Here is a 72,089-nt window from a genome sequence, read left to right as displayed (position 1 = left end):
TTCACGTATATTCACAAACTTCAATAAATCACTGCATTACACTGCTCATATTACAGGATGATTTCTTCATAAACGACTCACACACAAATCACGACGAACTAGTAACGAACTGGCGTTGAACTGGAAATGAACTGGTGGTGTCTGCTCTTCAGCTCCTTACTATATAGGCGAGATGGCCTGAGACCTAAAGTGGCGGAAAACGCAACCCCTTCTCAAAATGTGCTCCGGTAATACGCAACGTATAGTGACAAGCACGATATCACATTGTAGTTTCTGTATTCCCATTTTCACTGAGTGAATATTATTAAAATAGCTTCGTAGATTCTCAAGCAATCTTAAAAGCGCCCTTTTGTCTCTGTTGGTGAATAATGACGAGCACTAGGGGAATCCTTCAGTTCGTTGCCACGGTTGGGACTCAACATCTTTTAACCATTAAGTCGCGCCCCTGTTACGGCGTAGCTACCGTTCTTTCAATTAAGTAGAGCACTTCTCGGTCTCATAATTATGTATAATATTCCCTGATTCGAATGAATGTTTGCACGTGACTCTCAGTCGAGTATCTTGCGATTTATAACAATTATCGGGGAAAACAATTGAACTCGATGAGTTGGCATTGGTGAATGAATGAGGGAAATAGGGTATAATGTTAGTTCTCACGTTGGATGTACTACCTGAGCCCTGCTAGTAACCTAGATTCTCTGTCACGTGATAACGTGTCTCTTTCTGTCTTGCTCGTGGTTGGAGTGAGAAAACTTCGATTACAAGCGCTCTTGCACCGCCTCGCTGCTAATTACCACCAACTAGAGTTGGACCGCACGATTCGGCATACTTCAAATCGTATCCCGGAGCGGGCGGAAAAATTCTAACTTGGGCAGTTTTTATCGTGGAATGACGCGGACAACGGCATATTGCATCTCCTGGGTATCATGACATACTATAGGTAACGTTATGAACGGTCACATTACCATCACATTGAATTATCCCTCGCAAGTGCAAATGGTGAAATTTTACTCCGATAAACGCAGGATCCACCTAACCGTCCTACCTAATTTCTTAATGTTGGCGCTCTCTCAAGATGGGGCCTGATTGTCGGTGAGCAGAAAGAAATGTCGGTATCCCAATTATGAATGGAATTTCTCGACTTCAGAAACGACTTCCAGACGTTCTTTTTCATAATTAGACTGCCTAAGTTCAGCGCCTTGGAGCAATTTGCTAAAATAGGCTGTAGGAACCTAAGTCTCATCCCTCATCCTTTGGTTTAAAAAGTTTAACACGGCAATGTCACTGGCGTCACATTTTAGCACGAAATCTTTGGAGAAATCCGAGATATGCAATACAGGGGTCTTACACAGGGCATCCTTTAAATGGAAGAAGGACTTATATTGACTTTCGCCCAAACTGGTTTGAAGGGGCCCAGATATCGGAAAAGTTTGGAATGTACCTGCTGTAGAACCCAACTGTACCTAGAAATCTCCTCAGTCCTCGAACGTTATTGGGCCTGAGGAAATGTCTGATACACTTCACTCTATCGGGTTTCACACTAATTCCAGAATCTAAGATGATGTGCCAAGGAAATTCATCCATTTAGAACACAGAGAGATTTTATACGGGTTGACAGTTAAACAATGCTTCCTCGTGAGACTTAGAACTTCTTTCAGATGAATAACGTGCTCATCAAATGATCGGAAGAAAATAACCAGGTCATCTAAATATGTGAAGACGCACGAAAACTTCAAATCCCGGAAAGCACAGCCAAGAATATGACTGAGGGCCTGGTTCCCTATAGAGATTTCCATGGGCACTTAGTTAAATTCAAACACTCCAAAAAGAGTAGTAAAAGCTGTGCAAGATCGGCGCTGAGGTTCCAAAGGGATCTCAAAACGGCGGGATTCAGGTCGAAAACAGGGAGATTTTTATTGCTACTTGCTTTACGTCGCACTGACACAGATATATTTTATGGCCCTAATTAAGGTATAGCCCCAGCATTTGCCTGGTGTGAAAATGGGAAACCACTATCTCCCGGATGCGAACTATCAGCTGCGCACAGCTAACCGCAAGGCTAACTCGCCCGGTGAAATAATTTAGCCCCATTGAAATGCTGAAAAACACGTTCTGTATTGGGCAGTGGGAAACTTTTGAAAACCACCTTATAATTTAATTTTCGTCAAACTAGTATAAGGCGATATTGATTGTCTTTCTTAGGTACTAGAAAAGCTGGACTATTATAAGGCGATTTAAAAGGACTGATGACACCCTTTTCCAGAATATTATTAACACAGTTTCTTGTGGCGGATAATTTTGGTGGAGAGCAGGCAAAGGGGAATGACCTAACAGTGATGTCATCCCTAAGTTAAATCTTGTAGGAAAATTTCTTGGCACACCTAAGATTATTCCTTAGAACATCAGGAAAATTTTCCAACAGGTCGTACAGAATTGAATGTTGGTCTTGGGAAAGGTCGCTTAGGGGAATGAGTAATTCGTCATTAGTCACAGCGCACAGGGACTTATTTCCGGAAGGTGTTTCGTAGGGGAAATCAACCTGGGACCGAAAACGAAATGCGAAGGTGCGCGAAATGAAATCAATCGATAGTACGGCGGAGTAATATATGGAAGCAGTGCCGAATATAGCTGGGTCGGACTAGTCTGGAATAACACTGAATATCCAATCCCAAGACGTACCGTGTAGCTTAATATGGCACTTGACTCTTCCCACGGGAGGAACACAGTGACAGTAAGCAGAAACGTAATCAGAAAGATGATCATCATCACCAAGGCATTTGAATTTTAGATCTTTCAAAGAGGCCTGATTTATAAATGAGGACGTAGCATCAGTGTCTAAATGTGCAGACATCGAACGGGATACACACAGGATTTTTATCCATGGGAAGGAGGAGAAGGTCAGCGCCCACATTGTGTTAGCCGTGTTTCCTGCAGTTGCCAAAGCCGGGTCACTACGTTGGCCCCATCTAGTTTTCTGACGTACCTTGCAACGTGAACAGACGTTTCGGTTAACCCCACTTAACCCACACTGAACACAGCCCACAAAAAACCTCGACTTACATTCCTGCGAAATGTGGTCAACTTTCTCACAAACCCAACAAGTGATGGCATCCTTGCCTACCCTACGGGGCGCATCGCAAGCTTGAACAAGACTGGCAACAGGACCGGGAGACGACGGTGAGGAGAAACGGGGGCAAGAATTGTCAAAACACTGCGCTTTGGACATAATGTGAAAAGGTAACGGACTTAGCAGATGTTTGACAGGCGGTATCCGGGAAAGAACAGTCTGCGGCACGAGGGGGAGGTTGATACAGATTATTTTGAAACAATGTGGATTTTAGTTCTCGCCCCAAAACAATTACGTCATCAGGACACTTTACCACTGATCATTTAATGTACAATGTATAATATGGATCCGAATTGCGATAGAAAGTGTCGAAATTCCCTGCATCGGACGTACGTGTAGTCAACCGACTTTATAGTGTTAAGATCCCCGTGGCATAATCATCTACTGTTTCCTCATGTCCTTGGGTACGTCTAGAGATTTTTCTTTGAAATGGAAATCCAGATCTGAAGGACAAGACCGAAGTCTGATTTCCCTATCGAAATCTTTCCAAGACTGGATTCGTCCTTTCTTCAGCCTGTACCTTTCAACGCACTCACCTCAAGCTTTATAGGGATTACTGGTACAAGTTGTTCTAGAGGTATTTGACTGTACACAGAGATTTCAGTAGCCCTTTCCAGAAACTCGATCACAGAACGAAATCTTTCTTCCCCCCGAGATCCTTAGTCCCCATTTACGTACTATGTCGAGGGCCGGGCTTATGTGAAAGGGCTTGGTTTGTATAGGGCGAGAAGGATCAGTGGTATTAATTCAGCTCGGCTGTCATCTTATTTGTAATGTTATATTAAGTGGAAATTAACGAAAACTTACTTGGAGAGCATCTCAGAGGGGGATGTGTTTATTGTGATGCCCAGGAACCCACCATCCCTAATGAACACGGTTACACGCCATTTTCATTTCTGAAGTAGCTACTTGCATTCCTATTGGCCAATGTGAAGTGTCAGGTGATGTTGTTGCCATCAATAATATTAATCATAATCCGTTACCAACCCCAGCACAATAAAAGCACAAGAAAATGTACCATTTTAGAGAAACAATGTACAATACACAACAGCAACAAAGTTATGTGAAACTTACCTCAATGCAGAGGAGGTTAGAGGGTGGCTGTAGACTTGAGAATTTCGTGAACCCGGAGGTATAAGGGGAACCTGCTCTTAAAAATGGATTCGGCAAGATAAGCATGGAAAAATCGTTTCCTCCTGCCGAATTCCAAAACCGAGTAGTTCCCGTGCTTAAGATAACGCTCCTGGTTTTCTATGTTTTGAGTTGGCACGGGAGGGCGATTGATGGGCGTCACCCTCCTGTCCCTCCTATTCACGTGACCACTCTTCTTATCGTCCAGAAACTGAACAGAGTGATTTACGCGAAAGGTGAACGAATCCCTCGTCTTCCATACAATTGTACGCCCTCCAGCAATCCCATATAATTATCGTCCGTTGTCTCCTTAATGACACCTAGTAATGTGGCTTTATCCTTTTTTGCACAAAAACATAAAGAAGTTTTTGAAGTTGTCCCTCTCCACGCCTCCGAAGAGCCACTGTCTTTCTACCGGCCTACGTCGATTGTACTTCCTCTTTCCCAACTTGCTTTCACCAATTTCTACTATGATGCCCGGTCCTCCTATTTTTTATTATCTTCGACCCAGGTTATGCAAACCCCCCTACAAACGTTCGACCAATCCACAATAGTTGCATCAGAGAAACCCAACTCTAGTTTCACACTGGGACCCAGGGATTTCGCTAAAACACACTACAAGACGGCAAAGAGGCCAATTTCCTATAAGCTCTAGATCCTTCAAAGAAGGTATTTTTTCTCCCACTAGCAAACCAAGTTCGTTGCACATCCCGTTCGACTCGTCGATTTCGAAAGCTTATATGTTCAACTCTTTTGCCACCCTTAAGCCAGGTTTAGGAATAGGAACACAGTTACCTCAAATGACAAGAGGATCGCAACAGGCACAAAAGATTAACTAATAAAGAACCCAGCAAGAGACGGACGCACAAGGGGAAGACATGTAGTTCACCGGGTTCAAGCTTATCCTACCGAGATTCCTTTTCCTGATAGAATAACCTGGTTAAACCGCACTCTGTATGCTACCATTATTTGATACGGACCCAGGTACCCAGAGACCAATAAAGAATAATTTCCCAAAACAAGTTTTAACGCACATATAAATAACTCTCAGACGCAGAAGAAACAAAATAAAGGCACAACACGTTGTTGATCGTAACCAGGGCAGACGTTAAACCGTCCGAACTTGAACACACTGGAGCTACCACAACATGATATATCATGATTTATTCGCACACAAGAAAATACGATTTAGGAGTTAAAGTTCAAAAACAACATACTGAGAGAATTAGACAAATAAAAGGAACCAATACATGTGGACCAGGAAAATCATGGTTTGTCTCTGTGGGGAAATTTGTTTACCAGCGCAATAGAATGAAATACAACCTTACTTTTGATGTCTCAATACCAATGGAGGCAGAAACACTCCATCTCGTATGCAAGCCAATAACCGAAATCACGGCATGCGACTTCAGATTTCGTCACATATGAAAGGTTGTCCTATTTACCCAAAAATTAGCTGAGCACCAAACTATCGAGTAACCAAAACCGCGATCGTGTTCGACCAGGAAAAGGAAACACAAGCCCGAGAAGGAATCCAAAGATTACGTGAACACGCCAAGAGAAAAGAGGCGAGTAAAATGACCACACGGTCGATAAATTATAAAATGAGAGATCCACTGGAAATTAACAATCAATCAATCGATCAATCAAGAAAATCAAATGTATTCATGGCGTTCACCAGTGAACCCGACAGAAACAATTAAACCTAGAGTTAATGTAAAATTACACACATAAAAAGGAAGGAGAATAATGGAATAGTAACGCGTTTCTCCCAGAATCACAAATATTCATACAGAACCACATTCGCACAGGACCATTAACGGTGCATATGGGAAACAACGACCCTTATAATCATGGAGTCGAAACACCTTCTAGGATTAGTTGATCCAAGAACTGGAAAAAATCCAAACAAAAGCAGCTCCAATCGTTCTGGGTGATTTCCGACAAAAGAGTAGCGTAACAAAAATGTTGCAAAGTTTGCACTGGGAAGAACTGGGAGAAAGGAGACGACCTGCTCGACTAAGTGGTATGTTCCGAGCTGTCAGAGGAGACATGGCGTGGAAAGACATTTGTAGACAAATACGCTTGAGTGGTGTCTATAAAAGCAGGAAAGATCACAATATGAAGATAAAGTTGGAATTCAAGAGCACAAATTGGGAAAAATATTCATTTATAGGAAGGGGAGTTAGGAATTGGAATAACGTACCAAGGGAGATGTTCAATAAATTTCCAATCTCATTGAAATAATTTAAGAAAAGGCTAGGAAAACAACAGATAGGGAATCTGCCACCTGGGCGACTGCCCTAAATGCAGATCATTAATGACTGATTGATTGATTGACTGATTGATTGATTGAGAATAAACTTAAAACGACAGTAAGTTAGGTGGTAACTCACAAACGCTACCCGATAAAACAAATTCATAATTTTCTCTACTATTTTACCAAAACACTCCTTTCAGATAATCACAGAATATAACAGTAAAGGAGAAAGAGGAAGAATAAATTTCGAGGGCGATGTCCTACAGCCTCCTAGTGGTTGAGACGGAAAATGCAAAGCGACTGTCAAGAAACATGCGACAACTTTACATGTGCTGGAGATTATCACTTCCTTCCAATGAAATTGAGCGAACGAAATGAAAAAAGGAACACAAGGAAATCGAGAGTTTTTGGTTGGGCTCACAAGTAACACTCACACCTTTTCTTAATTGGGTAAGTAATAAAAGGTATAATTACTTGCCTTATTCTTCCATTTTCTCTCCTATTTCATCCCATAAACGCTTCTTCAAGCCAATGTCCACGTATTTCGGATCAGCTAAATTATACACAAAGGAGTGTGCCTTCACTAATTCAATTCGGCCTTCCTTTCGGGAGGTAAGAATCAGTTCAAACTTACGCAGATAACCACAGCACTCCAAGATAACTGAGAAACGGGGAGGTGCGAACAGAGAAATCACATCCGTAAAAGCAAGAAAATATCGGCGGCGAGCGAATACGTTTACTGGGCACAGATCACGGAGAAACACTGAAGGACACGGCGAATGCCGTTAGGGAAAGTGTTGAACCCATCGATTTGTTTACAAGGTGACGATAGTTTATTTTCACGGAAGATGCCATCACGTCCCGGAAGTGTGTGAATCTACCTTTAATTAGAATTGTCAACGCCGTACAACATAAATTATTCTGCTGTCACTTTTCTAAATTAAACATTTCCCCTACGATTTGTTAGAAAGTCTTATATTTTGTCCAGGGCAAAAGCATGCTGAAAAATTATTTCGTACGTAAAAAAGTGCAACGTATATAGAAAAAAATAATGTAGCAAAACTGTACATGACTTAATGGAGGAGAATTCCCTCGCCTAATACTCAATTTCATGCTATTTCCTAATTGTTCACGTTTTCTTTGCTGTTTCATTAAAATCAGTGATCTTCAGACAGCATTCATACTTAACTATACATTTTTGATTACCATAGCAAATTATTTACATGTATGTGTTATATGTATGTTGTGTATTCATCCTCCACAGCGCCACAACAGCTGTCATAGATAGCCTAGGTGCCACAGAAGAGGCATACTAGCGAAATGAGGAGTGAGGGAGTTTCTCGTTGCTTTCCTCACCGCGCCAGCTGTACCTCCGCTGGTAACAGTTTGGTAAAGATTTACCGAAAAATCATATTTAAACTCACCTCCAACTCGGAATCATAGCTTCGGCTGAAATCTTATTGTAAAGATGTAAACGAGCCATAAGTAATGTTACCTTCCTAGGAAGAAAACAACAGCTGTCACTACGATTGTCATGGTGATGATGAGTCAGGGATTCAAGGAGTATTCTTCTTTTTCGTAATGGCTTGGACTTCACTTTAGCCACGGCAGACTAGATCTCTCTCAGCGCTCCTTATACTAGCTTTGACAATCGCCGTATTAGATGTGACCAGCAACTTAATACTACATAGACTGGCGAATGACCTGCCATCTTTGAAGAAACTCGTAAGCAGATCCGCTATGTTTTCTGCTGGCCGAAATGAAGGGGGCGGAGCAACGTAATGTGTAGGGTGGGGATGCGAAGCAATTTCTGTCAGTTTGTCAAGTCATTACCTGCATTCTGATAATCTAATTGTATTATAAATACGGACAGAGAAAAATAAAGAAACCATATATCGATTAATATGTAAACAACAATATCAGAAATTAAGTTCCCAGAAGGAAACCACACGGTGATTTAAATTCATCGATTGCACCATTTAAACAACTAATTAAGATTTGGCATACATTTATAATATTTGTTACAGCCCAGGCTACGGTTCTAGTGTATAACAATAAATGTTAAGGCACATGCAGAATACGAGTTTGGAGTGGAGTAGTGGCTTGTCACAATACATTTCCAACAGTTGACTCGTCACAATGGGTAATAAATATAAATGATAGAACAGAGAATGCAGTAATGTAAATTCAATGGATAATGAAGTTTTATTCTTAAATAAATGTCAGTTGTTAATATCGAGGGGACTGGTCATACGTGTACACGTGCTACGGCTCTGGAGGCAAGCGGGAGTCGCGTGGGTTCGAACCCCACCGTCAGCTGTACTGAAAATGTGTTGCTGAGGTTTGTAGGCAAATTAATAGGCCACAACCGATTCAGATTCCTTCAGCCTCATTGCCAAAATTCATTCGCCATCACTCATTTCATTATCCTTAGCTCAACTGACGTTGGTGTCAGGAAGGGCATCCGACCATAAAACATGAAATATAAATACATCTCACCTAATCCTAGACCCCGTATCAGGAAGACTGCTGGTTAATTATTTTATATAGTATCGGCCCTCCCCTGCAAACCTGGGAGACTGGTATGCAGTGGTAGGCCAACGAAGAGAAGGTAATAGAATATAATAATTTGGATTCGGATAAAGGAATGAAAGAGAAGTCGGCTGGTTGAATTCTGCACCGACCATAATTTAGTCCTTGCCTATACTTGGTTCAAACACCACAAACGGCGGCTGTATACGTGGACGAGACCTGGAGACACTGGAAGGTATCAAATAGACATCAATGTGATTGAGCAGAGATTCAGAAACCAGGTGTTGGATTGCAAAACTTTTCGAGGAGCAGACGTGGACTCTGACCACATCCTGTTAGTTGTGAAATGCCATCTGAAGTTGAAGAAAGGGAGGAATGCAAGGAGATGTGATGTAGAGTATTTGAAAGAAAAGAGAGTGAGGGATAACTTTTTAAACATGTTGCACAAGGAATAAATGCAAAGGCCGAAGGAAACACGGTAGAGAAAGAATGGACAGTCTTGAAGAATGAGGTCTCTAGGGCTTCTGAGGAAATAACTCAGGAGATACAAGACCTGACTGACGAACGAGTAAAATACAAGAATGAAAAATATGAAGACGGCAGAAACGAATACATGTGTTTAAAGAATGAAGTGTTTAGAAGTTTAGGGCAACAAAGGTAGAATGGCTGAAGGAGAAGTGCAAGAATATTGAAGGTTGTATGGTCCTAGGAAACATAGGTGCTGCGCATAGTAAAACAAAGGAAACTTTTGGAGAAAGGAAAACTAGGTGTATGAATATTAAGAGCTTAGAAAGTAAACCAGTTCTAGGAAAAGAAGTCAAGACAAAAATATGGCAGGAACATATCCAATAGTTGTATCAATGTCAAGACTTAGATGGTATGGTTCTAGAATAAGAAGAGGCTGTTGATGCTGATGAAATGGGAGACTCAGTTTTGAGGTGGGAGTTTGACAGAGCTTTGAGAGACTTAAATAGGTAAAATGTTCCTGTAATTGATGATATTCCCTCTGAATTACTGTCTGCCTTAGAAGAATCTAGCATGGTGTGGTTATTCCATTCAGTTTGTAAGATGAATGAGACAGGAAAAGTACCATTCTCAAGGAAGCCAGTACTGACAACTGTAAAATCCGCCGCATCAGGAGTTTGGTATCTCATGCCTGCAAAATTTAGCATGCATTATTTACAGAAGAATGGGAAGACAAGTTCAAACTGAGTTGGGAGGAGATCAATTTGGCTTCAGAAAAAATAAAGGAACACATGAAGCAATCCTGACTTAACGTCTTATCTTAGATGAACGAATTAAGGACAAGCCCACATACAGGGAGTTCGTAGATCTTGAAAAGGCATTTGATAATGTTAACTGGACCAAGCTGTCTCATATTCAGAAGGTGATTGGGAACGGATTCCGAGAACATAGAGTTAACTACAATATTTATAAAAATCAATCTGCAATCATAAGATTCGATGGCTTTGATAAAGAAACAGCAATCCAGAAAGGAGTGAGGCCCGATTGCAATTTGTTCCCTCATCCTGCTTTTCAATGTTTATATCGTGAAGGCAGTAAAATAAATCAAAGAAGGGAAGGGAATCACAATCCAAGGAAAGGAAATCAAAACCGTGAGATTTTCTGACGTTATTGTTATTTTATCTGAGACTGCCGAAGATCTGGAGAAACTGCTGAATGGTATGGACAGAGTCTCAAGTAAGGAGTACAAGAGGAAAGTAAACAAGTCCAAAGCGGAAGTAAAGGAGTGCAGGGGTGATGCAGGAAGCATTAAACTAGGAAATGAACTATTAAAGGAAGTAGATACATATTGTTACTGCGGTAATAAAACAACTAACATTTGTAGGAGTAACGAGGATATTGATAAGGGAATTAGAAAGATGAAGCGTGGCATTGTATGGAGGGGAAATATAGACGACAACTAGCTCATAAAGGAGAATAATCTTTTGAAATGTGGTGTTACAGAAGAATGCTGAAGGTGAGGTGGATAGATTGACTCACGAATGAGGAGATACAGAACCGAACTAGTGAGTGGAGATCGATTTGGCTAAATTTGACTAGAAGAAGAGATACATTGATAGGACACATCTCAAGACACCCAGGACTCGTGCAGTTGATTTTTGAAGGAAGTGTAGGCGGTAAGAACGGTAGGGGTAGGTCTAGACCAAGAAATGAATTTGACAAACAGATTTAGGATGCAGCAGTTACGTAGAAATGAAAAGGTTAGCGCAGGATAGGGTGTAATGGAGAGCTACATCAAACCAGTCTGTGGACTGATGACTCAAATAACATTGTATGGGCAATCCAAATCTACCTCTGGTGAGATACAGTGCCCAGACTGTGTTGTGTCTGGGTTACATTCATTTCTCTGTCTGAGTTTCATTTTGGCCTTGCCGATGTGAAACTTACTGAGGTATGAGCGAGGTCGCAGTTGGAAGACGTATCGTATGCATGAGTTTTGTGCTCGTTGAAGTCTCAAAGCTTATTTAGCATTTAGATTGACTAGTACGTTTATGGGAAGGGGAGTTAGGGATTGGAATAATTTACCAAGGGACATGTTCAATAATTTCCAATTACTTTGCAATCAATTAAGAAAAGGCTAGGAAGACAACAGATATGGGATCTGCCACCTGGGCGACTAGCCTAAATACAGATCATGATTGATTGATTGATTGATTGATTGATTGATAGTCTAAGGTAGGGAATAGTAGTGTTTGGATTAATTTTAAGTTTTGGAGGAAAAGGATTCTTGTGACGTTTCAGGGGATATAGAGTTGCATTAACCTTTCTACATACATTTGTTACGTATTCATTTTTTTTTGCTATGGGCTTTACGTCGCACCGACACAGATAGGTCTTATGGCGACGATGGGACAGGAGAGTCCTAGGAGTTGGAAGGAAGCGGCCGTGGCCTTAATTAAGGTACAGCCCCAGCATTTGCCTGGTGTGAAAATGGGAAACCACGGAAAACCATCTTCAGGGCTGCCGATAGTGGGATTCGAACCTACTATCTCCCGGATGCAATGTTACGTATTCATTCCAGGTCAGATTCTCATTGATGGATATTCCAAGTTTAGTTACATTTTTAAGGTACGGTACAGCATTGTCATTAATTATGATTTGGAGGATGATTGATATTGCTTATTACATGTCGTAATTTAGAGTTTCCTATGAAAATACTTTGTGTTTTACGAGGATGTAGTACTAAGTGGTTATTTCTAGCATAGGCTGTAAGGCTTTCAATATCCGAATTAATATGCTGAGCTGTTTGATGTAAATTATTTGTAGTAATGTGTTTGTATATCTGCAGATCATCAGCATATAAGTGGTAATTGCAATACTGAAGTGTGGAAGATATGCCATTACTATACAAGACGAACAGTAGGGGCCCTAGGACAGACCCTCGAGGGACACCGGATGATTTTACAGCCCATTGGGATCTTTTATTGTTTACCACTACGCACTGACGACGATTTGTAAGGTACGACTAAAAAAATTAGGGATTTCGGGCCGATATGCAGAAAGCATAGCTTGGATAATAGTATGTGTATATTTATCGTGCCGAACGCACTACTAAAGTCAAGGAGTGTCAGTATCGGCACCTGCCGTTTGTCCATTGCTAGTCTAATGTCATCTGCCACCCGAAGAAGTGCAGTGGTAGTACTGTGTCCCTTTCTGAAGCCAGATTGCAATGGATAAAAGAAGGTCTGGTTATGAATTCTGCTAGCTGCTCGTGTACATCTCGTTTAAGAACTTTCGAGAGAGGGGGAAGAATCGAAATAGGCCGGTAATCAGATGGCGCATTTGCTGTGGTACCGGTATGCTTTAATATTGGGGTTACTAGAGCATTCTTCCATGCAGTTGGAAACGACCCTGTGGTAAGATAGTGGTTTAAAATGTGGGTACTGATTGGTAGGACCGCGCAAATAACGTTTTTGTAAAGCCTCTTGGAATGTTATCTGCTCCTTTAGCGTGTGATTTAACTGAATTCAAAGTACGTTTTCCTTCATTTACATTGACCGGGTGAAAAGAGAAATTAAATTCGTTTTCTGTAGGGTCACTGATACTTTTATTTAAATTGATATGATTCTGAGGTTGAGATTCCTTTATTGGGTTAATTATGAAGTGAGAGTTAAGTGTATCGGGAGATATAGTTGGCATATTCCGCTCTTGTATTTTCCAACTCCCATAGCTTGAAGTTCATTTCAGGTTTCATGTGCATTTAAGTTCCTTGTTACACTTTAATGTGATTAAATTTGGTATTGTGAATTAATTGCTTTGTTCTGTTACGTGAAAGACAAAACTGTTCAAAATCTAGTTCGTTATTTGTTTCCTTGTATCAACGAAATATTGCTTCACGGCAAGCCATTGTTGCTTTTATATCGCTTGTTAATCAAGGTGCAGGCGAGCGAGTGACTCTAGCTTGCCTAACTGGAGCATGCTTGTCATATAGTCCTATGAGTTGAGAGTTAAATCTTGTCAACTTCATGTCTGTGTCGTGCAACTGCTTTATATCTTCCCAAGGTAAACTGTACACATCATTTTGGAGTTGCTGTAGATGGATATTTTTCAGATCCCTCTAAATAATGTATTCAGCTTTGGTACACTTAGAGAGTAGCACAGTTAAATTAAGTCATGAGTTGAGATGCCAGGTACAGGAAATTGACCGTACTTAACAACATTATGCGGGTTATTTGTAATCTGGAGGTCAATTCCAGTATGGCTTCTATATTTAAGTGTATGAACATGATTAGTTGCATCTAGTGGCAAGATCGTCATGTCGATGGAGATAAATAGGTTGCTGATTCGTTCTGATTTGCCAGTCGAGGTTTAGATATTTGTGTTAAAGTCACCAAGAAGTAGTAGGCCTATATGCTCGTAGGTTGATACTAGTTTGAGAAGGTCTGATTCAATATCAGAGATGTTAGTAACATTCAGTGGTTTTGTAGACAAATACAATCAATACTTTTTGACGGTTAATTATAGTATCAACAAACATATATTCCGTATGTGGTGTGATGCCAGATGATGATTTAATTATTCCACATTTAATAACATCTATACAATATACAGCTATACCGCCACCACGCCTGGCAACGCGATCATGCCGATAGAGAGTATATCCTTCTAGTTTTATAAAGGTAGTGCTAATTTGATCATACAACAAGGTTTCAGTCATACACATAATATGCATATTACAGGTTGATATTATCGATCGAAATTCATCCATGTGTCTTAGGAGTGGGAGAGAATTGATATGGCAACACTGTAGACTTCGCTAGAACTGAAACAGATTGTTTCAATAGCAGTCCAGTAGGCTGAAGGGTTGGAAATGCGTGTGAATTTACGTATTCCTGAGGTCTAAATTTTGAAAAATATACAGCAGGCTGTTGCGCTTCTGGATGCAGAAACAGATCCCGAAAGGGTTTTGAAAAAAAAATGGACAATTTCTTCTTTTCAGCTCTCAAAATAGCACGTTATAAGACTCACCTAGCAACTATTAGAGTTGTCTCATGCATTTTAATGGTAATAATAACAATTAATATGGGTTAGTAATTTTATGGAGGCCGAGGCAATTAATGTCAGATTTCCCCATTAATATTCACCGTATCGAAATCGTTTACATAACGAAAGTTTATGAGAATACAATTTCCGATCATTTAAGTTTCGTGCGAATTTGCCGTGTGAGGAACGAGAACGGAGATGTTCACAATTTTAATATTTTTTATAAATGCCCAAGTATCCCCGAGAATACCTGTTTTAACTAAAACCTGTACATGACCAGAGTGACACGAGAGGTCGCTTCCGAGCATTTATGTCTCATTCATTTTCACCGCATGAGCTTTTATGATGGCTATATTCTCGAATTCAAGCTTTTATAGCTATTCTTCTCTTAAAGGGCCAAGTTATAAGTGTCGCCTAGCATCAAGTTGAGTTGTCCCACACATTGTAATTATAACAATAATAGTCAGACCGCTTGGCTGAATGATCAGCGTACTTCCCTTCGGTTGGGATGGTCCCGGGTTTTGATTTCTAGCCGTGTCGGGGGTGTTAGTAGCTCCTGATTTATACTTTTGTTCAGGAACTGGGTATTTATGTTTGTCCCAGCACTCCCCCTTTATATTCACTACACTACAAACCACCACAGAAAGATGTAATAGTGATTACGTCTCCCTAATATAGGATTGGCGTCAGGAAGGGCACCCGACCGTAAAACAAGGCAAAACTCGCATGTTTGACGCAGATCGCACCCACAAACTAGAACTGTGGGTAGAGCGGTAGTAGGAGAATAAGAAGTAGACAATAATAACAATGTATTAGTGAAATCCTTCGTTGTGGTATCATACACATCCATTAACGCGGCTCAAGGGAGATAGGGTCACCTTCCCTATCCTTCACTTGAGTAATTCTTCTCTGGCGCATCCACTTTGCGGGGGTGGGTATCCTCCACAGCAGCAGGCCGATGTGAAGGAGAGCTAAGTTCAGGCAGGGACCCAGTCTCACGGGGTATAACATGGAGCTTTATGCCAGGATTACGGGTGAAGACCTTAACAATATCTTAGGCTGAGAAGGAGACCTTCGGAATGGCGATGATGGTGGATGAGGCAACCCATTCTCTCTGAAGAAAATTAGCAGAGAAAACTACAGCCTTGTGGAGAAAAGGGATCTTCAAAGGCTAAGAGAGTAAACCCCGAAAGAAAATTCTCAGATGGGTTAGGCTTAGCAGGACAGCAGATGAGTAAACTTGTACTTGCTTTCAACTATAATACAAGCTTCGGACGGTTTAAGAATGGAAATAGAATTTGCAAATCTCTGAGTACAGTTGCATAGTATGATGGTAATGCTGATGTTCCTGCAAGTGTTAGATCAGAGAACAAATCCCGATTTTGAACAATAAATATTTTAACATTGAATGGGAAGGAAAATGAATTGACTGACCTAATGGAGAGGTGAAAACTCGACACCCTGGTATTAAGTGATGTAAAATGGAAATGGAAAGTAATGAAGAAAAATAGAAAGGAGTACATGTTGTTCTATACGGGTAACAGTAAAGAAAAAAGAAATGCAGTCGCATTTGTAGTGAATCAGAATGTTGTATCAATAGCTGAAGTTGAGTATGTGAATGAAATAATTATAATAATGTACATACACGTAAACAAGGAACTACTGAGTATAGTACAGGTGTAGACAAGATGTAGCGTGGAACAAAAATAAGAGTTCCTCAATGAACTGGAAACATATATTGTTGCAGATAGGATCATGTAAATGGGAGATCTGAATGCTTATGTGGGAATTGATAGAATGGGGCATGATAATATCCTGTACCCACATGTATATGGCGATAGAAATGAAGATTGGGAGAAACGGTTGGAATTTTGCATCAGAAATAACCTGATAATAAAGAACACATGGTTTAGGAAGAGGGATAGCCGTAAGATCAGCCGATATAGTTGGGATGGACAGTATGGAACACTCACCGATTTTCTAATAACAGGCCGAGAATGGGGAAGATACGTCACGAATACGAAATAATCCCCATTGAAAGTATGGAAGCTGATCATATATTGTTAATTATAGAATTAAAACAAGTAAAAATCTCTAAAATTGTATTGAAGAATATGCCAAATATCAGGATTTTGGAATTGGAGGAGGAGGATAAAAGAATGGCATTCCAAGATTGTATAAAAAGGAAGTTGGCTAACACGGAAATACGATGTGGAGAAGAAGACCGGGGAAATTTAAGACAGAGATTTGTGGAAGCAGCAATTGAGGTATACGGGAAAACAATAGCAAAGGTTAAGGGAAAGGAGATACGGTGGCGACAGACAAAATAAGAAAAGAAATAAAAAAGAACAAGGTGAAGAAAGAAATTGGTAAGGAAAAGCAAAGAACGCATCAGAGGGATGAGAATAAGATAGAAAGGTTACATGTGGAATACAAAAAATTGAAACTAGATGTAAAGAGAAGTATCAAGGAAGAAAAGGAAAACTGTTAGGGAAAGTTTACCAACAGAATTGAGCAAGATAGTCGAAGAAATCAGAGACTATTATACAGAGTATTGAAATCGAAAAGAATAATAAAAAATCAAGGCATTGGAGAGAGAAAATGGATCCACAATACATGACGAAAAGGGTATTCAGAAATTGATGGCAAACTACTACTACTGCTACTACTACTACTACTACTACTACTACTACTACTACTACTACTGCTACTACTACTACTACTACTAGTACTACAACTAAACATTTTCTTTCTTCCCCTGATCGGGGAGGCAGGCCTCTTAGACGGTTACGCCGTCTCTCAGGCCAGGAGATTTGTTACGGTGAAGATGTGTAGTGATGGTGAGGGGGTGGGCGGCCGTGGCCTATACTGCGAACTGTCCCGGCATTCGCCTTAGTGCAGGAGAATGGAAAACCACGGAAAACCATTCTCAGGACAGCCGACGGTTTGGGCCAGCCGTGAGGTCCAGCACTGTCCCGTCTCCCGAATGCATAGGCGTAGAGCCACGGCCACCTCACCTCTGCTTGGTTGGCCGGTCAGAGAACAGAGCTGTTGGACCACGGACCAGACCCACTCTGCAACTATCGACGTTTATGGAAAGCTACTTTGAAAACCTTTAAAATGAGGATGATTACTCAGAGGAAGAAGGAGATAAGATGGAAATAATAGACGGAGAAAAAGAAGAGAAACTGATAACACGGTTGGAACCTGGAAGAACAATGAAAGGAATGACTAAAGGTAAAGCAAGTGCAAAAGACGAATTCAGTGCTGATATGATTAAGTAAGCAGGCAGTATTGGACTACAGTGGCTAATAAGCCCTCAATGCCATATGGACGGATGAAAAGATACCTGAAGATTGGCAACAAGGAAGCATTGTATCACCCTTAAAAAAGAGGAAATGAGAAGAAATTTGAAAATTATAGAGGTAAACCCCTATTACCACATGGGCTAAAATAATTGAGAAAGTCAATGACAAAAGACTGGATGTAATAAAAATACGGTTAGAGGAAGAACAATAGTGGCTTTAGACTTAATATATCAACAATAGACTTGATATATACAGTGCGAACGATAATGGAAAAACATCTGGAAAGGAACAAGGAAATCATATTCATATTTCTCAATTTGGAAAAAGCTTATGATAGAGTTAAGAGAAAACATATATGGGAATGCCTACTGAAAAGGAATGTACCAAAATCATTAATTAAATGTTGTATCATGAGAGTAAAAGCAGTGTAAGGTGGGAAGTCGTAACTCTGAAACATTCTAAACAAAAAGGTCTCAGGCAAGGAAGTGCACAGTCGGCAATATTGTTTATTATATCAACCAATCAATCAACCAACCAATCAATCAATCAATCAATCAATCAATCAATCAATCAATAAATCAATCAATCAATCAATCAATCAATCAATCAATCAATCAATCAATCAATCAATCAATCAACCAATCAATCAATCAGTCAATCAATCAATCAATACTGATCTGCACTTAGGGCAGTCGCCCAGGTGGCAAATTCCCTATCTGTTGCTATCCTAGCCTTTTCCTAAATGATTTCAAAGAAATTGGAAATTTATTGAACGGCTCCCTTGGTAAGTTATTCCAATCCCTAACTCCCCTTCCTATAAATGAATATTTGCCCCAGTTTGTCCCCTTGAATTCCAACTTTTTCTTCATATTGTGATCTTTCCTACTTTTATAAACGCCACTCAAACTTATTCGACTACTAATGTCATTCCACGCCACCTCTCCGCTGACAGCTCGGAATATACCACTTAGTCGAGCAGCTTTTCTTCTTTCTCTCAATTCTTCCCAACCCAAACTTTGCAACATTTTTGTAACGCTACTCTTTTGTCGGAAATCACCCAGAACAAATCGAGCTGCTTTTCTTTGGATTTTTTCCAGTTCTTGAATCACGTAATCCTGGTGAGGGTCCCATACACTGGAACCATACTCTAGTTGGGGTCTTACCAGATACTTATATGCCCTCTCCTTTACATCCTTACTACAACCCCTAAACACCCTCATAACCATGTGTAGAGACCTGTACCCTTTATTTATAATCCCATTTATGTGATTACCCCAATGAAGGTCTTTCCTTATATTAACACCTAGATACTTACAATGATCCCCAACAGGAACTTTCACCCCATCAACACAGTAATTAAAACTGAGAGGAATTTTTCTATTTGTGAAACTCACAACCTGACTTTTATCCCCGTTTATCAACATACCATTGCCTGCTATCCATCTCACAACATTATCGAGGTCACGTTGCAGTTGCTCAGAATCTTGTAAATTATTTATTACTCTATACAGAATAACATCATCCGCAAAAAGCCTTACCTCCGATTCCACTCCTTTACTCATAACATAAAGGTCCGAAAATACTGCCTTTAGGAATTCCCCTCTTAATTATTACAGGGTCAGATAAAGCTTCACCTACTCCAATTCTCTGAGATCTATTTTCTAGAAATATAGCAACCCATTCAATCACTCTTTTGTCTAGTCCAGTTGCACTCGTTTTTGCCAGTAGTCTCCCATGATCTACCCTATCAAATGCTTTAGACAGATCAATCGCGATACAGACCATTTGACCTCCAAAATCAGAGGTATCTGCTATATCTTGCTGGAATCCTACAAGTTGAGCTTCAGTAGAATAACATTTCCTAAAACCGAATTGCCTTCTATCGAACCAGTTATTAATTTCACAAACATGTCTAATATAATCAGAAAGAATGCCTTCCCAAAGCTTGCATACAACGCATGTCAAACTTACTGGCCTGTAATTTTCAGCTTTATGTCTATCACCCTTTCCTTTATACACAGCGGCTACAATAGCAACTCTCCATTCATCTGGTATAGCTCCTCCGACCAAACAATAATCAAATAAGTACCTTAGATATGGTACTATATCCCAACCCATTGTCTTTGATATATCCCCAGAAATCTGATCAATTCCACCCGCTTTTCTAGTTTTCAACTTGTGTATCTTAGTGTCAATGTCATTGTTATCATATCAACATTTTAATACTTCTTTAGTATTAGTCTCCTCTTCTATCTGGACATTTGTCTTGTAACCAACAATCTTTACATACTGCTGACTGAATATTTCTGCCTTTTGAAGACCCTCACATACACACTCTCCTTGTTCATTAATTATTCCTGGAATGTACTTCTTGGAACCTGTTTCTGCCTTAAAATACCTATACATACCCTTCCATTTTTCACTAAAATTTGTATGTCTGCCAATTATGCTTGCCATCATGTTATCCTGTCTAAAGCATTTGATAGGGTGGATCATGGGAGACTACTGGCAAAAATGAGTGCAATAGGACTAGACAAAAGAGTGACTGAATGGATTTCTATATTTCTAGAAAAAGGATCTCAGAGAATTAGAGTAGCTGAAGCTTTATCTGACCCTGTAATAATTAAGAGGGGAATTCCTCAAGGCAGTATTATCGGACCTTTATGTTTTCTTATATGTATAAATGATATGAGTAAAGGAGTGGAATCGGAGGTAAGGCTTTCCGCGGATGATGTTATTCTCTATAGAGTGATAAATAAGTTACAGGATTGTGAGCAACTGCAACGTGACCTCGAAAATGTTGTGAGATGGACAGCAGGCAATGGTATGTTGATAAACGGGGTTAAAAGTCAGGTTGTGAGTTTCACAAATACGAAAAGTCCTCTCAGTTTTAATTACTGCGTTGATGGGGTGAAAGTTCCTGTTGGGGATCATTGTAAGTATCTAGGTGTTAATATAAGGAAAGATCTTCATTGGGGTAATCACATAAATGGGATTGTAAATAAAGTGTACAGATCTCTGGACATGGTTATGAGGGTGTTTAGGGGTTGTAGTAAGGATGTAAAGGAGAGTGCATATAAGTATATGGTAAGACCCCAACTAGAATATGGTTCCAGTGTATGGGACCCTCACCAGGATTACCTGATTCAAGAACTGGAAAAAATCCAAAGAAAAGCAGCTCGATTTGTTCTGGGTGATTTCCGACAAAAAAGTAGCGTTACAGAAATGTTGCAAAGTTTCGGTTGGGAAGAATGGAGAGAAAGAAGATGGGCTGCTGGACTAAGTGGTATGTTCCGAGCTGTCAGCGGAGAGGTGGCGTGAATGACATTAGTAGACGAATAAGTTTGAGTGGCGTTTATAAAAGTAGGAAAGATCACAACATGAAGATAAAGTTGGAATTCAAGAGGACAAACTGGGGCAAATATTCATTTATAAGAAGGGGAGTTAGGGATTGGCATAACTTACCAAGGGAGATGTTCCATAAATTTCCAATTTCTTTGAAATCATTTAGGAAAAGGCTAGGAAAGCAACAGATAGGGAAAATGCCACCTGGGCGACTGCCCTAAATGCAGATCAGTGTTGATTATTTGATTTGATTGATTGATCCTTAGCTGCCTTCTTTGCTAGATTCAATTTTCTAGTACGTTCCTTCAATTTCTCCTTACTTCCACAGCCATGTCTAACTCTATTTCTTTCCAGTCTGCACCTGCTTCTTAGTCTCGTTATTTCTCTTATTTCTCTTTATTTATTGATGGATGAATTCGTAAAACGTGTAAAACAGAGTATCAATAGTGATGAAGTGAATGCTTTGGTATTTTCAGATTGTGTGGTGATTTGGGGAAAGGGAGAAAAGGAAGTACAAAGGAGACTGGTCATTTGGAATTAAAATCTGAAGGAGTTTGGATTGGTAATCAGTAAAAAAGAAAACTGATGTCATTCACTGTGAAAAAGAGAAAAAGTGAAGCCAGGGGAACATAGATGGAGAACGGTTAGAGAATGTAGAACAGTTTACATATCTGGGTAGCATTATTAATGGAAGTAATGAAATCATTCCTGAACGTAATAACAGACTATGTAAAGGTACAACATTTTATCCTCAAGTCAAAGGGCTTTTATGCGATGCAAAGTACACAAGAGAACGAAATTAACATTTTATAAACAGTATGTTGCGTTTTTTGTGCTGGTAATCGCCAGCCGCATTTCATTTGTTACAGTTGGCACCTTGCGCTGCGTTTTGTTTTATACAGACAGACACTGAACATGGCGACCGGCAGGAGTACATGGATTTTGGTGTGTCTCTTAATCTTGGTGTACATAATGTGTAAATATGCAGTGTTTATTCATGTGCAATAAATGTTTGAATCACCTTCTGAGTGATGTGTTTGTGTCTGCTCGTTTGGCTCAGTCTGGATCTCCATCTGACTTGTTTCAAAATTGTATTTGTGCGCCTATGGAACTAGACTTTGTTATGTGCGGCCGATATGTTGTTTCGTCGTTCGCAACATAAAAGTTTGGTCCTTCCGGGCCGCAATGAGAATCATTGTGAACTTTGAACATTGTGCTAGTCCCATAAAATTGTTATCGCCATGAATTGCTGCCTTTAACCCCCCATACGAACATATCAACGGACTTGGCGCGAAAATCAGCGTGAACGGTTATTGTATAAAAGCACCAGAATGTCGTGCTTAAGACTAAATACTAGAAATGTTTGAATTCGTTATATTGAGATTTCAAGGAAGTCTATATTTTTTGGAACTGTTTTGATATCGCACGTTAACAATCTGTGCAATGTTACCACGTGCTAACGCATTTGTTCTTGTGAGCTGTTTACGCCAGCTTGTATCTCATACCCTGATGTTCGAGATGTTAAATGCTACTTGGAATTTGGACTCCAGCGAACATTACATCGCACATGTCAGCCTTTGGACTTTCCAGTCACTTTGGGCATGTGGTTCCAGTCAAGGAGTGGTTCCAGTGGTACCTAGTGATGATTATTGATACAGCACCGCTCTGTACTGTAAGCTGTTCCTATCTTGACTAGGGTGGACATTTTGCCTAATATCCTAACCCTACTACTAGCACTTTCCGTGTATAGAATTAACAGGTTTGTCTTGATTTCTCATGGGCATTATAAGATTTCGTGCTAATAATTTGTTGAGTGGCGTTGTGTATTTTGCATATTTTAGAACTTACGTGGTTTATTATACGTTATTTTCATGGTTTTCAATCAATCAATACAGATCTGCATTTAGGGCAGTCGCCCAGGTGCCAGATTCCCTATCTGTTGCTTTCCTGGCTTTTTCCTAAATGATTTCAAACAAACTGGAAATTTATTGAACATCTCCCTTGGTAAGTTATTCCAATTCCTAACTCCCCTTCCTATAAATGAATATTTGCCCCAGTTTGTCCTCTTGAATTCCAACTTTATCTTCATATTGTGATCTTTCCTACTTTTATAAACGCCATTCAAACTTATTCGTCTACTAATATCATTCCACGCCATCTCTCCGCTGACAGCTTGGAACATACCACTTAGTCGAACAGTTCTTCTTCTTTCTCTCAATTCTTCCCAACCCAAACATTGCAACATTTTTGTAACGCTACTCTTTTGTCGGAAATCACTCAGAACAAATCGAGCTGCTTTTCTTTGGATTTTTTCCAGTTCTTGAATCACGTAATCCTGGTGAGGGTCCCATACACTGGAACCATACTCTAGTTGGGGTCTTACCAGAGACTTATATGCACTCTCCTTTACATCCTTACTACAACCCCTAAACACCCTCAAAACCATGTGCAGAGATCTGTACCCTTTATTTACAATCCCATTTGTGTGATTACCCCAATGAAGATCATTCCTTATATTAACACCTAGATACTTACAATGATCCCCGACAGGAACTTTAACCCCATCAACGCAGTAATTAAAACTGAGAGGACTTTTCCTACTTGTGAAACTCACAACCTGACTTTTAACCCCGTTTATCAACATACCATTGCCTGCTGTCCATCTCACAACATTTTCGAGCGTTTCGCACTCTCTGACAATATGATGTATGGTTTGTCGTGCAGCTCCACAGTCATACGCGGGTGTCGGCAACTTATTCCATTTAAACAGCATGTCTCTGCATCTGCCATGGCCTCTTCTTATTCTGTTCAGAGCAGACCATGTTTTACGTGGTAGTTGGAATCCATTTGGAAGTTTGGCATTCGAGAACATACTGTGCAGGTGCGTCTCCGTTGCTGCTTCCCACCTTCTTTTCCACTCTGTAGTTGGGTTGTAGCTCCTAGCAACCATGTCTAAGGCGTTACGTAAAGTTGGATGGCGTGATGGGTTGATGTTGCTTACGTCCGTAGGTTTAACCTCAAAATACCCTACACGTGACCCCTGGGCGGTGCTAAGCGAGCAACAATATATTTGGCAGCCAGTCTATCACTGCGACCTCCTGAAAATTACATAGAGAATTGCTGAAATTCAATCCGTCACTTCAGTCTCAGATTGGAGACACGTACCTACCAACAGCAATCCAGTTGACCACTTGTCTCGAGGTGTTTTACTCTCACAAATGTTTTCTCTTGACGTATGGTGGCATGGTCCCTCCTGGTTGCACGAATTGCCCCCAGTGCACCCTGATTTTGTTGCCAGTAGTGCAAAATCTGCTGTGAATGCAGAATCGAAACCCTCTTTGAGAATCCTGCTAGTTAATGTGCACCCACCTGAGTTAGAGAAGTGTTCGTCCTTTCTAAAACTTAAGCGAGTTTATGGCTATGTTCTGAGATTTATGTTCGCTCCACTAACGATGCTCGTGTCATTGGTCCACTCACCCCTGAAGAATTGAGGATTAGTGAAATGAAAATAATGTCTAATGCAAGCTAGTGAATATGGGAAGGAACTGCATGACTTGACGTCTAATAATGTAGCTCCTCGATGATTACGGGTTATTGAGAACCGGTGGTCGACTCATGAATTCTCAGTTGGAATACAATGAAAAAAACCCATCATTCTTCCTCCGAAACACTTTGTTACTAAATTGATTGTTAAACATGAACATGAGATGCTATTGCTTTCCGGCCCTCAGGCTGTATGGTTTTCCTTGCGTAACAGATTTTGGATTCCACGTGGAAAGACAGTTGTTCGTGGTGTGATCCATTCATGTTACAAGTGATTCATAAGCAAACCTCCACCCACCACTCACATAATGGGTCAGTTACCCTCGTATAGAGTTGAACCATCGTTACCCTTTTTTGAGGCTCGTCTTGATTATGGTTGCCCAGTCATCATAAAAGGTAATAATCCGAGGAGTAAGATAAAGTTTAAAGCGTACATTGCTCTCTTTGTTTGTCTTGTCACTAAGGCAATACATCTTGAAACGGTGAAGAGTCTAACAACTCACGACTTCCTCGCCGTATTTAGAAGATTCACGGCGCGTAGAGGATTTCCATGTCTCATCTTGAGTGATAATGGCACAAATTTTGTTGGAGCCAACAATGAGTTATTAAGATTTATTAAAGATAGCTCCACTGAAATAGAAGAATATTTATCTAATTTGAATGTGAACTGGAAGTTTATTCCACCCTCCAGTCCTCATTTCGGTGGGCTTTGGGAGGCTGGAATGAAGTCCACAAAATTACTTTTAAGCGGACCCTGGGAAAATGCATTCTTAATTTTGAAGAGCTGAGTACTCTTTTGTATCAAATTGAGTCTGTTTTGAACTCGAGACATCTCTGTTCAATGACTGACGACCCCAAAGATCAATGCTATTTGACACCTGGACATTTTCTAGTAGGAAGACGATTGACCTCTATCCCCTCGCCAGACATATCCAACAGCTCCCGCTCTTGTCTAACTAAATGGAATTGGGTGCAACAGCTGTACCACGATTTTTGGCAGAGGTGGTCAAAGGAATATGTACAATCACTTCAAGAAAGACGTAAATGGTCTTCCGTAGGAAGTGGAGTCCAATTGTGGGAGCTCTGGTGCTTCTACGGGAGGATAACCTTTCTCCTGTAGTTTGGGAGACTGGTATATTCAAGGAGCTCCATCCTGGTTGTGACAATGTTGCTCGTGTGGTCAGTGTAAAGACTAAAAGTGGTTTATTGCGCCGTGCCATAGTGAAATTGTACCCATTGCCTAAGGATGTTGTATAGTTGTATATTTGTATGTGTTGTACCTAATTTTTCTTTTTTATTAATTTGTCTGTGATGAGCATAAACATTTGACTTTGATTTTGAGTGTTAAGATCCCTCAAGGGGGGAGTATGTTGTGGCTTTTGTGTTGGTACTCGCCAGCCGCATTTCATTTGTTACAGTTGGCACCTTGCTGCTGCGTTTTGTTTTATACAGACAGACACTGAACATGGTGACCCATTCGTGTTCGAGCTCTCATTGAGTGCGGTTGTTCACAGCGAAGATAAGTGTTATTCATCTTAGCGTGTGCAAGTTGCTGCCTTGGTAGCATAGTGACTTAGTATTAACTATCGTGTGCTATAATATGAGTGCCATTGTGTTTTTCATGTAATTCATTCTCTATGGCATTTGACAGTGGGGGAGGAGGAACTAACCGTAGTCCGAACCTTCTAGAGGGTGACGATTTATTGGTCGATGGTCTAGTTGATATGACTGACTCAATTATTCTTAATTGAGATAATGGGGAAGATTATTCCATGGATTCACTTGAGGATAGACCGCCTAATGCAACACAAACACCTAACGCCGCCATTCAACAGTCTGACACACCTCCAATTGGGGATGAACAGAATACTAATTCACATATGGTTCCCAGAAGTAAAATTCCACCAGCGACAAGGTACCCTGGCAATCATGTGGGCCCCTATCTTGTGTTTGTTGAAGCAAATGATAACAAATATGTGGGCAACTTACACCCAATGGCATTGGGTAGGCTCTTTTATGAGCGAAAAATTCCGGGTATTAAAGCTATTCATAGAAAAGGAAAAAATCGGATCCAATGTACTTGTTTTACAGCTGACGCTGCTAATCATTTTATGCAACACACCATTCTCAGTAAGAAAAACCTGAAAGCTTATATACCTTCCTCAAATGTCTACAGGGTCGGTTTAGTAAGGGGAGTGGATTTGTCGTTAACTGAAAATGAAATTAAGCAATTTACAGATTCACCTGTACCGGTTATAGGAGTCCAGCGCCTTAAACGAAGGAAATCTAACGGTGATTCATTCTAGTATGTTCCCACAGGAACAGTGAAGATCACTTTTGAAACTCAAGTTCTCCCTCAGCAGATTTCTATTTTTAGCGTCATTTTGGATGTTCAGGTTTTCATCTTTAATCCTATTATTTGCAAGCATTGTCAACGTTACGGACATACAGCTCCCAATTGCAGGGCAAAAACTCCTCGTTGTGGCCGATGCAGCAATAACCATATCATGAAAGACTGTCAACAAACGCTTGTCAAATTCCTCCACTGTGATCAGAATCACCAGGTAGGATCCTCTAGATGTGCCGTACACCAACAACAGACGGCTATTAAGAAGCATATGTGTACTGAAAATGTTTCCTTTGAAGAAACCAAAAATAGGTTGCAGCCCGTTACCTATAATCCTACCATACTACCCCACCATTTTCCGTCCTTAGCTGAAACTCTGGGAACCAGACCTGATAATTTCAACCCGCGTAAACGCAAAATTACTACCTATGTACACATGGAACCACGTCCACCCCCACGTCCGGGTTATGATAGGGAGACCTATCTCAATATAATACGAACCCCCTCAACGGAACAATCACCAGCTACCCAAACTCCGACTACCCATAGTATTACACCGGCGGCCCCTACTAATCTTGCTAGCAAACACGATCAGAGAATAACCCCTTCCACATCACAAGTAACCCCTGTTAAAGATACACGTAAAGAGATCCAGGACGACTTTGTTAATCTGATGGAGCTAATGGGTCCAAATGTCCAATGGAGACACTTATTAAAGTTGATACTTGATAAAGTCTTCCCCTTTTAGATACTAAGCATGCAGATACTGCAATGGAACTGTAGGAGTGTGGTAAACAAGCGACATGAGTTAATCTTACACATTAACGAATTCCAACCAGATATTATCTTCTTACAAGAAACATGGTTTTCAAATTGTATTAACTTTCGCATCAAAGGATATACTATCGAACGATTAGATGATCGAGGATATGGTGGAATTGCAATTTTAATTAAGAATTGCATACCCTATCATCTTCTCCAATCGGTACAGGCTATAGCAGGCACTTACTTTCAGCGCATACAAATAAATGACTTTATTCTTTCTAACTTTTACTGTCCTCCCGACATACATGGTTCCTACCATAATTAGTCCAATTTCTTTAACCAATTTACCGGTGCGAAGCAAAATATTATATTCGGGGACTTCAATGCTCATCACATAACTTGGGGAAGCAAGAGAAATAGCGTCAAAGGAACTCATATCTTAACCTCTTCTCTTGAAGTAAATCTCACCATAATTAATGATGGATCACCCACCCGGCTAACAGCCCCTTCAAATGCTCCGAGCGCGGTCGATCTTACTATCTGTACCACGGATATAGCGCATAAATTGTCTTGGCAAACTATTAAGGATCTTCATGGTAGTGATCATTTTCCCATTCTCGTTACATGGTCTAATCACAAACCCTTTTCACATCACACGCTTCCTCGAATACCTATACGCAATCTGAATAATATGGATTACGATCTCTTTTCGCAGTTTATTCAGGATTATCTCAGTCATACCTTTAAAACGACATCCGCGGAATATGATTCACTTTTACACTGTATAAAATCGTATCTCGACATCCATCATCCAATCATTTACAAAACCTCAACCAATCATAATCCGACGCTCAACATCCGTTGGTGGGATCAAGAATGTGAGGTCTGGATTAGACGACGGAGAAACCTGCTGAATAATTTACGAAAACATTTTACTTTTACTAATTATATACAATATAAACGAATCTGTGCAAAAATGAGATGTTTATTTAACAATAAACGTCGAATTGCATGGAAAACCTTTGTAGAGAGTATTAACAGTATTACATCCAGCAAGATTATCTGGCCCAAAATTCGCTCTCTTAGTAACGCTAGGCTCTCACCCCAACCTATCGCTTTATCTCCACCCCAATTATATCAATTGTACTGCAATCTAACACCCGATTTTGTTCAGCCTGAATATCTCTTAAGTGGTTCATACATATCTAATAAATATCAAACATTGATGAATCCTATTACATATCAGGAATTAGAAGTCGCCCTACATAAAAAACTACATCCCCAGGACCAGATTTTATAACCTACAAGATGCTCAGCTACCTACCAATTAAGGCTAAATCCATTATTCTTAACCAGTATAATAAAATTTTAACAGATGCCTTAATACCATCAGACTGGAATAATTTTGACATCATTCCAATACATAAACCAGGTACTGATCCCTTACAACCTCAAAATTACAGAGGTATAATCTTAGGGTCCTGTCTACGTAAAACCTTTCAACGCATCCTACTGCGCAGATTAATATGGCATTTAGAGAATCATAATGATTTACCGAAATGACAATTTGCCTTCACAAAAGGACGAAGTACCACAGACGCCTTAAATATTTTCCTCACGGACCTCTTATTAGCACGCTGCAGAAAACAAGATACTATAGCGGTTTTTCTAGATGTTAAAGGAGCTTACGATAATGTTGATCTTCACATTTTGTTTCAAAAATTACACAAGTTAACCTTCCTACTACCCCTTATTCATATATTTATAAACCTTTTACTAAATCGAACATTAAATTTGAAAAATTATAGACTTAACGCTTGTGCACGAAAGGCCAATGTCGGGATTCCTCAGGGGAAGTGGTATTAAGTGGTATACTTTTTACTTTATATACAAGATTATCTGGCCCAAAATTCGCTCTCTTAGTAACGCTAGGCTCTCACCCCAACCTATCGCTTTATCTCCACCCCAATTATATCAATTGTACTGCAATCTAACACCCGATTTTGTTCAGCCTGAATATCTCTTAAGTGGTATATACAAGTGATTTGGAACGAGTAGTAACGCCTCATGCGCGTATATTGCAATTTGCAGACGACAAACTTATCTATACCTCACAAGATAACGTCGACCAATGACGTCACTCCATCTCCCAAGCCCTCTCCCATATACATAAGTGGATGGAAGACCACAGTTTAGAAATCACACACACCAAAATTGCCGCGGTTATATTTACCCAAAAACGAACATATGACAAATCTGCACTACCATATGCCAACCACCATATTGCTATTCGATCCTATACCAAATATTTAGGGATTTTCATAGGCAATAAGTTAAATTGGAAGACACATTTTGCCCGAGTTAAGTCCAAAATTGAAAATACAATCCCAGTCCTTAAGTCCTTAACTCGTAGAAACTGGGGATCGGATCCGGCCACGTTACGACTTTTATATAAAAATTCAATCCGGGCAAGGATAGATTATGGCTGCCATTTCTTCGATACAGCGTCACCTACCACCCTAAAAAAACTAGACACGTTACAATTCAACTCTTTACGAATCATATTAGGTGCATTACGGACAACACCCACTAGTGCCTTACTGGTTGAAGCAGCAGAACTACCATTGGCTATGAGACGAGAATATCTAGCGTCTAAATATTTACTTAAAAAGATAGCTCTGAATCGACATCCCATATTTTACCTAAACTACAACTTTTAAATGGGTACCAAATCTGTCAAAAATTGAAAGCCAGCAACATACCGGCAATTCTACTGGCATATGAAGTACTTTTTCCATTAAGGAATAATGTTTAGCAGACAAGATCATTACCGGCATATTCTCACGAATACAACTTATCTACATACCACCCTTCCATCATTACTACTACTTTCGAACACCTTTCGGGTAATCTGAAGGGTAATCCCACTTTAGTTAATAAAACTTTACAAGCATTTCTCAGTCCGCATAAACAATACACAAACTGCTTTTCAGACGAATCTAATACTTCAGAGGGAACTGGAGCAGCCTATTACATCCCCCAGCTTAACATCCAGCATATATTTACGTTACCACTCAACGCTTCCATATACACTGCTGAAACCTTTGCTATTCGACAAACTCTGTTATGTTTACGGCAATATAATATTCCCAATGCCATCATCTGTACCGATTCATTAAGTGTCCTCCAAAGTATCAAAACTCCTCAGGAATCTACTGGTTGGTATATATGGAACGTCCGTAAATTGTTACACAACCTTTCCTTAAATCAGCATGATATAATATCAATCTGGATACCAAGTCATTGCAGCATACCCGGTAATGTTCAGGTTGATCGTTTAGCTAAAGCAGCAGCTGCAGGACAAGGTCTTCCCTATCATCTCGCCATTCCACACACGGATTATGCCCCTACTATCAAACAGAACGTACTTAAAAAATGGTCTTCTTTCTGGAAAAATTCCGCAAAAACAAAGGGTAAAGATTATTATCAACTACAACCAGAACTGCAAATGACCCCCTGGTTCACTATGGGCACTTATTCTAGGAATCATATAACTACCATAATCCGCTTAAGATTCAATCATGCGCTCACACCGGCATATAAGTATATATTTCATATCAGTGACACAGATACCTGCGCCTGTCAGCAAGCATGTGGCACAATTCATCATATAGTATTCCAATGTTGCAACTATTCTAACCAACGAAAAACGTTTCTCCAAGCACTAATAAATCATAAAGTTCCTCTCCCAACAAGTGTCGCTTGTCTCATTCATACTCCTACGGAGCCATTAGTTAATATGCTCACCAATTTCCTTGATGAATGTAAAATCGCAGTATAGGCCACTCATTTATTCTACCATACAGGTCACTAACATTCTCCCACTTACAATACATAACCTGGCTATCCCTTTACCCTGTACATGATAAACAACAGTTAAAGCCCTCAGATCACCGATATTAGAAGAACGTTCATATCTATCATTGATATCACATATAGGTGAAACTAACCTTGTTTAAGTGCAACCTCATATAGGGTTAAATTAATATTTTAATCATTCATTACCATCACAAGCTTCATCCTCTGATCCAACCTTATTCAAGAAAACCGAATTGCAAGACTTACACTTCCCAAGATTACCAACCTACGGTTATTAACTCAACGAAAACAAATGCATTATCAAACGGTGTAGTTATTGGGTACGGAGTTAAAACTAAGCCCAACAGCATACAAGAAGAAGAAGAAGAAGAAGAAGAAGAACATGGTGACCGGCAGCAGTACATGGATTTTGGCGTGTCTCTTAATCTTGGTGTACATAATGTGTAAATATGCAGTGTTTATTCATGTGCAATAAATGTTTGAATCACCTTCTGAGTGATGTGTTTGTGTCTGCTCGTTTGGGTCAGTCTGGTCGTTTATCTGACTTGTTTCAAAATTGTATTTGTGAGCCTATGGAACTAGACTTTGTTATGTGCGGCCGATATGTTGTTCCGTCCTTCGAAACACGGTATTTCAAACCAATTGTAACATACGGACTAAAAACACTGGTAACTAATAAGAGACAAGATAGTAAGATCTAAGCAGTAGAAATGAAATTTTTAAGAACATCTCTTAAAAAGGCAAGAAGAAATAGAATCAACGTATTAAAATCAGAGAAGAAATAAGTATAGAACTGTTAGTACAGAAGATACAGAAAGCAAAACTGAGATTGTTCGAACATGTAAAAAGGAATGGGAAAGGAAAGGGCAGCAAGAACGGAATTGGAAAGAGAACTTAAAGGAAAGAAATCAGCTTTGTAATAGGTCCGACCATAGAGTACAATATCACTTATATGATAACGAAGTCATAGGATTAATGGTTGGCGGTAGAAGAAACACACCTCTCTTTTTCGTCCAGTTCTACAGTAGTGTGCAAATTAATTGGGACAAGCTCATATTTTACAAAGAATTGAAGTTGGTTAGCTGTAAGCGATTTGATCTGCCCAACTGTTGTACTGTTGGTGGACTATTGTTGCCTTGCCCATGAACAACAATTGTTGGTCCCCTCCAGTTTAGTTGAGTGCTGGTATTGTATAGCAACAGTGTGTGTTATTTATGTGTTCTCGAGAGGAAAACTTTGTGTTTGTTTTAAAGTGGACATTTCACCAATGAAGCGGGCAAAAATAGTTGCTCTTCATGAGCACACATCTATGACTATAAGAGACATTGCCTCTGTTGTTGGTGTGGGAAAATCTAGTGTTTCAAGACTTCTTAGGGCATATCGTGACACTGCCTCATTGTCTCCAAAGAGAAAAGGCAGATGTGGACGGAAAGGAAAAACCACCCCCTTTGCAGATGGTGGAGGAACATTTCAACATGATCTGGCCCTATGTCACACTTCTAAAGCAGTCAAGACATTCGTAGAAAAAACAACATTAATGTGCCTCAGTGGCCTGGTAATTCACCAGACTTAAACCCCATAGAGAATTTGTGGAGCATTGTGAAAAGGCGTCTTGGTAAAATGGACTGTGCAACAAAGGAATGCATGTTAGTAAATGTGGTAAAACTGCGGTTTCATGACGAGGAACTACAAAACATCTGCTCTAACCTGATCGAATCTATCCCACAACATGTTCAGATGATCATTAAAGCAAAAGGAGGACACATTACTTATTAATATTCAGTAAGCTCCTAACTGTATTATACATGTAGTAATAAATCGTCTTGACCCAATTGATTTGCACACTACTGTACATGTCATTTAACCTCAATCAGGCATTAATAAAAGTGATTGCATTGACTGCCTTGAAATATTCCGCCCAAATCCTGAAGAAGCCGATCTCCCAAACATTTTAATGCCACAACGTGCAATATGTCAAGTGTGTTTACCAACTCACGATTACTTTTAGTATTAATTTTGTCTTCGTGTATACTTTGTCCTCAGTGGCAATCTCTAGTTGGGAAAAGTAGAAATAAAATAATACTAAACAAACCGGGCCCCAGAATTAGTCGCACATCATGGGGGTTGAACCACGGGTGGTCGGTAACCGAGTCCTGAATATAAGTACTGCGGGACAAAGATAATATCTTGTTTTCACCGAACAACTAGTAGTATTTTCTCAAACTGTCTTGTATAGTGATTGCAGTATTCAATTGCTCATTGTGGGGATCAAACCGTAACCGCCATTCACAAAGAACTATACAGAACCTTCCTGGACCACGGCAGTTGATTTTTTTCACCATTACAGAGTAGCAGCTTTTCATTATTAGTTATTGTACCAGGGGTAAACCTTTCCCTGCTACCTCAACTGCGCGCCTTCTCTATGGTATTCAACGTCAGTGAACAGAACTTTCAAAACTTTCTTCTTCGACGGTTAGATGGCTCTGTCATCTATTTGCTACCGACGTCTAATGGCTAGACACAAGCTAATTGCTGATTGCTATTTGCTAATTGCTAAAGATATCTTGTTTTTGTAGTTGCAAAAAATGTCTGAGGATTTTTTAATATACTGAAGTTGGCAACACTTCACCTGGTTTCTCCTCCATTGTGATTTGCCTATCACATGCGTATAACCATGTTCTCTGTCCAATCAGACACCGGGGTGTGTATGGAAATTTAACCTATCAGCGTACTGCATTTTAATTTAGTCTGGAACTTTCCCCTAAAGAACTATCTAAGGAGAGCACTTGAGGGCCGTCTTGTCTGAACTGCTCCAGTTCTTGAGAGTGCGACTTGGTGGAGGCCAGAGAGGGGTAAGGGGCAGGGTGCGGCTGGCATGAAGAAGATCCAGTGCTACAAGGTAATGGAAAAAATTACCTAAACATGTGACTGTGCTTGCGGGTAGTTCGCGAGGAAGGTTTCATCTTATTTCTTAATATCTAACATGTAAATTTGTCCTTCTGGTTGTTGAAATGTAGGACCTTCTCGCAGTCTTCGGACTCTATTTCTATTACCTACTGGGAAATATTTAATGTACGGGAGCCCGAGTGGTTGACTCCCCTTCAACTTTTGAGTTGGTTGACTAATGTTTCAAACCTCTAAATTTTGAAAATCTAGTCCCAGCTTTTAAATTTCCTCTTTTAGTCACCCTTTTTAGTACGGGATTAGCCTCTGTGTAATTGGGCCTTAAGCCCTCTTAGGTTCTCGACTTTTCCAGAATGTTATTTAAGGAGAGCTGGTGTTTTGCCTTCTTGCCTTTTGTTAATGGCCTGTTGTGAGGAACATTTCCTTTTCATTCTTAAGGCCTTGTAGTTTGGCAGTGTTCTCCTTAGGACCTTTTTAATGGGCTCACCGCCCTGTCGTTTTCAGAGGCCGTCCGGCTAATATAACCTAGACAAGTTTTAGTTACATAATATTAATGCATGTTTGAGTTATTGGGTGTTCCAAATTAAAAAGCAAATACTGTGAAACGGTTTATTTAAATGACACATATTCATTATTGTCAGCATAATTGCATTAATTAGATCGGAGTTCACGTAGGGTCGTGTGGGAGCGGTGTCTGGAGTAGCGTGGAATCACATGCGAGCATTCGATTCCGCATGACGTTTCAAACCCGTATGGCACTCCACAGCAACCGAGTGGCAAGCCCCGGTGTTACATGGTTATGCATGAGCTGTAGAACACTAGAAGTTTGAAGTACTCTGTTATGTCTTGTTCGTGATAATAACACTAGAATAGTTCAGTTATACAGGTAATGTTTACTACTGATAATATTGGTAATGCCAGAGGGAAATAAATTGAAATGTTATTTTTTACGGCTATTCATTCCTGCCACACGGCTGACGAAAATTTGTGGGGAAAACACTGTACGGGTAATTATGCCCCTGAATATTCTGCACGTTCATGCCACGAGTAGCTACACAAAAAACAAGAAACACGCTCACTGGTGCTCAGTAACGGATTTGACATGTTCAAAAAGTGGTATGGATAAAAGGAAATGGGCAGATATCGGCAAATAACGAATTTCAAATACAAGTCAATGGTAGATGTTTTATTACAAAAAATACGTCATTCTGAGAACTATAATTATGAAATATGATCAATGAAAATGAAAATCCACCGCCTGTTTCCATTCATTCTACCGGCTCAGGAATGGAATGAATGAAGCCCCCATCTAGAGGCGAGGATAGGAATCGTGCCGGCTGTCGAAGCCTGTCGCACTCCTCTGGGGCAATGAATAATGAATGACAGATGAAATGAAATGAAATGATATTGGAGAGTGTTGCTGGAATGAAATATGGCAGGTTAAACTGGAGTACCCTGTCTCGCCTCCGCTTTGTCCAGAACAAATCTCACATGGAGTGACTGGGATTTGAACCACGGAACCTAGCGATGAGAGGCCGCCCGAGCCATGGAGGCTCCACCATTCTGAAACACGATCAATAAAATTTTAAATTTTACGCTCACTCTTGTTGTACTTCCAGAAATAAAACAAACGGTATGGTACATGTTAATAATTAATTCCTACTAATTCTGACAAATTTTACATTAAACATTAATTTCGAATTTTACGTCTGTTAATTTTTATTTGTTAAGAGAATGATGCTCGTGCGCATACAGTACACTTGTAATTTATATACCCTTGATTAATCCACTGTCGCACATAAAGCGGAGGACGAGGTCAACAGTAGTCGCGTCATCGGCTAGTATGCGTTCAAGTGTTTCCTGCAGGCCGTGGCTCCGTCTTAGGCCAGAGAGATCGGTGCACTCTGTGAGGATATGGGCCACGGTGAAGTCGGCACCACAGGAACATACTGGGCGGTCTTCCCTCTTTAGACGTATATACGGTCGCGGAACTAACCACGGAGGTACCTCGCTGAAAATTTATTCAAGACAACCACCGATAACGATACTCAGATCAGGACACAAGCTATCAACTTGAAACCCAACCGTCCGTGTGGCTTTCGGCCGGTTTTGGTACCTCTGGTGGTATTGGATACCAAAACTTCATTGATAGCCTGGATGTAGCCGCATTTCACGAATGTCGGTAACGTACGTGTGCAGTAACTGCTGCCTCCTTATCCATGAAGGTGGAACTCTCGCTTTAGCGAGTAGGCCGGGAATGGAGCTAGTACGAAAATCTCCCGTTGCCAGCCTAACTCCACTATGGTGAATACTGTCTAAAAGGCTCAACTTTGATTTTCATGCTGAGCCATAAGCCGCACTTCCATAGTCAGTTCGGGAGAGGACCGTCGCCGTGTAAAATCGTAGCAGCACCGCACGGTCAGCCCCCACGAGGTGCCGCTGAGAAACTTAAGCATGTGAAGTCTCTTCATTCAGGCAACCTTCAACTGACGGATGTGGGGCTGTCATGTTAGTCTCCTATCAAAATGGAGACCCTGGAATCTGCAGGTGTCTACCACTGGTAAGGGACTGTTTCGCAAGTGGAACTCTGGTTCAGGATGTACAAGCTGACGTCAACAGAAGTGTACAACTGAAGTTTACGCCGCTAAAAATCGAAAACCATATTACAGGGCCTATCTGTAGACTCGGTTAATAGCTTGCTGTCGCTGTCTCTCAGCAAACGCCACCCTTCCTGAGCTGTAATGTAGAGCTAAATCGTCTACATACAGCGATAGAATGACTGTGGGCTCAGCAGTGGCAACTATGCCGTTGATGGCGATTGCGAACAGCGTGACACTCAGTACAGATCACTGAGGTACTCCATTTTCCAGAAGATAATATTGAGAAAATGCATTCCCTACTCGGACTCGAAAGAGACGGAGGGACATGAAGTTCTCAATAAACGTTGACAAATTTCCCCGAAATCCCCGCTGGTGTAGAGTGGAGAGAATTCCATATCGCCAGATAGTATCGTAAGCTTTCTCCAGGTCAAAAAACACGACGACTAGGTGTTCCTTTCGGAGAAAGGCCTCCTGAATGCCGCTCTCCAGTCTGACCAGATGATCAGTGGCAGACCGATGAGAGCGAAACCCACACTGGTAGTTAGACAAGAGACCTTCCTTTTCCATGGCCCACACAAGACGCCGGTTAATCATCCTTTAAAATAGCTTACAAAGGCCATTTGCAAAGCATATTGGCCTATAACTATCCAGGAGTATCGGGTCCTTACCTGACTTGGGAATTGGAATCACAATTCCCTCGCACCACTGAGGTGGAAACACTCCCCCACTCCACACTTCTGTTGAATAGGGTGAGGATACCCTTGAGACATCAGTCACTCAAATGCTTCAGCATTTCATTTTGTCCGGTCCAGGAGCCGTATCTCTACATAGCGCGAGTGCATCTCCTATTCCGTGAAAGGCACGTTTTAGGGATGTGAAGCACTAGAAGCGAAAGAGAGATGGTGTGCCTCTGCTTCACGCTTAAATGCTAGAAATGCAGGGTCGTATCTCCCAGACGTGACGTGGTCGGCAATGACTAGAGGAATCGTAACAATATCTCCATTAATGGAGGGCACATACCGTACACCGACAATACTTGTGATTGCGGAGTACGTGCCGTCATGGAAGAAACATACTTTTCCCACGTAGCTTTCTTACATTCTCGTATCAAATAACGGGCCTTCGCGCGCAGACGCTTAAATGTGATGTGATTGGCCATCGTTAGATTCCGACTATAATGCTTAAAAGCCCGTCGGCGATCACGTATGGCTGGTGCAATTTCATCCGTCCACCATGGGAACCGTTTCCGGCGACGAATACCGGACAGGATGGAATTGTTTCCCCTGTGGTAAAGCAATCCTAAAACTTCCAGAGTCTCAAAATTGAGTTCCGTGCTTGGTTAAGCCAAAATCGAGCCCCACGTTGAATAAGCCATTTTAAATGCCCCCCTTATTGCCAAGCTAAGCCCAGCCAGTGAGCGAGAGATCCCAAGGGGCACCGTTCTTTCATGGCTTCTGTTTACAAGAGACATTTAGGGGAAAGTGTTGACGACCAAGCATAAAAATAAATTTCAAAACAACATTCTGACATTCATTAACACAAGCATTCATTAAAACAAACAAAATATCCTTGCTGAATTTGAATACATTTGTCTTTTCATGTTGTCTTGTCTTCCAGTATTAAATTACAAACAACGGAAATGATCTTAGTCCATGAAGACAACGGTTAGGCTCTGAAATCAAATAATATCAGAAGGATTAGGCCTTTACTGTCTTTAAAAAATTTAAATGAAAATATAACCTGAGCCTGCTATTTCATCATTGCATTTACAAAAGACATCAGCTGGCAGCTATTTCTTCTATTATTTCAGTAACAAAATTAACTGGAAATTCCATCAATTCATTAAAATTTTAACACGTGGTCACTGTTAGCTTATGAGGTAGGTAACACTCGCTAATGACATCAGTAGAAATTCTACTAGAAAATCTGAGTCAACTCCAAAGTCGTAATTAATTGATTATTATTATATTCAGTAAATTAGCTGGGTAACATTTACTTCGATTATCACGCGATCGTGTTCACAAATTGATGTATTTCATTAGATAACTCTCATTCTAATCATGACACACTTGTCAAATTAATTAATTAATTATTTAATTATTATCATTATTACTCGTTACCTCCTTAGTTCAAATTAATTATGTCGATTGTAAACATTTAATTTCTATATCCATAGCATTTTAAGGTTTCAGAAATTTGTTTGAAATCCTTCGAAAATTAATTATAAATGCACTGAAAATTTTAATTATAACCACGTGTGAATTAGTTGAAGACATTAACAAATCGCTTGCCCTTGCTGAAAAGAAACTAGACGACCTTTTGTCTAAATCAGCATTAAATAAAAATTTAATCCTAATCTAGTCTTACTTGCCGTTATTCTCAGCAAATTGTTCCTTAAAGTTCACCAAATAAATTATCATGGTGGCAAATTAACGCTAAAATAATCTGTGTCGGCGCGATGAACGCACGACCAGATTAAAGCATAACAAACAATTGGAAACGTGAAAATATTCCTAACTACATCACACACACACGTCATATTCACACAGGGTAACACGTACTTTCTGTACAATATTTACAACGAATCCTGCCTTAATGAATTAATCAATTATTTTACATGGTCGCGTCAATCAGATTCAGTAGATGAACTCATGTCCGGTAACATTAACAACTCAATTAGTGGCTAGTGATCGAATTAGTGTCATCACTTTGGCTGAAATAATCTTTAAATAACAATGGAGATCCATCTAAATATCAGAAATTAACTCGAAGATTCAAGCAGAATTCGATAATTATCACCATCACATGGGTTACAAGTCGCAAGTCTAGCGTTAGTGAGCCTTAATCACTTTATTATTATTCCCTGCACTCATGAAATGTATTCAACACGTGCTCCACATTTATTAAAATTCACACTGTGTTCCAAAGACACAAGCAACAAATTATTCAATTAATATCCCGCAGGATCACCAATATTCCAGGCGCAATTATGAACAGAGCACTTCAAAATCATATACGAGAGTATTCTAAGTCAATTTTATAGCTCACGACCATTAAATTACATATTTAACCCGGTCTTCTACTTGAATTTATTATTATTAGGTATATCAGTCCCCCTGAAATGTCGTGAAATTAGATGGTACGATCCTAAAGAATAGCAAATGAACTTAGATGACACTCAATTCAGGACTGCTTCACAAAATTAAGTACAATTCCATATCACGATATTTCAAATATCACACGTAAGCAAGTGAAGCTTATTCGCGTTGTCAGGAATTTTTAACACGGCTAAATCCTACATTTGAGAATTCATTCAAAAGAACGACTACAACAACAAGTCTAATAGATCTCAAATTTCAATCGCACATGTAACTCAACTACCATGACACCTTGAGAATGAAAGTGGAAATAACTCAAACTACTGCAAAAACTAATAGAACTACAATCTAGGGAAGATGAGAAAGATATCAGACAATTAAAAGTGGCACTCAATTTTAGCTGAATTTCGATGCCAGGTTGAGATGTCCATCATTCCGGCATTTCCCGTCAGTCACCTTCTCTAGCCAGAAATGCCTTACATGCTTAGCAGGTCATGGAGACATCCCACAATGGAATTACGCTGAATCTTGTAGAAGAAGAATAATCAATCTTGAGGTTGATGACGATCCGTTGGCCAAGTCTTCGCCATGTGCCAGTAATGTTAAGCTGCAACTAATACAATACGCATTAAAATTTGCACGTACCAGACGGAATGTTTAATATTGTCGTGGAGAAAAGAAATGAACTGACTATAACTTGGATCCACACTTCGTAAAGCTTTATCGTTAATAAGTGCAGTCAGTTATCAGAGTAGGCTGAATTTATGTCCACGTGGTCCCGATGAACAGCATGTACAGCGCAGAGTAAGCAGGAATCCGAAATGCGAGCACGAGGTTTTATAGTTTTAGCTCGGGGGTTTGTCATTTCTAAAGACGATCATTGGTTCAGTGTCTCTTGTAATTGTCACCTGCTCGCCCGCTGGTCGGTACACGTGTGCTGCTCACTTTGGAAACCAGTCTGTCACATGATCAACCCCTGCACTCAATCGAAGACGGATCAATACTCGCACCCTCTGAACTGAAAAAACCAGTCTGGTGCACTAACACAGCTCTCCAAATGATAAATCCAACCCTCGGCGAACAATAAAATTTTTCAATGTAGACCTGTAGTAAATGATCTAATAATAACAAAATTTGACGCGGACAGAACATTATGTTAACATAAGTGTGGAGCTAGGTAATATACTGTGCTTTTGGCTACCTTTCGGTTAACTAATCGTAATTATCTTCTATATTCTGCGTGTGTTAAGATTATATACGTACCGATACGTCACACATAAGAAGTACATTTCAGAGTTTAGTTTGATTAAACTGCGTTGTGTAGAATATTCTGATATGTAAAACCAAAGTGAGTAACGTATACGGTACGGGCCCACCAACGAAAGTGAAAATTCGGGCCCCACTCAAGTTGCAAAACCCTATGAATAACTAATATAATTTTTAATTACAGCAATATATTGTCAAATTGTATAACCAAAAGGATTATTCGTTATCTCAAGATTATTTATTTATTTATTTATTTATTTATTTATTTATTTATTTATTTATTTATTTATTTATTTATTTATTTATTTATTTATTTGACTGTCATTGTTGTTAAAACGGCTGAGCTCCTGAACTGCCAACCACGCACCACAGACTATACTCTGTGACTGATACCGAAGTCTCGCTTGTAATAATTTATTCGATTACAAAAAGAGAACAAGGTAGAGCAAACCAGGACCTTCGACATTTTATCAATTCTATGGCAATTCATGGATACCACTACAAACTTTGCAAAACCAGGATCTTTCATGAACCGGACGAGAGTTGTGTGTGTACACTGTGTTCTCGTTACCATGTCGTGGAATGCTCTAAGAGAAATAGGCCTATAATTGACTTATGTTTAAATGACATGTAATCGCTTTATATACACAAATTGTGTGCTATTAAATTATATATATAAAAAGAGAACAAAATTAAAGCAAAAACTTTTTAAAAGAAGTTTGAAGAAGATCAAAGCGTCCAACTGGTAAGCCTAATTTATTAGTAAATTCGTGCAGTGAGATCCCGTTCGAAACAGAGTTCAATTAGTTTTACTTATTTGTGAGGAGCCTACGGGCTCCTTAAAGTCCCGTGGCCGCCAGCACTGCAGGCATTTCAGGCCCTAACATTACGGCCCTGATATAAACATGTAACTAGAAATATGGTAATGTTTATTTACCCGGAATATTTAAATTTTTATTTCAATATATAGTTGCATATTGCATTTCATTCATAATTTGCACAATAATTTTATATCAAATTTCACTGATAGAAAAGTATTTTGAATAAATACTTGGTAAACTGATCATTGCTTAGTACGTTGACCTCACTGTCATAACAGTAATGCTTCCTACTTGTCTGTGTTTAAATGACGAAGTTCGGGTTATGTCGGATAAAATGTGTTGTGCTGCTATCAAGTGGCAAATATGGCTCCGCCTAAAGGATTATTCAATAAAGGAAGTTTGGGGGCGATAAATACACGAAAATAGGAAAGGAAAACTAATCTAAGGTTGGTAGTATGGAGCTGTGTCCGCCTCTGTGGTGTAGTGGTTAGTGTAATTAACTGTCACCCCCGGAGGCCCGGGTTCGATTGCTTCCCTGCCTTAAAGATCAACTGAGTAGAGGGGATTTGATTCCCACCTCAGCCATCCTCGAAGTGGTTTTCTGTGTTTTCTACTTCTACTCCTGGTAAATGTCGGGATGGTACCTAACATAAGGCCACGGACACTTCTTTCCCTCTTCCTTGCCTATCCCTTACAATCTTCTCATCCACCACAAGACCCGTGTTATGCCTAGAAGGTGAGGCCTCCTGAGCAAGGTACTGGTCCTCCTCATCAATTTTATCCCCGACCGAAAGTCTCTCGCTCCAGGACACTGAACTTGAGGCGGTAGAGGTGGGATCTCTCGCTGAGTTCATCAACAATGTGTGTAAGAGCTTCTTTCAAGTCCTTGAAATGGGATGCTATTGTTAGTGATGCTCTGGAGTGGAAGTTCCAACGTGTCGTACATGCCGGGGGAAGTTTAAAGCCTTTATCTCTTAGGACGTGAGTTCTCTTTGATGACTTGCTGAAATATGTATGGAAGGCAGTCAAATCATAAGTAAAGAGACGCACTTTCTTTATAGCTTTTGCTCCATACAAGAGTACCAAATTAAGCTTATGTGCATAGCAATGTATAAACATTGCATGTGGGCAAACTTGCTTTACGATAGTTTGAATACCCCCTGTAGAACCCACCATTACGGAAGCCCCGTCATAAGTCTGACATATTATTTTCTTTTCTAGCCCTATTTTCTTAAGATTCCAATATTACGGCTGACAATACAGTGGCACTTTTATCTTTTGAGACGTCGTAGAACCCCACAAACCTCTCATGAACGCTATAGCCAACACAATACCAAGATATAATGTTCATCTGATTCTGACAAGATATATCTAATGTTTCATCCGCCTGAACTGATACAAATTCACAAACATACAGTTCTTTCTGAATCTCTTCATTCATCACTTGAGTTACACAGCCAATAAGTTCATTCTGAATGTCACTCGAAGTTCCTTTAAATCATGAAGTTGCTCCCAGATGCTCTCTCATGAATGGTTCTTCTTGTGCTAGCAATTCCAGGGTCTCGAGATAGTTAGCTTTATTTACGGAGTCACTACTCTCGTCATGCCCATGGAATGGAAGTTCTTGTTTTCCGAGAAAACACACCACTTGAACTAACCTGCCAAGAACCCGTCTATTATGATTTACTAACTCATTATGCTTTAGGGCTGTAAGCCGAGCCGCTTCTGATAAGTCATGCTCTATTCTACTCCTGCCGAGAAGAAGAAAACGCTCACTCTTCTGAATATGTCTTTTTGAAATCTGGTGTTTACGTGCTCTTATATGAAAATTTTTAAGGTACTGATGCCACCCTCATTCCATTCACTATCACCTCCAAAATATGCAAATGTAACAATAAAATTTACAATCTGTCACACTTGCTGTAAGCCATACATAATCCCTTTACCATTGGGACTGTAAAATTCTTATTTGGTTTCCATACTTTTGCACAATTTTCAATAATGGCTGTGGCCGCTTGTCTTTCAGGGAACATTTTTTTTCGAAAGACAAAGATGAAAATAGAGTTCGAAGCAAGTATACAATAAGATAATTACTTTCATTCATTATACACGGATTAAAAAGATACTGGCAACTCTTTTCACAAAACACAGACCGCTAATAATAAGTTGTAAACTTCACAGATCAACAGATCACAACGTAAACATTAACTCGTAACTCGAGACTTGGAGACTAGACTCCCAGCTAGATTTCAAAGCGAGCACTTACCGCTGCATGACGTCATACGTTGCCATAGCAACCAGTACAAGCCCCGCCCGCTAGCAGGAAAGTAAGAGTCTGGCTGAAGCCAGACTCAAAGGCTTGGCTCAGTGCTCTGTGAGTAGCGCGGCAGAACGAAGAGCCGTGAAGTCTAATAAGTTAATAAGTTTATTAGACATAATTTTCGTGCCTTATATCAACAATTTATTATTCGTATTTCGTCTGGGGAATCTGAGACTCTTAGATTCCCCCCCAGCTTCGCCACTGACAAAGTCCTAGAACATAATTACACACCAAAATAGAGTACTTGAGTGTTACTTTGGATTGTTCTCTAACTGTTCAAGCATCAAGGCAAAGGTCTCCGGTCGGAACTCCCTCCTCCGTAAAGTGACAGATTCAAAGTAGGATGCTCACCCTCGTACGGTAAGGACAACAGCCTTAGCACTTTGTTACTCAGCAGGGGGGTATGCTAGTACACAAGCCGGAAAGGGCGATGTCGCCCTGAATGAAATATGCAGACATGTTACAGGATGTCTGAAACCAACACCAACGGACAAACTGTACTCCCTTGCAGGAACAGCCCCTCCTGAGATCACACGTGAAGTAGCTGCAAATGTGGAGAGGTTAAGGGCTTCTACCAGCTCAGCCCACCCCATACATGGACACAAACTTCCACCAACTCCATTGAAGTCCAGGAACAGTTTTATGCACTCCTCATCCACCGCTAATGCAGATGCATGGAAAACCAGACTTCTACTCTGGAATCAGAAGATCCTATGGAGTCTTGGTTGTAGACAGCTCCACATCGTTCATAAATAAACCAGTCCTCATGGATAATAAGATTTATTTACACCACACACAGTTTTAGTACACCTTTGCATGTGAGATAGGTTACACTGATTACACCAACAAGACACAAACAGGCGTGATGCTCATGCTCACTCCACGCAGCCGAATGACGCTAGTTTTGCAAGCTATACCCTGATGCAATGTTGCATCGTGCACAAGGGTGCGTTCTGTATGTGGGGCGAGTTCATTCTTCCTGATGCCGCCACATCACACCCCCCACGGAGAAGGAAAGTTCACAAATCGAATGGACGGGCAAAGCGAACTCTGCGTCCTGATCGTGTTGTGTACTTTCTGGGTGGTGATGACGCATCAGGTAAGTCAGGTGTAAAAGAAGTGCTAGGTTGACCGGATGAAATGGGGGTAGCAGATGTGTCAGGTGTGTTGGTGCGGGTAGGAAGAGCAAGGTTTGTTTCTATGTATGCAGGTTTAACACGGTCTGTACTCACTACTACTTCTTTGTTTCCGATCATTAGCGTCAAAGTCTTCTCATTAAGGCTGACTACAGGGTAAGGACCAGAGTATGGGGGTTGCAAGGGAGGCTTCACATGATCAACTCTCAGGAAAACATGGGAGGCAGTTGCCAAGTCTTTGAAGACGAATATTTTCTCTTGACTATGGCGGGAGGCAGGAACAGGTCTTAGTTCGGCCATTACCTTCCTTAGGTGATTTACAAAATCCGCAGGGTCAAGTGGAGTAGGAGAACTGGGCGAAGAAGTAACCATTTCTCCAGGGAGGCGTAGAGGCTCCCCAAAATCTAGTTCGGCGGGGGAAGCTTTCAGATCTTCCTTAAGAACCGCACGCATGCCAAGTAATACTAGGGGTAAGGCTTTTATCCACGTTGCACTATGACACATCAGAGAAGCTTTTAGCTGTCTATGAAGACGCTCCACCATACCGTTAGCGGATGGGTGGTAGCTGGTTGTACGGATTTTTGTTGTACCAAATTGTGTCATAAGTCTGCGAAAGAGTGTAGACTCGAATTGTCTTCCTTGGTCAGTAGTTATACGAGTTGGGAGACCAAATCGGGAGATCCAACCACTTATTAGCGTATCGGCTGTTTCTTCAGCAGTGATGCTGCGCATCGGCCATGCCTCTGGCCAGCGAGTAAATCTGTCAACAGCAGTGAGGATATAATTATAGCCTTCGCAGACAGGCAGTGGACCAACAATATCCAAGTGAATGTGGCTGAAACGGCCTGTGGGTGCTCCGAAATTCTCCAAAGGAGATATATTATGCCTCGTCACTTTATTGCGTTGACAGGACAAACAAGCACGAGTCCAGGCACGAGTGTCTTTCTGAATAGATGGCCAAACAAATCTATCTGAGACTAGACGAGAGGTGGCTCGAATACCTGGGTGGCTTAAGTTATGGAGCTTGTCAAAGAACTTGCGTCGAAAAGGAAGTGTCAGGAACGGACGAGGTTTTCCTGTTGATGTATCGCATACAATGGTAGTCGTGGTGCCCGGAAGGGTTACTTTTTCTAATGTCAGCGACGTACCACCATGCAATAAGGCTTTGAGTTCGTCATCGTCCGCGTGGGATCGAGCCAGCGCAGCGTAGTCGTCTTCTAGTGAGATGGCTTCAACACGAGACATTGTATCGGCGACAACGTTATCTGCTCCCTTTATATGCGGAATATCAGTTGTGAACTGGGATATGAAGGACAGCTGATTTAGTTGGGCTGGGGGTAGTTTTTCTCTGCGTTGAGAAAATGCATAAAGCAGAGGCTTGTGGTCCGTATATATGGTGCATTGTTGTGCTTCCAGTATATAGCGGAAATGCTGGACAGCCTCGTACACAGCTAATAGTTCCCTGTAATAGGCCGGCCACGTTGTTTGACGCGCTGAAAGCTTCTTACTGAAAAACGCTAGGGGCTGCCAATGGTGTCCAACTTTCTGTTGCAAACACGCTCCAACTTGAGTATTTGATGCATCGGTAAAGAGACCTAGAGGCGCATCTGGCAATGGATGAGCGAGTTGAGTGGTTTGCGCTAGGCTTTCTTTGCATTCGTGGAAAGCACGTTGCAATTCTGGAGTCCAGGGGACAGGTTTAGAACCCTTAAGCTTAGAATTGGCTAGGACGTTCACCAACGGCGCCTGCAATTCAGCCGCATGTGGTAGGAAACGTCTGTAGAAGTTGACCATGCCCAGGAACCGGCGGAGGCCCTGGACAGTCTTCGGTAGAGGTTATTCCAAGAGAGACTGGATTCTCTCTGGTGGAGGTTTTGTACCGTCCTTTGAGAGCCGATAGCCCAAGAAGGTCACCTCACTTGCACCTAATACGCACTTGGATGGATTTATGACTACACAGTAATCAGCTAATCTCTGGAAAAGTATGCGGAGATGGTGCATATGCTCTTCAGCATCCCGTGAGAACACCAGGATATCGTCGATATACGGGAAACAGAAGTTTAAATCTCTAGTGACCTCATCCATAAAACGCTGGAAAGTTTGTCCAGCATTTCGTAACCCAAACGACATATAGGGAAATTCAAACAGCCCAAAAGGGGTTGTTATGGCTGTTTTGCAAATGTCACTGGGGTGAATTGGAATCTGTTGGTAGGCCTTGATAAGGTCAAATGTACTGAAAATGGTTACCCAGCAATGTTATGGCAAAAATCTCCTATGTGTCGTACCGGGTAGCGGTCGGGTATTGTTCTTGCGTTCAATGCCCGGTAATCGGCACATGGACGCCATGAGTTGTCCCGCTTAGGTGCAAGGTGCAAGGGTGAGGACCAGGGACTATTAGAAGGTCTCGATGTACCACACCTTACCATGTCCTCGAATTCTTTCTTCGCTATCTGCAATTTTTGGGGTCCTAGACGACGAGGTCGACAAGAGACTGGTGGGCCTTCGGTTGTCCTAATGTGATGTACAGTATTGTGTTTAATATCACGTTGGATCCCAGGTGGGCGAGTAATGGACTGAAACTCAGCGAGCAACATGCTGAAAGGTGAGTCGGTGGATACTGCAGCAGTCTTTACGCTGGCCTGTTCGATAGAGGCTACAGATGCCTTAACGTGTAGGCCGGTGGTGCCGTCGAGGAGGCATCTGTTACGGCAGTCAGGGAGTAAGTTATAGTAAGCCAGAAAATCAGAACCAATGATGGCTGTGCTAACATCAGCAATGACAAATTGCCAACGAAAGTCACGACGTAAACCAATGTTGAGGTTCATGGAAAGGCTACCGTATGTCCTGATTGTACTACCGTTTGCAGCGCTCAGCTCATACCCAGAAGCTTTGCAAGTGCTTCCCAGAAGCTTACGCGGGAAACAGCAAAGGTCAGATCCGGTGTCAATCAGAAATTTTGCTTTGGTATTCTGATCAAAAGTAAATAGACGGCGGCCCGATGTAGAACAGACAGTTGCCGTCTTCACTGGCTGTTCGTTCCGTTTTCCGCCTGCCAGGAACAGGGACTAGTACATTTTACAGCTTTATCTTGGAACTTTTTGTGGTACCAACAAAGCCGGCTCTGTGGAGTAAGGGAACGGTCACGGCTTTTAGATCTCCTTTTACTGTGACTCCTGCCTCGGGGCCGGTTACGGGCCAGGGCATCGACTTTACGTGTCAATTCCTCCATCTGGGCAGCTAAAGTGTTCGGCGCAGCTGTAGCATGTACGGCCAAGTGGCTATATGGTGGTGTGACAGTAGGTGAAAGTTCCAAGATCTTGTCTGCAAGCTCTGCTATATCAGCTAGAGGTATTAACTGGGCCGCTAATATAGCCTGCAAGTGCTGGGGTAGTCGACGCATGAAAAGTTGTTTTAATATACTTTCGTCATGAACTGAGCTACCGGCTAATGACTTTAAGTGACGTAAAAATTGTGATGGTTTCCTATCGCCGAGTTCTTCGTCACCAAGAAGTTGGCGAACTCGTTGCTCTTCGGATACGGAAAGACGACGGACTAGTTCAGATTTTAGTTTTTCGTAACGTCCTGTGGTAGGAGGGTTAATGACAATGTCTTCTACCTCGGCTATGACCTTGGTGTCAAGCTGTGAAATTACATTATCGAATTTAGCCTGGTCGGCCGTGATGCCTGCGAGCCTGAATTGAGTCTCAACCTGGGCGAACCAAACAGTTGGTCTGTCATACCAAAACGGTGGTAGCTTTGCAGAGATTTTGGCAACTTGGCCAACATTGCTAGATGTAGCATCGGTACCAGTAGACTCATGCTCCTGAAGCCGGGCTAGTAATGCTTCGTTCTGCTCTTGCAAAGGCTTCGTCAAAGCAATAAGTTGTTGGAGTTGGTTCTGCAAGTTGTTATTTTGTTCCTCCAAAGCTTTTAATCGATCCTCCGCCATAATCAAGATGGGTACACAACACAAGGGCAAGGAGAAAAAGAATTCTGAAAATACCGGACAAGGTGACAAAGAAGTAGTCAGAGGTACGATGTGTAGTTGTGTGTGTAAGTGAATGAAGATGTGAGGATGAGCAACACAAGCACAAATTTACAAATGGTTTGAAACAATCTTATAGGTTAGCTGGAAAATAAATATTATGCAGGTAGGCCTAGCATATGATAAGAGATTCACAAACATATAAACTATAAGTTAACAAAATAATCTTGCAGATGTTACACACTGATTTTGGTTATAAATGAAAATATTAAGCATAAACCGTGGGTTCCAATGTCCATTTTAAGTCTTGAGGAATGTCCATATAATGCAACTGTATGTTATACCTGTAATGTAACAACTTAGAAACCACTAAAAGGCACGATTACGATTTATATATATATATATATATATATATATATATATATATATAGTACAACAATTCAAGCAGTAGTAATGCATGAGAAGTAGGTTATTTTAAAGTAATTTTACTTGTTTGAACAGCAAATAAGGTAGGCCTATGTTGTGGAGTAGTCTGTATCTTAGGCCTTAATTAGCAAAAAGAGAAAGAAAATTGCACAGAAGATTGCTGGATTACGTACATCAATTTAACACCAAGATTGTAACTATGGTTAGAAAACTAGGTACTGTCCACTGTAGGCCTATACATTTCTTTGTGATGTCCGTACAACTTCACAACGAATTTATGTTGTGAATAATTTGCAATATTCCGGAACAAGTAAAACGTAGGTTATATACATACAAGTTTTTAGATGATATGTTGCGTTCTTGAAGAGTAGCAGATGCGGCGTAACAAAGAGAAGTGGCGTAAAGTTGCCGCGTGCGGACTGAAGCGATGCGTATCACCGACGGCCGTTAGGATTCTGGCGACTGTTTTTGTCGTTTGTCGATTTGGTTTCATACTCGGAAGAGGTGGTAGTTCCAATGAAGTAAACAGTCTAATGCCTCTTTGAAATAAAGTGTGGTAACATACCGTGATCTGCGGTGAAGCACGTGGTCCAAGATAGGTTATGGTATGAGCGTGTTCTCCATACTCGGGGTCACCATTTATGGAGTCTTGGTTGTAGACAGCTCCACATCGTTCATAAATAAACCAGTCCTCATGGATAATAAGATTTATTTACACCACACACAGTTTTAGTACACCTTTGCATGTGAGATAGGTTACACTGATTACACCAACAAGACACAAACAGGCGTGATGCTCATGCTCACTCCACGCAGCCGAATGACGCTAGTTTAGCAAGCTATACCCTGATGCAATGATGCATCGTGCACAAGGGTGCGTTCTGTATGTGGGGCGAGTTCATTCTTCCTGATGACGCCACAATCCCTTTTCATCCAGAATGCTTAAAATTGGAGAAAAGCTTCTCCTTGGTCGTGAAGAAACCTGGACTACATGGAAGGCACTGAACAGACTAAGAGTAGGCGTTAGAAGATCAAAGGACAATATGAATAAATGGGGCCTCCTGAAGGGGGATCAGACCCTATGTGAGTGCGGCATGGTACAAACAACAAGGCGCCTTATTAATTGCCCTCCATGTCCTGCTAAATGCACAGAACTTGATCTGGCACAGGCCAGTATCAGTGCTGTTAATGTGGCCAAATTCTGTGCCGATATTTTGTAAATAACTGTTAAATTTGATGTAATATTGTAATTTCATATATTTTATCTAATTTGCAATCTGTAATTTATATTGTGTTACTGACACGAATAAATAAAAAACCGGTCATAGTTACTTTTTAGAAACTGCCTCATGCCTGCTTTATCAGCCATTTGGTACTGCCTAACAGTCCTTCTTTCAAAACCTTACTTTACATCACATTTATTTTTAACTACAACAAAGACAGCTTCATGATCACTAATACCATCTATTATACATCAGATTCTCTACAGACTTCACCTGGTTTTACCAGCACCACATCCAGGATACTTTTCCCTCTAGTTGGTTCCATTACTTTCTGAATCAGCTGTCCATCCCATATTAACTTATTTGCCATTTGTTGGTCATGCTTCCTGTTGTTCGCATTTCCTTCCGAGTTGACACCTGGTAAATTCAGATCTCCCGCTACATTCACATTCCTTTCCATGTCGTTTCCCACATAGCTGATTATCTTATCAAATAATTCTGAATCCGTGTCAGTGCTACCCTTTTCCAGTCTGTACACTCCAAAAATATCAATATCTTTAGAAATGAGACTTACACCTAAAATTTCATGTTTTTCATATTTAACTTTTTCGTAGCTTACAAATTCTTCTTTCACCAGAATGAATACCCCCACACCCATCATTCCTATCCTATCTCTATGATACACACTCCAGTTCCGTGAGAAAATTTCTGCATCCATTACATCATTTCTCAGTCATTATTCAACTTCTATTACAATATGAAGATAAAGTTGGAATTCAAGAGGACAAACTAGGGCAAATATTCTTTTATAGTAAGGGGAGTTAGGGATTGGAATAACTTACCAAGGGAGATGTTCAATAAATTTCCAATTTCTTTGCAATCATTTAAGAAAAGGTTACGAAAACAACAGTAACGAATCTGCCACCTGGGCGACTGCCCTACATGAAGATCAGTAGTGACTGATTGATTGATGTGGTAAGTATATATCTATTAATGACTTAATTCTATTCCTTTCTTTACAATACTTCTACAGTTCAATGCTAACTTTTTTATGCCATCCCTACTTGATTTCCAGTTCCCTGTTCCCTTATCACAGCTCCCTAGGCAACCCTGTTTCCCTGAATGTACCTCCCTATAAAACTTCCAAACAAATTTCCTACCTTATATATATACCACTGCGGTTTAAGTGAAGGCCATCTGAGCTCAGATCCCTATCTACTACCCACCCATTAGGATCTAGAAATTTCACTCCCTGTTTCTGACATACCCACTCCATAGTCTCATTGAAATCCCCAATCACCCTCCAGTCAGTATCTCTCCTACACAGAATTCCACTGATAACAATCTCTGCTTTCATAAATTTCATCCGTGCTGCATTTACCAGATCCCACACATCTCCAGCTATGTTGATACTTATATCAGCTTGCCTTACGTTGCTGGTACCAACGTGAAACACTACCACCTTCTCCTCTCCCTCCTCCCTCTCTCCTACTTTCCTCAACATGTGCCTCAACCTAATTCCTGTATAACACTCTACCCTGGTTCTCTTTCCTCCACACACTTTCCCCACATATCTAACGATGGAATCCCCCATGACCAGAGCCTCAACCCTACCCACCTCATTTGATCCCCTCCCCTCCTGGTCAGCCCTATCTTTCCTGATAGCTGCAGAAGCTACTTCCTCCTCCCTTTTCTCCTTCCCATGACCCTGTTCTGCCTGTATTTTCCTATCCTCTACTCTAGATTTCCCTTTTTTACCTTTTCCCTTCCTCCTGCTTCCACAAATCTCAGCAACAGTTCCCTGTTCCTCACCTTTCTTCTGTTGTTCTACCTGGAGTGACTAGTACAGATTTTGCACAGACACCTGTCCTGAATTCTGATCCTGAATAGAGCCCTTAGCCTGCAATCTCCTTCCCTTTAGAACATTAGACCACCTGCCTTCTACAACTCTCCCCTTTCCTTCACCTCCCTCTTTTACATCTTCAGTAACCTGTACATTGTTTGAGGGAGTCCTATCTTCCTTTCTGTCTTCTGTGAGAATTGTAATTATCTCCCTAAAACTCTCCAAATCCTCCCTCATACCCCTCAATGCCTCGCCACACCTACAGTTCCTGCACACTTGCACTCCTTAGCTATTCTTTACGGGGAAAATGAAAATAAAAATAAAATAACTTATGTGCAAAAAAATGAGCGCAGGAATATATTGCCTGCGATAGTACTCAAAGATCACATGACAATAAGGTAATAATATACTACTACACTACAATACTACATAGTCTTACTCCGTTTACATCCTACAACACTCTAAAAGGATAAGAACTGCTGTTAATTACTGAATACCGTAAGCAATACACAAGAATTACCCAATTCTAAACTGCAATTAAGCCTATCCTAATTACAATTTTAGTAAGAGGGTTTCTGGACACAAGGCGACTCACAAAAAACCACATCTCTCTACAAGTGGGCATCGTTTTCTCTTCAGCAATCTTTTTTCGGCCGGGTGGCCTTCACCTATATCTGCTACTCAGCCGACCTTAATTAGCAAATCGGTTGACGCCTCGTTGGCTGTCGACTTCCCCACGACCATGGCTTTTTGCATAATTCCCGGCGTGGATCTTGCCATCCCTGAAGATGACATCTTCAGCGACCTTTGTGCCGCTGGCCTTCCGGTCCACAATGTCTATCGACTGGTTGATGGCCTCATCTCTACACCTTCTTCACAGATTCTGGTTCATCTCAGCGACGAGGCCACCCTTCAACGTCTTTACACTTCGGGCGCAACGATTCATTGTCGGACCTATGCAGTGGTACCAACCCCTCCATACATTGAAGACCAGCTTTCTGCCAACCCAAACCTTGTCCCAACTGTCAATGAATCTCCATTTCAGACGATGCTTCTACCCTCATCTCTCACCATCACGACAACCACCACAATTACCACCACAATACCATCCGTCCTTCTCCCTTCCTCACTTCCCATCACCACTGTTACCACTTGTCATCCCTCCCCTGTTATGTCGTCCTCTCTCCCTATTTCTGCGCCCCCTGCCTTTCAGCAAGTACCTGCTAACCCGCCGGCCTTGTCTGTCGCAGTTACGCCGCCGCCATCTCCGCCGGCTAGCACCGAACAGCAGTCATCATCGACCCAGCCGCCTTCACCGTCCACTTCTGCCGTGTACAGATGTGTGCTCCGTGGAATCCCTCCAGACTTCTCCGACAGGGACATCTTCCAAGAACTCCGTGCAGCCTGCGTTCCCGTCCGATGAGCCATTCGGATCCGGAACGCGTCAGGTCCAACTTTTATGGTACGCCTCCAGCTGCCTACATCCGAAGCAGTTCAGCAGCTCAACGCCACCGGTGCCCGTGTCCACGACCATTTTTATCGCGTCAAGCCCTCTCTTTCCCCGCCTTCATCTGGTCGCCAGAGCTCAGATCGTCCATATCGTCGCCCCCGACCAACTCCTCTTCCCATTTTTCCACCTCCACCAGTATGCCCACCCTTTCCTCCCAACGGCTTCCTCCCTTCTCCCCTTCCAACATTTGACCTCCTCCATCTTTTCTTAACCATTTAACCGCTTCCCTCCATCTTCTTACTTTACACATCTACCCCAGCACTTCCTTCTAAACTCCACTTCCTCCCTTGCATTTCACATCTTCCCTCACGCATACCTTGTATCTTGATTTTGTAATCACATCGTTGTACTTACCATTTGTAAATCTGTCAATAAAGCTCTAGATAACCTACACACCCTTAACCTCATCTCCTTAATTTATCCATTCATACTTAGGCATAGGCACAATTCCCCTCCCGTCTCCTACATATTCACATCCTTTACCCACCTTCTTCTTCCGTCACATCTCCCCAACCCGCCCGTATCTCTTGGTCAGAGAGAGGGCGTTACCCTCTAGGCGGCCCGCTCCACCCCTTCCGGGTGGGGAATGAAAGCATTGTTAGTTAGTTAGAGTGTTTCTACGAATACCTCTACTATACCAGTACTACACAAATATTTTACAATAATAATATAAATACGCTAAATTCTAGTAAGATATTACTCGTATACTACTGTACAGTCCACTACAATAATTTTAAACTACGTTCAGACGTATCCTAATTAGAATACCTACCGGGAGAGTTGGCCGTGCGCGTAGAGGCGCGCGGCTGTGAGCTTGCATCCGGGAGATAGTTGGTTCGAATCCCACTATCGGCAGCCCTGAAGATGGTTTTCCGTGGTTTCCCATTTTCACACCAGGCAAATGCTGAGGCTGTACTTTAATTAAGGCCACGGCCGCTTCCTTCCAACTCCTAGGCCTTTCCTATCCCATCGTCGCCATAAGACCTATCTGTGTCGGTGCGACGTAAAGCCCCTAGCATAAAAGAAAAAAATACAATACCGGTAGCCTACCGTATGTCACTACTAAACACAAACAGAAATGAAAATTGCAAGTTTGAAAGTTGCAAGAACTACTGTACCCAAAGATTACCAACAAAGCTAAATGCTTAGAGAGATTATTATTTGTACTATGCTCTAATAGATACACACGAATATAGCAGGCAAGATACGTTACTACCTAACATACTGTATTTTAAATAACGGTTTATTTTTATTCCAGGAACAGGCACATCTGGGGCTATAGTAGAAGTACAACGGTTCCTGCAGGAGGCATACTATCCCAGGACTGCGGATCCGCTGCAGTGGTGGCAAAAACACCGCCATAATTATCCACTGCTTTCAAAAGTTGTGCGAGAGAAATTTGGCATGGTTACATCAGTTCCTTGCGAAAGTATATTCTCGAAGGCTGGCGCGTTTGTCAACGGGAAACGCACTAGACGAAGTCCACAACACGTGCGGCAGTTATTGTTCCTCAATGCCAATGGTAAGAGAAGTAGAGGGAGACCAAGACGACAATTACTCAGTTTCTAACGATTTATAGATAAGAGGTATATGAGGCCACAGAACAAGTTGCAAATAGAGGATTGTGGCGACGTTTAATAAATTCACAGAGGCTTGCAGACTGGACGCTGAAATGCATAACGGTCTATAATATACAGTATGTATGTATGTATGTATGTATGTATGTATGTATGTATGTATGTATGTATGTATGTATGTATGTATGTATGTATGTATGCCAATTACAGCCAGCGGACTGCATCATAGCTCTGGATATCATTTCACAGTATTAAAAGCAGTGCAATTGGAGTATGTAAGATACTGAAGACAGTGAGAAACAGTGCAATTACTAAGCCTGTGATTTAATCTATACTAACATTATAAAGAGGAAAAATGTGTTTGTTTGTAACGAATAGACTCAAAAACTACTGAACCGATTTTAAAAATGTCTTCAGTTATCGAGAGCTATATTACCTGCGAGTAACATGGGCTGTGTTTTATTTTCAAAACAATTCGGGGTGGGGGGCACGGGGGGATTGGTTAAGGTAGAATCTGGACAAGACCATTGGTCTGGAGTCGTTCTTGCCGTGTGGATGGTTAGGGTAGAATCTGGACAAGACCATTGGTCTGGAGTCGTTCTTGCCGTGTGGATGGTTAAGGTAGAATCTGGACAAGACCATTGGTCTGGAGTCGTTCTTGCCGTGTGGATGGTTAAGGTAGAATCTGGACAAGACCACTGGTCTGGAGTCATTCTTGCCGTGTGGATGGTTAAGGTAGAATCTGGACAAGACCATTGGTCTGGAGTCGTTCTTGCCGTGTGGATGGTTAAGGTAGAATCTGGACAAGACCACTGGTCTGGAGTCGTTCTTGCCGTGTGGATGGTTAGGATAGGATCTGGACAAGACCATTGGTCTGGAGTCATTCTTGCCGTGTGGATGGTTAAGGTAGAATCTGGACAAGACCATTGGTCTGGAGTCGTTCTTGCCGTGTGGATGGTTAAGGTAGAATCTGGACAAGACCATTGGTCTGGAGTCGTTCTTGCCGTGTGGATGGTTAGGATAGGATCTGGACAAGACCATTGGTCTGGAGACGTTCTTGCCGTGTGGATGGTTAGGATAGGATCTGGACAGGAGCATTGGTCTGGAGTCGTTCTTTCTGTGTGGATGGTTAGGATAGGATCTGAACAGGAGCATTGGTCTGGAGTCGTTCTTGCTGTGTGGATGGTTAGGATAGGATCTGGACAGGAGCATTGGTCTGGAGTCGTTCTTGCCGTGTGGATGGTTAGGATAGGATCTGGACAAGACCAGTGATATAGGGACAAGAAAAGGGGGTCTGGGGACGTAATACCCCAGGTTAGAAGCCCCGAAGTGGCCTTAGGCCTCTACTTTCATGTGGAAACACGATTGGTCTTGATTGGTTCTTGCCATGCGGACAGTTAGGATAGGACCTGGACAAGACCATTGGTCTCCAGTGGTTCTTGCCATGCGGACGTTAGGATAGGATCTGGACAAGATCTGTGATATAGGGACGACGTCTAGTGTTAGTAATATGAATTACAACTTCCTTGTGTACTTTTAGTAGCTACTGACGTTCCGTCGAATATGAATATGTTTGTAATATGAATTACAAGTTCTTTATGTACTTTTACTCGCGACTTACGTTCTGTCCAATATGAGTTCCTTGGCCGTTGTTGATTCATTATTCATGGAATGGAAAAATGGCTGCCTGCGGTGGTTGCGTTATCAGTACTTCTGAATTTGCTATAAAATATGAAAGCAATTTAAATGATTTAGTGGAGTTCTATTAGCGTCACGGTTTTCTATCTAAAAAAACAGTTTGTGAAAACTGTGGATGTGATGTTCCATTGCGTGTTATTAAGTATGGCAAAAGAGTTGAACAAATAAGCTTTCGATGTCGACGAATCGAACGGGGTGTGCAATGTACTTGCTTTGCTAGAGCAAGAAAAATACCTTCTTTGAAGGCGCTAAATTGAGCTAATATGAAATTGAGGTAAGTTTCACATATCTTTATTGCTGTTGTGTATTGTACATTGTTTCTTTAACTTCTTGCATTTTCTTGTGCTTTTATTGTGCTGGGGTTGGTAACGGATTATGATTAACATTATTGACTGCAACGACATAACGTGGCACTTCACATTTGCCAATAGGAATGCAAGTAACTACTTCAGAAACGAAAATGGCGTGTAATAGTCTTCATTGGGTTGTATGTATGTTCAGTCCGTCAGCGAATCCGCTGGTGGGATCCTCAACAGCTCTGCTTATCAGCTGTCATAGATGGCCTAGGCATTACTGAAGAGGCGTACTAGGGAAATGAGGAGTGAGGTAGTTTCTCGTTGCTTTCCTCACCGAGCCAGAGTTGCTATTACATATCAGTCTGCCAAGCCCACTGAAATGCATACACCAACCGACCCTATGAGCAACATTTTCACACCATTCATAACAGGGACTGGCTGCATAAGGATTGGTATTACTAGCATAGCTCCTACCTCGGTCACTTTCATATTGTCAAAGCCAAGGATAAGACAGAGACAGATTTATGAAAGTAACAAAATTGTTCTAGCCTATACCAGAAGACATAGTGCACTGTAAACACTAGGTCCTGCCAGCAAAGACACTTCATTGGGTTAAAAAAGTAAATATACTTTTGCGGGCGAGATGGTGGGTTGCTGGACTTAGCAATGAACCATGGCCAGACTACACCAAGGCCGTGACACTGAAACTTGGCAACACTCTACTGCTACTCCTTGGAGTCTTACTTGTAACATATGGGAAGTTAACCTTCAATTATATTTTCTCAAATAAAACGTTGCTGGAGGAGCATTTTTCATTGGATAAATATAAAACAATGTAAAAATTTAAATAAATACGTCAATGTAAATATGAGAATAAACAAACATATGGCTACAACCAGAAAAAAAACAATACAATTCTGTCGTATGGGCGCTGAAAATTGAACAACCATGATCAAAGACAGGACCAAATTCAGGATAAAAGAAGGTTTTAGCTTCATCACACAGATTAAAAAAGTTATTCATGACAGATTTAAGGAGATGAACAGTATCAAATAAAAAGTAAATAAAAGAATCGCATAATTTTAACTTCTATCTATGTTGCAATTTATCCGATTATTATCCGAAATAATGCTAAGCACAGTAAAACCGCAATTTTGGACAGTAATAATTTTAACTTCTATCTATGTTGCAATTTATCCGATTATTATCCGAAATAATGCTAAGCACAGTAAAACCGCAATTTTGGACAGTCCTTATAGATTTTTTGCCATGTTAGCTAAGTCATCATCTGTTAAATATTGTGCTGGCACCAGTGCAACTGCAGAAGAAACACTCCCGAAAACAGTACTTATCATAAAGGCCTGAATGGTTCTAGGTAACTGTCCTCTTTGTTTGGCCATGCACAACACTTGACTTAAACTGGCAATATGAGTTAACATACATTTCATCCAAAAGGAGATTTACATATGACTGTCTTACGGAAAGACCACGTGCTATGCATTTGCTACGCATTTGAGATGTGTAGAATGAGGATATAACATACCGTAATGTTTTGGTTGCGAATAAGAGCATAACAAGATGATGATATAGTATGTAGTAAATTAGGAATGAAACAAGGAAAGAATATCACTTCTTGGTCACACACAGGACTTGAAACTGATGACTTAAAACACTGCTTGCTTGGAGCCTGGAAATTCTTCATCTGACTGAGATTCAATGAAAGTCTCAAGATCTGACAACTATTTTCTTATAATGCACCTGACGTTCCTGCCCATTATTTGCATGACATAAACAGTAATTGTTCAGAATGTCCCTGAGTTGTGACCACTTCTGTGACTGTCCCTTTCATAAGGGATCATCCTTACCTACATTTTCCCTTTCACAAACACTGATAGCTCCATCAAAACTGACACTTTTATTGTAACCTCAACGTTTGGTACTTCACTACTTTCTGTCAACCATCTATTTTCTAAGAAGTCAGCAAGGAGGGTTTCACAATCTTTTAAGGCTAAAAATCTGTAATTTTTCTTGCTCAACACGGCTGTTATCACGAATTTTTCTTGTAGATGGACTGGGTTTGGTTAAATAATAGGGAAGGTTTGGGAAAATCCTAGGGAGAACACCAGACTTTAATATAGGCTTGTCTTTTTGCTTGTTTTCCTTTCACCATTGTGATCAAGGTAAGTCTCAGATATTTCCACATCTTCAGGGGCAAAGTGTTTCCCACAGGCTACACTAGATGAAGTAGGGTTCCAGTTGTCTCTGGGGATACATTTCAACCACGAAGCTTTCATTGCATCATCCTTAGAAAATGTATCCTTGTTGATTAGAATCGTAGTTGCTGATGCACGAAGGAACACCCTGGCATCTGAAATTAAGTCTAGATTTAGTTGTGGTTGTCATACTTGTGCAACGTAAAATAAATAACACAATCATGCTGCACTTCTAAACTGCCTACTGCAATTTGAAAAATACAAACACATAATGGCTTTAAGAACGATGTGGATTGCCACGAATATACTGTACATATTGCAACATGAGAAGGCTCAAAATTGCCGTAAATTAATGTCATTCCAGGATGCCAAATAGTGTGTAGATAAATTTTTTAAACTATAACACACAAATATCTTTAGTATACTCTGAATTTCAAACAATGCCATCAAGTTAATTCACGCACAACACAATTATAATGATACACCGCGTTAGACTTGTTTACAAATTACGAACACATAAGTCACAGGCTTAACTCCAAGCGACGTTGTCGGATCTCTATTGTCACAGCCTCATAGTGTAGTCCGGCCATGAATGAACACATCTCTTCTCTGAGATGCTCTCCAAGGAAGATTTCATAATTTCCCATTTAATATAACATTACAAATGACATGACAGCCGGGCTACATTTTTTACCCTAACTTGTTTATTCTTGCCAGAAAAACAATCGCTCCTCTTAAATAATCTACAGATAACACATACACACTTCGCACCAGAGCTCTAATGGTGTTGTTTCTAGGTTACATATTGGAAGTCTGTGTGCCCGTACGTCCGTTGCTATGTTAAGTAGGATAAGCATACGTCCAGGGATACGAAACATAATATATTAACATATCTTTGACTCATCGCAAAACTTCAAAATACGATTATTGAAGGTTTTATCACAATTAGGGTATCTGTCCTACAACAGTTATCCCCCAAAACCTTCACTATACATCCTGGATCTTCCCTTCTCCAGGTCCCAAGTTACATCTAGGCGTCCAGATATTTACGTTTTCAGTTCTCCCATCCTCCAGTGCAGGCATCGGTGCATGTTGATCTTTCCGGAGTTGGCACTCTGCAGGAGCCCCCAGAGTGTGCCCACTCTCCGATCCCTCCGTCCTCCTGTAGGGATCGAGGTAACACCTTCTCGTTGAGAAATCTCACTGCCATTTCGGTCCTCGTTTTTCGTTTTCTTTGGATATTCACCTGCTGCATCTTCTGAGCTTTTCTCACCGTCCTTCTCGTTTTTTCTTTTTTTCAGCTGTTTTACTATCTGATTGATCCTTCTTTTCAGACGCCTTTTTGGCCCTTGTTTCTTTTTCAGCCTTTCTCTTACCAACATTTTCTGATGAAGTCTCTCACCCTCTTTTCTAAGAAATCTGACTTCACGATAACGCACATATCGCCGTAAGTGTGACCTTGAGCGATAATGGTTGGTTAGAACTCTTTCTTACTCATCATACCATGACAAACAGGTACGACACAAATCATAGTAATACATTTCCACCTTCCGAGCATATTCAGCACCTATGTTTTCAGTTGAATATTTCTTCTCTTCTCCTCTCCCGGCTTTCTCTTCAGCTTTTTCATCTCCTCCGCTTTCTCCTTCGTCACCATCAACAGAACCTACTGAATCAAGAATCATAAAGTTGACAAGGTTGAGCTCCTTTTGGTCATCCTTGCTACCACTCCCTTCATCGTCACTCTTGGAAATGTCAGCCAAGAGAGCCTTGAAATTGATGTGATCCAAGGAACACAGATGATGTTCATAAAATATTGGTGTATTGAATCTTTGTTTACACACCCGGCAATATGGATTCAAGAATTTCATCATATCCTCATGGTCCTCAGAAGTCATGTGTGTTGATTTGAGCTGCTTGTAATTGACCTTACAAATGGTACAGAATTTCGTTCTATCAGACAGTGTATGTAGAAACTCTTCAGTTTCCTCTAAAATGGGTTGCATTTGACGTTGATTCATACGCATTCGCTGAAAGGTCTGCTTATTGTTTCCTCATAGCATTTATGTGTGTAGATGAATATAGGTGCGTTTTGTACTCCTGTACTGTGTCACATTGCATTTAACAATGAGGACAGGAAAGATCATACATAGGTTCCTTCCATTGACCTTCTTCATCTGTAGATCCTTTTCGTTGTTAGCTTCTGCATTGATTTCCTCTCCACCTTTCCTCTTCTTGATTTTGTTTTCCAAGGTGTGCATATAACTTACTACTTTCTCTTCTTCCAGTTCTACGCTGTTGCTTTTATCATTAATTTCTGAAATATCTTCTTTCAGATCTTTGACCCAGGAATTGATTCGGCCTTTTATTCCTTGAGACTGAGCCTCGATTTTCCTTACGAGTTTTCCAGGTCGGGTCTCGAACATAGTAGTTAGTTGTGCGAACATAATGCCTACCCGGTCGTTGGTTTTCTTCTCCGAAATGACTTCGAAGTCGAAACTGCCTGGGTCTTCCTCGTTTTCTACCAAAACCTGGCACAGCCTCTCTTTTAAATCCACCTTGCTTCCAGCCGTCGGTAAAACTCGGGATGCTAGCGCCTTCCATAAAATCACCACGGTCATTTGATCAATCTCCATCGGTGAGTTTCGAAAAACCTGCCGCGGTCGCCAATTTATCGTTCTCTAGATGAGATTTTTTATTTTACGAAATAAAAATATCACACGAGAACAAGTTTACGTATTTCTAAACAACTTTATTATCACTTCGAAACTTATCCTAGTTTCGTCAATCGCACTTTTGGATACACCACTCTGCTTTTTTTATTCCTGTCAGAAAAACAATCGCTCCTCTTAAACAATATACAAAGAACATATACACGTTTCACACTGTTTCTAGACGCCATATTGGAAGTCTGTGTGTCCGTACATCCGTTGCTCTGTAAAGTAGGATAAGCATATGGACGTTATACCTGCAGGAATACGAAACACAATATATTAACATAATACCTTTGAGTTATCGTAAAACTTCAAAATAAGATTATTGAAGATTTTATTCCATTGAAGCTCAGTTTGTAGGACTTCAGCAAGATATAGCAGATATCTTGAATTCAGGAGGCCAAATGGACTGTATTGCGATTGACCTACCTAAGGCATTTGATAGGGTAGATCGTGGAAGACTACTGGCAAAAAAGAGTGCTATTGGATTAGAAAAAAGAGTGACTGAATGGGTGACTATATTTCTAGAAAATAGAACTCAGAAAATTAGAGTAGGCGAAGCTTTGTCTGACCCTGTAATAATTAACACATTACTGTCCGGCCCGTCTGACGTATAACTGGCCCCTGTGGCCGGAAGTTTTTGGCAGAGACTTGGAGTTATTGCAGGGTATCATAATTTAATAATTTTAGGTTCATTCACAGTTATATCTGTCCACTTTAAAGTTTTTGGTGAGATTTTATATTTCGGTTCATTTTGGTAATGATATCTGTTTGATTCCTCCGCCATATACGCCAACAAATCATTCAAATGAACAACTTGACATCACAATCTATATTTTCAGGTTCACTCAGCGAAGTATTAATGCCAGGCGTCCACGAAAAAGACTCCAAAAACAGTATAATATCCTGTTAGGCTACTCACTGCCAGAAATAGGGAGAATACTATCAACAGTACTTACATCTAGACCATCTTTGCTATCTGAAGCATCAGGTCATTGCTCGCATGGTGCAATAAATGTGTCATTCAACGCATCACTTCCACATAAATGCATGGCACTAGCACTACAATTATCATTAGACAATTCATCTTCACTCTCCTCACAATCACGGGAAACATATGACAAATTTTCAGCGTATAATTCATGTATAGTATCACCAGGAGTCAGTCCACTGTTTTTGTTTACCGGCGCTGCCATTTTTGTTTACTAGCGTTGATGGATACACGGAAGATATTCAAAGGCAAAAACAAATGCCACTGACGCACTAAAACAGGCAAAACCATTACTAAAAGAAGCGTAGATTTTCTACCATTTAGGCACATCAACGTAAATTTCCAAATAGTTCTTCAATAACCGTTAGATGGCATCAGAAGACAGACTTGCACAAACACATATTTATACGTGATCGGCTGCAGAGCACCGTGCTTGGAAACACGTATTGATACGTGAGCGGACAGCATTGTGTTAAGAGGGGAATTCCTCAAGGCAGGATTATTGGACCTTTATGTTTTCTTATTTAAATCAATGATATGCGTAAAGAAGTGGAATCAGAGATAAGGCAGTTTGCCGATGATGTTATAATGTTCAGAGTAATAAATAAGTTACACGATAGTGAGCGGCTGCATGGTATGATGCTGAACGGTGTTGAAAGTCAGGTTATGAGATTTACAAAGAGGAAAAGTCCCCTGAGTTTTAATTACTGCGTTGATGGGGTGAAAGTTCCTTTTGGGGATCATTGTAAGTACGGTACATAGGTGTTAATATAAGAAAAGACCTTCATTGGGGTAATCGCAATGATTGTTAATAAAGGGTACAGATCTCTGCAAATGGTTATGAGGGTACTTAGGGGTTGTAGTAAGGATGTAAAGGAGAGGACATATAAGTCTCTGGTAAGACCCCAACTAGAGTATGGTTCCAGTGTATGGGACCCTCACCAGGATTACTTGATTCAAGAACTGGAAAAATCCAAAGAAAAGGAGCTCGATTTGTTCTGGGTGATTTCCGACAAAAGAGTCACGTTACAAAAATGTTGCAAAATTTGGGCTGGAAAGACTTGGAAGAAAGGAGACGAGCAGCTCGATGAAGTGGTATGTTCCGAGCTGTCAGTGGAGAGATGGCGTGGGAGGACATCAGTAGACGAATAAGTTTGAGTGGTATCTTTAAAAGTAGGAAAGATCACAATATGAAGATAAAGTTGGAATTCAAGAGGAAAAATTGGGGCAAATATTCGTTTATAGGAAGGGGAGTTAGGGATTGAAATAACTTACCAAGGGAATTGTTAAATTGTTTTCCAATTTATTTGCGTTAATTTAAGAATAGGCTAGGAAAACAACAGAGAGGGAATCTGCCACCTGGGCGACTGCCCTAAATGCAGATCAGTAGTGATAGAGTGTTTATCATAATTAGAGTATCTGTCCTACGACAGATGTGAAATTAACTACATTCTTCATTCTTCTAGTTATCACTTCTTCTACTGACCAGAATTTTTCCATCTTCCGGTTGAGGTCATCGTCCTGTCTGAGAAAAAATGATGAAGTGGGTGGAGTTTCGACTTTCTCACAAGTCCGAGCCCGGAACTTTATTGGACCTGATAATATCCAACGTAACACATTATTCTTCAACATGGGTGATTCATCACAGTTTTTCCGCAGCCCCTTCTAGTAATAACTGCATAAGAATCTCAGCACCGATGAGCACATCCACTGGTCCTCGCTTGGTGAAGTGACGATCTTCCAGTGTGATATCCTCAGGCAGGTTCCATGATTTAAGATCAATACAGTTCGCTGGAATATCGCCTTCTATGTGAGGGTGTATAGAACACGTTATAACAGTTTCAAATCTGGACACATTAGAAATAATACGAATGTCAACACGTTGAGATGCGGTGACAGCATTATTATTTATACCAATAACTGGGATACAGTTTCTATGTCACTGCAGCCTCAGCTTACTTGCAAGCGAGTAGGTTATGAAATGTGATTGCGATCCCCATTGTCAAGTAGAGCTCGGCACTGGTAAATTCGACCATTGCTCTCTGCAACTCCTACTATTGCAGTGGACAGCAACACTTGAGATGTGGCCTGAATTTTAATGTGCAATAACTAGCATTACTCTGTTCTTATTTGTCGTCTCTAATACCGGTACCTCTACTAGCTTGGGTATCCTCGTTGTAGTCGTTTGATTGTGTGTGGCACTGTCGATGTGAATCAAAGTGTGATGTCTACGTTGGCAAGTCTTACAGCTATCAGATTTGGACACGTTAACACTATGATGCTTCCCTTTTACAAAATCATACCCTTGTCTTGTGTTAGCTTGCAGAAATTCTTTGCACCGATGTAACTGATGATCTAAATCACAAAATTCATACTTCCCCGTTGTAGATACGTATTAGTTATCTCGAATTGGGCTTTCATTGTTTCTCACATGTTGGTGCTTAGGTGGATTTGCCGCGCTCCCCCTTTGTTCCCGTGTTGCCATCATCAATTCCAACGCTTGTGCCCTCTTTTCCAAAAAGGTGGATACCTCAGCGAATCTCGAAAAATCATCGCTGGGAGCTTTCATTCCGAATTCTTTACGGGTAGCCTGATCTAACTTGTCTAACATCAGCTGCTGGAGTAAGGCTTCGTGTAAAGGCACTAAAAGGTTCAGGTTCTGGATAGCGTTTACATTGCTTGCTAAGTGGTTGTTCAACTTCCTAAGGTCTGATGCTGTATCTTTGTGACATGTAGGTAATGACAACAGAGCAGTGATATGTTGATTTGCTACCATTTCCTGTTGCTGTACCTCGAGCGTAAGATTTCCCAAGCTACTAAAAAGTTAGGTTTAAAAACAGGAATGTTCTGAATTAATTGATGAGGCTCGCCCTTCAGTACCGAAAGTAGATAATGAAAACGCTGAACGTTTGATAGTTTTAAATTATCAACAATTAAAGCCTGGGAAGTGTCTTGAAAGTGAGTCCAAGTCTCATACTGTCCAGGAAATGTAGGAAGGTTAATGACGGACAATCGTATTTGCTTGCAATTCTGTTGGGAATCACCGCAAGAATGCTGAGATAGCTGATCGAAATTTTTCTCGGGGGTTGTGCTCTTTTCTAGCTGTGTAATCATTCTCACCCCTAAATCGTAATAGATTTCTTCGAACTGTTCCATATCCCGTTCATGATTCTCGTAGTTCCCTTCGTCATAATCTCGAGTTTACATTGAACATGCTTATATTTTTCCCAGGGTGAAGGCAATTGTTTCAACCTGTTACGTAATGCATTAATATCGGAGCCCGCCACAAACTTGTCTACATATTTACTGATACGTGTCAGTGACCCTTTAATGATCGCTCGTTGTTTCACCAACACGTTCTTATCATTAGACTCCATCATGTGTTAGGAAAGAAAGGGAAAATGAAAGGAATGACCACTGACCTCTGGTATACTGATCTGATATGCACTTATCCTTTGTCCACCTCGTCTAGTTCAGCATGCCGCAGGGATAATGACACACGTGCTCCAATATTCTCTCCACAGGTTGTCAGCACTCGAAACATACACTCAAAAACATTGGAGGACCACGGAATATTATAGCATTACGACACCCTCATGAATCCGGCCCGGAATGACCATGTTCCGACCTCATTCGGACAGGTCCCTGAGAACACGTGGTGCTAGGGGGCACGTGCTGGTTCTTACACATAGAAAGATGAAATGCATTTAATTATACTGTACCAGGAAAAGTCGTAGGGAAAGGCGCATGAGAATGGTGTTGGGGAGTGTTCAGTTCCTAGGAGCCGGTACAGAGAAAGGAGCTTGCAGTGCAAAATAATAGATGTTATTTTCAGAAGATTAAATTTATTTCACTTGTATGAGGCATTAATAACTTCTTTATTAATTCGCATTTGAAATCAGAAATTAACTTTAACTTTCTTCTGTTAGATTTACTGTTGCATGTTTTAAGCAATGTTATGAATCCCAGTAAGTGTTTGCAATGAATGAAAATTGAAAATAAATTAATCTTCTTCATTAATATCGTAGAATTCGAGAAATAAATGTCACTTCATAATTTCCTAAAGTCTTTCAAAATATAATCACTTGAAATTCCTAAAGTCCTTCTAGATTTATCACTTTAAATTCCTAAAGTTTCTCTAGATATATCACTTCAAATTCCAAAAGTCGTTCTAAAACTAGCACTTGAAATTTCAAAATTCTTTTTAGAATTAGCACTTCAAAGAGAAAATATGAAGTTACTTTTTCATGTAGTCTAGTATTACTTTGTAATTGACTAGTACTATTCAACACTTTCAAATTTTGCGAATGACTTCAAACTGATAATGAAAGTTTGTAGAAAATGAAGTAATCAATGTCTTTACAGTTCATAAGAGTGTTTTGGTAAATGCACTCACATCACCTGAATAATCTTGATGCTGCAACTGGAGTATGCGGTTCAGCGAACGGCATTTGGAACTCCGGTGATGTCGTGATGTCCACCATAGCACCACGTACCATCTCCCACGCTGTATCACGTCGTATCAGGTGTCAGGTTAATATGAGGGGTAAACATTCGATCAAGGTTTCTGGTGGCATTTAGTAAATTGTGCTGACAAGAGAAAGTTCAATTGACTGTTTATGAGTGTTGGAATAGCACAATTTGATTAAGTGAAAATTGTTAAATCACTAGCAAACTGTACTTAGAATCACAGTTCGCATCATAGTTCAAAATAAGAAGCACAGTTCAGAATAAAAACAGTTTAAAATAATTATTGCTTTGATTAAAATGAAAGCATAGTTCGAAATAGTGATGTTTTTGAAGCACAGTTCAAAATAAACTCAGTTCGAAAAATTCTACTTTTAGAAAACAGTTCAAATAAGCACAGTTATTCAAATAATTCATCCTATTTACACACGCAAGTAATGTCACTGTCTTTCAAAAACTCACTGTATTGGGTTTCAAACAGGACACGAAAACTAAGGATTATCATGTTATCAAGTGCCAATTCAGTTCACTCACCACACACGTAAGATGTAGTTTGAATATTCCTAATCATTCGTTACACAAACATTAAAGAGATATAATGCGCTATTTCCTTCAAGTAGAGTTAATACTTCACTATTCTGTTAAAAATAACCTTCATATTCACTTAGTTGTCTATTATTACTGTTCAAAATAAGTAAAGTTCGAGTTTCAATCAAGACAACGTTAGAAAGTTTCTCACTTTCTGTTACGAAATACTAAGTTCAGAAATCTCAAAAATATTATAAGTTCCGATCTGCCACTGTCAAATGTTAAAGTTGATCTTGACGCACGCTGGAATTTTATAAGTTCTGAGCTAATACCGTGAAATGTCAGACTTCCTCTTGACATACGCAGGAATTTTGTAAGTTCCGAAGCACTTAGATTTATTTACAAGTACGACGATTAGTTCAGCATAATGCGCGACAAAGTTACCAGGTTCGAGACCCTAAGTGGGGACAGTACGACGATACGTCACCGTTGAGTTGTCATTTGAAACTGCCTATATCTCTACAAAGTCCTATATATCACCAGTCTCCGTCCTTTTATACTGAATGTTGAGGTCGGCTGCTTGTTCCTCATCTTCTTCTTCTTCTTCTCCTCCTTCTTCAAGTGACATATCCGGTTGCCCGGACGTCGGCAATTACTCTGGAGAAAGTTTTTCTGTCTTGTGCCAGTCGGAAGAGTCTCTCAGTTTTCTCACTACCTCATGGAAAATGTAATTGTTTCTCAACTCAATATCTCGATAATCCATGGGCCGATTAGCGTCAAATTTTGACACGGTGACGTTCAAATAATGGGATTCACGATGATGTACTTCATTTTTCTGTATCATAAGGGATTTAGGATATTTAAGAAGCATCTTGTACATTCTAGACGACTAGGTCAAGATCACGTGCTGATTGCGTCATCCCACATGCTTCCAGCCGGTGACGTAGCTATCTCACTGCTTGCAGCTCCGTGCCATCTCATTACCTTGCACAATCCACTCAATTGTTCTAGCCGTCCTGTTGAAAATACTTTGCTAATTAAAAAGCTATGCTCCAGGCCTTTAGGCATTCCTGGTACAATACATATACTAGGTTTATTACACTATCTACACATCGCGATGGTTTAGATATTTACAGAATTTGTCCGCATAGTACATTTCACCATAGTCCGGCAGCCATGCTCCTTTCTAGTGCCTCACTCGCTCACCCGAATGCACAAGAAGGTGCCCAACCACTCCCGATATAAACAACCCCAGGAAGTGGCGTAGCGCCAATGCAGTGGCGCTCTGATCAATCACAAACACATATTTTTAATCCAAGTCTTCCCTGGAACTGTTTGTCGCATTGGTTTGCTTCATTTCTCAATTCGTTTACTGCAAAAGTAACTCTAATGAATAGGGCATATGGCATGGGCATGATAAAGTGACCCGCATCTGCTGGGTTTTTCTTCAATTTCTGCTCCTCTGAATCTGTAATATCTACTATACATATGTTGGGTTTTTCTTCAAATGTATGTGCCTCTGAATATGTACTACCTACATCTGCTGGGTTTTCCTCGGGCTAGAGGTGCTCTCCACCAACCTTTATTCTCGTGCTTCTGAGTCAAGGGTTAGTCTGACTCAGGTACGAGTTCTGATGGTGGTGATGACTACTGGTTTACACCATCAAATATCAAGGTTTTCGTCTCCATGTAAGGGTTTTACAAGTGGAGTTCATCAGCGTCATCGGTTCCTTCCACGCGAAGCACATAGGGAGCAAGTCCTGTACTCATGACATTGTGAAGAAACAGTGGGATGATGGAACTTGTAATTGCATTTTGAAGGCACCAACATCGCGAGGCATTGGAGACTGCAAAGCTGACACCCATGATGAAATGACAGCTCATGCTTCCGAAAAATAGGTTAGGTCCCATCTTGTAGAGAACCTATCATGTCGTATTTTAAACTGCACAGAAACGATCTGGGCTCAAGTAGCAAATTAAGAAAAATAATGTTACCCAAACTTTGAAGGCTAGTATGAGTCAATTTCTGCGTGAAGGAGCTGGAGCAATCTGTCACGAGAGCCGGTCTTCTTCTGTTCGAAACACCATTCAGGTGGCCCAAATACTGAATAAATACATTCTTCACCCAGACAAATGAATAATGAAAATCCAGATAGGCTGATGAGCATTAACCATGGTTGTATGTGTCTTAAACAATATAATATTAGAAATAACTCACAACACAACTGGTATTTATGGGTGTCTGTGATGCACACGAAATTGATGCAAACATAATCCAAAAGAACATTATTGTAAAAAGAGTAAACAGCTAATAAAAGGAATAAACATCATTAACATGAAGGTAAATAATACCATCAGTTTCCAATTGCCTTCACAGTTCAAGTGTCCAACACATGATTTGCAGGTTCTATGTAAACCTTTTCAAGCAGTGTGATAATATTCATAGCACCGCATTATCACTCACATTCCCCGTAAGACCTGTATCACATAGCTCTAATCAACTTCTAATATGATATAACCGTGCTTTTTAATTCAAGTCATATGCAGTATAGAAAGGAACATATAAACACAACAACAGGCAGGTTTGTCAGCTTGTCAGTCTTCATGTGGAAAGTCTAGAAAAGGAAGCAAGCCAGATGAGGAGACGAGCTCCTCAACTAAGTGGTATGTTGTGAGCTATCAGTGGAGAAATTGCAAGAAATGACGTTAGTAGATGAATGACTCTGAG

The sequence above is a fragment of the Anabrus simplex genome, chromosome 1 (genome assembly GCF_040414725.1).
Source record: "Anabrus simplex isolate iqAnaSimp1 chromosome 1, ASM4041472v1, whole genome shotgun sequence".
NCBI classification, from domain to species: domain Eukaryota; kingdom Metazoa; phylum Arthropoda; class Insecta; order Orthoptera; family Tettigoniidae; genus Anabrus; species Anabrus simplex.
This window is presented reverse-complemented; position numbering follows the sequence as displayed.